Consider the following 72,089-nt stretch of genomic DNA (forward strand, 5'->3'; position numbering starts at 1 on the left):
AACACTTCAAAGTAGTTGAGTTAAAAAAGGGCCCGGTTAGATTGAAATACAAATCTGTCTCATTTAAACAGCTAATTATATGTCTTAAGACCAATAAAAAAAGGCCTGCATCACACCTATGTCTATTCACATGGATGCATATTTTCAAATTTCATCAGATACTTGAGTACAGGAATGGAATACCAAGAACCTAACCCCCCAAAGTTACAAGGGCGAGACACTCTGGGTTGGAGAGTGCAGAAAACAAAAACTCTAATGGTACAGATTTGCTGTCTTTGGTGCTTGAGCTACATCCTTCTATTTTTTAGCACATTGATACAGTGCCTGGGACAAAGGATTTCAACGCTGAACAATACAAAATAAAGTGCAAAATATCACATATCAATCAGAATAACAACCAGCCCAAATGCACAGTCTGAGAAGGCAACAGAATCTGGCTCAGTGGGAGTATAAAAGAGATTGCCTTTGCTGTTAAGAGCTGGTAACGCTGTTTATTTGAGGAGAATAATGATCTCATTGTCTAGCTTTGTCAGTAAGTGAAGCAGTGATAGATCCTCACGGCAAAAGCTTGCAGGAAAACACCTTTTCTTTCCAGTCTTTGTAGGAAGAAGATGGGTGGTAGTTTGCCTTCATTTGGCCAGGCCAGAGGATTAGCTACATGTGGGAAAGGGGTAGAATATATTTTCACCCGTGTGTGCACATGAGCTCCGATCAATCTCAATGGCCTTATCTTCTCTTGACTTTTTTTTTTTTTTTTTTTGAGAAATCTCTTGTTCTTGCACTATCACCAGTGCAACTCCTCTGGTGATAGCAGTTGTGGCAGCATTAGCATAAACAAGGCACCAGAATTCTCTCGTGTTTTTACCACCATGTTGTCTAGACTGGCTCTGATCAAGCTGACTAGTGCTCCCACTATTGCTGGACCCATAATTGCGCACCAGTGGGCGATATCACTGGGAAGTCCAGAGAAGCCACAGCCTTTGTATTTACGCTTAAACACCTGCATTAATCCTTGAATAGTTCTCCCTCTCGAGCCCTGTAATCCTGAGTGATGTGTGCGTATAGATCTAATGGTTAAAATGTTATTTGAAGGTATTCTAACTTTAATAAAAACTCTTCATTGGAATTAAAATCAAGCCCCAAGATCAAGTGAGAAGGAAAAACCAGCTGCAAGGTGCAGAGCTGTGTGACAGGAGAGGCACGCCCGTAACTCTTTATTGCTTAGTTTTCAGAGATTTAAGCTTAGCCCCTGTGACTGCGAAACCACTTGCTGCCAACTGGCAGAGGGCATAGGGGTACATAGGGGTACAGGGATCCCCTCGGTTCACCAAAAGGGGTCATGTATGGTCTCTACTGAAAGTATGTGTCACACTGTCATCATACTCATTGTGAAATGTATGTGCAGATAAGGTGTAAGGAGTTATGTATGTATACAGAAAATTAACTTCTTAAAGGATATAAATTAAGACAGGTCACCAGAAGGTGATAAACAGATTCTAGGCAGGAAGGGGGTAGCAAACAGTTCTCTCTCTGGTAGACCATTGTGTATTGTATGCCTCCGGGCCAACTCATTCAGCATAAAAACCAATGGACATGCTCTGTTTGCTGTCTGGGCCAGGTGCAGGCCCAAGGATTTACAAAGACAAAGCAACCCCAGAATAAGCCTCTGAAGAGGGACCAGCCTGGGGTAAAGGACCATATTTCTGTCATTGCATAAAAGAAGTGAAGAAGGGATAAGATTTCATCCTTCAGTCTGTGAAGACAAGCTACTAGCCAACTTGATCTGATCAAAGTTCTCAGCCATCCTGGTGGAAAACGCTAGGAAGAGGACTCGGGGTTACCTACCTGTAGGAGACAGGGGCATGTCCTGTGAGCTATGTGTAGGCTGTAATAAGCATATTAAGATTATTTTATATGTAACCATTTGTTTCTAATATTCTTACTTACTTATCATTTGAATCTCCATTCTGTGATAATAAACTTGTCCTTGTTTTTACTATGTGTACGTCTACATGTTGAGCGTTAAGCGGTGTGGTGATCCTGAGGTAAAACTAGTAAGTGTTGCGTGCTATTCCCTTGGGGAGTAGAGAATCTGCAAGTGTTCATTGGAAAAGGGACTGGGCACTCCAGAGGGACGTGAGGAGGTTGGAGTGTATCTATCGCTTACCTGCAGAGGAGCAGCGAAGGCTGGAGCACGCGTGGGCTGATAGGGGAGTGCTTGTCTGCCTGTGGTAGGCAAGATTCTCTCTTGCTAATGGCAGGTAGTAGCAAGGTGCCTCAATGCCCATGGGTACCTCTGGGAAGTGCCCCAGCCATCCTCCCCATTCCGGAAGGATACAAGGCAGTGCTGGGAAACCATAGACCTCCATTCACCAAGTTGTTTAATGGTGATTACTTCATAGAATCATAGAATCATAGAATATCAGGGTTGGAAGGGACCCCTGAAGGTCATCTAGTCCAACCCCCTGCTCGAAGCAGGACCAATTCCCGGTTAAATCATCCCAGCCAGGGCTTTGTCAAGCCTGACCTTAAAAACTTCTAAGGAAGGAGATTCTACCACCTCCCTAGGTAACGCATTCCAGTGTTTCACCACCCTCTTAGTGAAAAAGTTTTTCCTAATATCCAATCTAAACCTCCCCCACTGCAACTTGAGACCATTACTCCTCATTCTGTCATCTGCTACCATTGAGAACAGTCTAGAGCCATCCTCTTTGGACCCCCCTTTCAGGTAGTTGAAAGCAGCTATCAAATCCCCCCTCATTCTTCTCTTCTGCAGGCTAAACAATCCCAGCTCCCTCAGCCTCTCCTCATAAGTCATGTGTTCTAGACCCCTAATCATTTTTGTTGCCCTTCGCTGGACTCTCTCCAATTTATCCACATCCTTCTTGTAGTGTGGGGCCCAAAACTGGACACAGTACTCCAGATGAGGCCTCACCAATGTCGAATAGAGGGGAACGATCACGTCCCTCGATCTGCTCGCTATGCCCCTACTTATACATCCCAAAATGCCATTGGCCTTCTTGGCAACAAGGGCACACTGCTGACTCATATCCAGCTTCTCGTCCACTGTCACCCCTAGGTCCTTTTCCGCAGAACTGCTGCCTAGCCATTCGGTCCCTAGTCTGTAGCGGTGCATTGGATTCTTCCATCCTAAGTGCAGGACCCTGCACTTATCCTTATTGAACCTCATCAGATTCAAAAGGAGCCCAGGCACTTGCACATCCAGGAAGGACTCTTTGCCATTGCAGGCTTCCTCTGGGTCCAGGAGCAGCCAGCAAGACACTACGTTAAGGGCTTGTGAGCACTGCTACTCACAGCTGACTCGTCACACCTCATTCATAGGAAAGCAGCATTGCAGCTTTCCTTTGGCAACTGCCCTGGACCAGCTGGCTGATTTGGTTTTTATTCTTGTACACCATGTTTGTATTATTATTAGGGGAAGATCTAAGAACTAGAACCCAGCTCTCCTGACCCCAAGGCCAGCACCTGAACCAGAAGACCAGCCTGCCTCTCCCTGGGTGTAGAGCTGGTTGGTGTTGGGGTCTAGGGAGAAGGTAATGTGGCACATTGTTTTTAATGATTAACATGCACAAAAGGATTTAAAAAGTCCCAGCATGGAAAAAGGGAAGGGGCTGAACCCAAGATCTTATAACATTGGGGTTCTGGGCCAGGCTACTGACAGGTCTCTTGTAAGGACTCTTATTTTCTTTCTCCCTTTCCTTCCATCAGTAATTCAGAATCAGCCTAAAGCCACATTTTCACATTGCTGCACTAGTTTGATCTTTGTTAGCAGTCTTTGGTCTTTGTGCAGGGTAGTCAGTGGGTCAGATCCTCAGCTAATGTAAATTTGCACAATTCCACTGAAGTCATCAGAGCTGCTCTGATTTTCACAGCTGAGAATCCGGCCTCATAGCCTTTACTAGTTGCAATCAATAATAATTCTGACAACAAGACACAGAGCGAAAGTGCAGTGCAAAATTTTATGCAAGTAGCTGGAAGCAAAATTATTGTGCAGATTCCAGGAGCACTCTTGGGGCATAGAAAATTAATGAGCAGCACTTAAATTTATCAGAATTCGATAGAAAAAATCCCTCCTGCTACCCCAAATGATGCCTTCTTGTATTAGGCTTCAGAGACTGGAACAATATGTACAGGTTTCAAATGCATGCACAAAATTTAGAATATAAAAAAGCCACAAAGATTTTCCACAAGGTAACTCTGCTCGCACAACACAAGAACAAAGGACATGCAATGAAATTAAAAGGTGGTGAATTCAAAACTGATAAAAAATACTTTTTTTCACACAACATGTGATTCGATTGTGGAACTCATGGCTCCAGGATGTTGTAGAGGACAAGAACTTAGTGAGATTCAAAATTTGGACATTTTATATGGCTAGCAAGAATATCTAGAGTTATAACAATTAGTGCAAACTGAGTTTTGAAAGGGATAAAGAAACCTCATGCTTCAGGGTTTAAACCAGTCTTTTAGTTTAGGGATTAGGATGAGACACTAATAAGAGCAGATTATCCCACATTGGCCTACAGGGCGGTTCTTGAGTACCTCATGTTTACAATTGTTTGAGACTGGACACAGGACTGCATAGTTTCCAGTGCTCCCCTGTTGACCACTTCTTTGGTATTGTGATGGCCTGTCTCTATCTAGATCTTCTGTGGCGCAATCCTCCAGACAGATCACCACTTCATTCCCCTTCTGGGGTAAGGAAAGTTCAACTGAAAATCCAAGCCAGCATCTAAACAGATGATTCTTCTGCCCCTCTTGGGCCATGCTGGAGTTCCCCTGCTCTTCATTTTTACTCCCAGCCCCTGCACAGTCCTTAGCCTGTGCACTGCCTCCCAGGGCTTTCCCCCGCCATGGTCTCCCCTTACCAGAGTGCCTGGCAGCTTTTCCCAAGGACCTGCTTCTTAGAGGCCCTATCTCCAGGCCTCCCACAGGAGCTTAACCTGCTCCCTGTTGGCTCTCTTCAGCCTGCCTTTTACCAGGCCTTTTCCAGAGAGAGGAAACTCCCTAGCTCCTCTCTCCTGAGTCTCCTCGCTTTCCCTGAGCTCACCTCATACCCTGTGTACTTCTCTCTGACCCTTTCATAGCTGAGATCATTCATTGTAATTAAGTCACCATCAAGATCAACTGGGGGATAATTGGTATGTCACAGGCAAGCTTGAACCCAACTCCCCGGAAAGGGGCAGTCCGCCTGTGACAGGGTGGAGGAGTGGCCTGGCTATTGTGTTTCTGACTAATTGAGGTGATTACAAGGATCACTGTGATTTCCTTGCCACTCATCATGAAAAGTGGCCTGAGACCTTTATATTCCACTGGCAACTGACAGAAAGGACATTGGTTCCCCATCTCATCAGAAGCAAGTGTGGTCTCAGCACCCGGTGAACCTTGGTAGGCAATCGGGTGTGGGACTTAAGCCCACCACACTATATATAGTATTGGTGTAGGGCCAGATTTTCAAAAGAGCTCAGCACCCAACGTGCTTTCCATAACTCAGAGCTAGCTCAGTGGGTTCTGCTCAAAACAAGCCTGCAAGGTTTTCAGAGGGGCCAAAGTCACCTCTGAACTGAGAAAGCAGCACGGAATCAATTCTGCCACAAAAGTAAAGTTTTGGAAAATGATGAGCCAGTGAAACTAGTGTTAACGTAACCTGAACTACAGTGAACACGTCTCCATATACCACTTTACATTAGTTTAAAGTATGCTATCGAAGGGATAATTACTCGCCTGGAATTGTTGTTCTTTGAAGATATGTATCTCAAAGAATTACCGCTCCTTGGTAACTTGGTGCCCTTGCATGTAGACCTGGCAGAAACTCACTTACCTCAGATTCCTTAACAAGTGGTTCAAGCAAAGGGCATCGTTCAACTCATCCCATGAAGAAGCAAAGTTTTCCCCAGTGCTCCAGCTGCAAGTTGCTTTCATAGCGGGAGGTGGAAAATGCTCCCACAATACCCACAAACGACAAGAGAGAAAACAGACACGGTTTCAGAATGCTCAGCTCTGTGGAGAGAAGGGGAGGTAAGTGGTGATCTGTCCAGATGCAGATTTTTCCAGAACCACAATGACAATAATGATCTTTTCTCACATGATTGGCTACAGGTGTTGTCATTGGTGTAGGATCTGGAGTACCAATTGATCTAGGTTTCATCCGATGAAGTGAGCTGTAGCTCACGAAAGCTCATGCTCAAATAAATTGGTTAGTCTCTAAGGTGCCACAAGTACTCCTTTTCTTTTTGCGAATTGATCTAGGGTAAGTGGGACTGGGAGCAACCTAAATGTGGTGTGATTTTTGGTGTAAGTGACCATTATCACTAAGTCCAGTTTGTCTGGGTGGCAAGATAGACTGGAGAGTCTAAAGGGACTGCCTGTGACTCCCTGGTAAGACTGTTATAGTGATCCAGGAGTTCACTTTTGTTACTGGGGAAATCTAATTATAGAACACACCACCAGCGCTGGGTATCTACCAGTTTTCTGACAGTCTGCCCGGAGGTACTCACAGTCGTGAGCCACATGAGACAGAGTTCAGAGTAGCAGCCATGTTAGTCTGTATCCGCAAAAAGAAAAGGAGGACTTGTGGCACCTTAGAGACGAACAAATTTATTTGAGCATAAGCTTTCGTGAGCATAAGCTTTCGTGATGCATCCGATGAAGTGAGCTGTAGCTCACGAAAGCTTATGCTCAAATAAATTTGTTAGTCTCTAAGGTGCCACAAGTCCTCCTTTTCTTTTTACCAGACAGAGTGACACCCTTGAACAATCATCTCCATGTTTTCTTCGGCTCAGCTTCCCCATGCGTGGTTTGGCATCCCTGAATTCATCTGCGAGGCCTCTACCCTCTCCAATTTCAAGCCCTCCTTAAAAACCCACTTCTGCTATGTTGCCTGGGCTAACTCTCATGGATTTGTGGAGAAAATCCCTGTTGTTCCCCTTCCCTGATCTGTCTACCTACCTGGTTGCCTGTGTGTAGTCTGTGAGCTCCTGGAGGGAGCAAAGGCCCTTGTATGCTTGGAACATGCTTTACACTTTTGGGTGCTACTGCAACCAGCATATGTTAATTTTAATAATAATTTTTAAAAGAAGTCCAACCCCCCTTAAAATTGGGTTGCAAGTCAGGGAAATTCAGTCGATAGCAGAGACAGGTGAAATGTTTTGATCAAAAAAATGTTGGGGGGTAAAAATGCAGATTTGGAGACAACAGAATATTTCGAAAGGCCGTGGTTGAGTTAAAAAAAAAAGTTTAAACAATTGCAAAAAAGTCCAAGCATTTGGAAAGGAACTGTTTTGACTTTTCGTTTAGAAGTTTCCTTTAATTTAAAAATGTTCAAAATCTAAACAAAATATTTTTGTTTCAAGTCAAATGAAACATTTTGTTTTTGACCCCAAAATAATTTTGTTTTTAATTTTAGATTTGCCAGAGCTATTTCCCCAATTTTTTGGAATTGCCGGTGACCTGAAAAAAATCCTTCATTCACACTTTTAGTCTTCAGCCAGTGACAAACTCAGCCCTCTTGGGGGCTGAGTCATCTTTCTAGTAGGGTCCCAGGGAAATCGCTTTATAACCAGGCCCATTTGCAAGCTGTGGCTACCTGCTCCGTATCCCAGACTTCCCTGCCATGATCTAATCAGCTGACAATCAGGCCCTCTCAGAGGTCCAGAGAGGCCCGGGCCACTTCCAGCTTTGAGGCCCCTAGCCATAATAAAAATAAAAAATGTCAACACATGAAAACAAAACAAGGCACCAAAAAAAGAGGGAGACATAGTCTGAACATTTTTTATTTAATAAATGCTTTTCTAGCCTTTTTCTGTGCAAATGCGCTAATTATTGAGGAAAAATCTAGGTTTCATGCAATGTCACAGTTGATATTAAGCATAGTGAGCCCATTCAAACGCTCTTGTCCCATAGTTGAACGGTGATAGTTCTTTATCTGCTTCAACACATTGAAGGTGTGTTCACCTGAAGCCACTGATGCAGGCAAACTGACAAAAATACACAATGCAGTTGTGATATTAGGAAACACCCCAGAACATCCAAGTTCAAGTATTTCTTGAAGCAACTCCTTTGGCTTGCAATCCAATTTAAAGTTCATGGAATATATTCATTTGAGGAAGATGACCTTGTCACTGAGATCTTTTGAGATTTCTTTGTTGTACCGTTGCTGAAATTGTTCAGCTGCAGAAAGCAGATCTTCATTACTCAGTCTGTTGAACTGCCAAAGAAACCCCAAAAGGGTACAAATTAGTTGCAGTGACTCAAATCAACATGTAAGATCTGACTGAATAGAGTCAATGATGAGAAGGAAGACATTGACCCTATAATGCTGGTCAGCTTCGGATTCAGTAGGTAAGTTGAGATTGGTGGAGAACTCAGATGAAATGCCAATATTCTGTGCTACTAATTTGGACTCAGTCAGGATCGCATCCCATTGTTCACAAATCTGTTGAATGTCATTGATAAGACTTTCAATGTTATCCCTCTCAACATCAAGTGTAGCATTGCGTGCTTCAATTACCAGATTAGTTTGGTGGATCATTGTAAGTAACTTCATCCACAAAGATGACATCAGAACGCATTCAAATTTAGACATGTGCTTCTGAAAAGACTGAAGTTCAGTTTGAGCCTGTGCAGTGACATTCAGAGATTCAAGCTCATTCTCACTGAATTCAAATGCTGTGCAACTGGTTGAACACCATCAATCCGGGCAGACCATCTAGTTTTGGACATCCCATGCAGTGAAACAGGAAGCTATTGCTTCAGAATTTCCCACCTTTGTAGACTGCTACTGAAGAGATTGTACATTTGCTGAACAGTTCCAAAGTAAGTAATTGCCTCCTTGCATAATTCAGCACAGTCAACACCTACAAGGTTTAGTGTGTGGTTTCCACAGCTGGAGAAAAGTTTTTTCTAGTTATTAGTTTCTGTAAAGAGTTCAGTCAAGACTAAATTCTCAACTGAACTTTCAGCTGATGCTGCCCTACTGGCTGATTTTCATGCAACATAGTTTTCTTTGTGTGATGTTGAACTCTCATGTGATGGTCTTTCCATTTCCTCCAACCTCTGTTGATGCTCCATCCTGATTGATCAGAGAGAACTTATGCATTTGCAGGACTTTTGTTCAAAATGAAGCAGGGTGCACAATTAACAGGCATGAGAAGGGGGTATCCCATCCCAACAGAGACTGTTTTTCCATACTCCAGCATAACCATTCTCTTGTGCAGGTCTCACCATTTGGAAGAGTTTTTGTCGAGTAGGGAAAGCATGATTATCAGGATCTAGTGGAATGTTACTTGGAATTTCAAAACAACAAATTTGAAGAAGAGATTGCATTTGGGCAGCATTGTTCTTGTCCATAATTCCAATGTCAGTCACGGTCAAACCTGTAGTACTTATAAATTCCTCTTGCTGCGTAAGATCCCTCACATCTTCCTGTTGCTGTTGAGTTTCTTGATTGTACACAGGATCTTCCACTGCATCTGTTACTGTTGGCACATCTCCTTCTTGACTAATGTCCTCATGTTCAGGTATTGGCATTGAAATATCACCTGTTGCAGTTGGAGTTTTCATTATCTGTAGCATTGTTTGTTGGGTAAGGTGTGTTTTCCAGTGGTTTGAGAAATGAAGTTATTGGCTTTGAGCTCTTAGCTGCTGCTTCACTCAGTTGTTTTTGCTGTCTCTTGCTTGCACCACTTTCAAATCTCCTCTTCATAGTGATCTATCTGGTCAATATGTAGCCTATCCACACTTGAAATATTCTGCTGTAAATAAGTAGCTTATTTACATATGAAATCTTCTACTGTAAATGTACACAAATGCTGAAAAGACTTAAAATGAAGGAATACTAATTAGGAACACAAAATGAAACAGACAGGTTATTATCCTTATCACTGAATCAAAACTCAAGCATGCAAGGTATAATATAACAGGCTGAGCTGAAGACAAAGGGATGACATATATATAGTAAACACAGTCACAGATACAGACAGAGGGATAATATCCAAAAATTTCAATGGTGTGTCCTCACGAAACTCACTGTACAAGATTGTCCTCACAAATTTTCACCTTGAATCTGGGCCTATAGACTATGAAAGCTGATGATGATGGCCAAGCTACCAAGTTAGGGCTCAACCAACCAACCAGTCACCTCTTTTAGCTACCATATGAAGAAAATAATGAGGAATTCTCACACATAAATAATTCTGTAGTTAACTAGACGTAAAACTATAAAGGCACTAAAATGTAACAGTTCTCTACCTTTCAACACGCACTTGATCCAGCACCAGCCACTAGTAGTAGTGTGTTTATATAATCAGCTGATCTGAGAGGACACGTTCATCACGGTCTAATCTCGTGCCATCAGAACCGATATAGTTTTATTAATATTTATGAACATTTAAAACTATTTAATATGACAAAATCTATATCAATTAACAAAAAAAATTATATCTTTTACCAAATCACATCTCTTATTTGCTTAAATTTGCAGCTCTAAGCTGAGAGAGTGTGTCACATTTTGGTCCAATAGGGATGCTCATAAAAACAAGCTGTGAAATTTATCAAATGCCAGAAAATTAAAAAGTGTCTAAATTTGAGCTTGAGGCCCAGGGCAAATGGCTCTCCTGGCCCCACCTCTGATTGGCCCTGCTGACAATCTCCATCAAACCCCATCCTTTATGCCAGCCCATCCCCGACAGTTCCTTCTGGGAAAGGAGACACAATATTATACCCTCTGCCTTTAAATAGAAGGCACAAAATTGCCAATATTTCAGGGTAATGATGAATGTGGAAGAATTACCTAGATGATTAATGAGAACTTTACAGGAAGCTTTTAACATAATTAAACATAATGTCTCTGCTGGCTCTAACCCCCTTCTTTCCCACACACTTGTTCCCTCCACTCCCGTGTTGCCAAGTTTCAGCAAGATGCTGGTGAGAGAACCGTAGGGGCAGCAGGGCGAGTGGGCGTTCTTTGAAGGGTTCACCCCTTGGTCATACAGATTGGTCAGTGTCACTAGTGTGCTTTGTGTCCAGTGATGTCTGTGGGCTACGCCTATTCAGCTGGAGATGGATGGAGAGCACCAATATTTGTCACAGCAAAACCAGAAGTATTTTTAAAGCCAAATGGGACCAGGGGACCACTGTGACCATCAAGTTTGACCTCCTGCATAGCATAAGTGAGCGGATTGCACAAGTGAACAGTCCCTGCAGCAGAGGGAGTAAATCTGTCCTGCTGTCTAAGGGACCTCTTCATCAAGGTGGAATTAAAACATACCTTTTAAAAAGATAACTTCTATTTAAAACTCCAGCTGCTGGAAATTTACCACATCCCTGGCAAACTGTTCCAATGGTTAATTACCCTCGTGGCTACAAAATTGCATTGGATGTCTGATTTTAATTTTCCCGACTTCAGCTTTCAGCTGTTGGATCTTGTTATTCCATTATCTGCTGGATCAATGTGACCTGATGTCCGAGGCCGTCTCTCTGTTCAGATACTTATAGTCTGTGTGATCCAATTGCTTCTTAATCTTCTCTTTGATAAGCTTTATAGCCTGAGCTCCTTATGTCTCTCATTAGGCATGTTTTCCAGACCCCAAATAATTTTTGTGTCTCTTCTCCCAGTACATGGAACACTCTAATCCATGAGGTCACTCTCCACTTTCAAAGCCCTCATCAATATCAATTCCACCATGATGCCTACAGAAAATTATCATCTGGCAATGGCTAGGTAGAGAGTGTGCCACTGTGAGTGTTTATATTTATATTAAAAATGGAATGATTGAGAACCATTAAGTAAATAGATCAAGTTATGCACATACACTAGCTGTTTGTTACCCTCTTCTTGTTGGTTACACTCTCTTGTTGTGTCTTGTTTTGAATTGGGTTGTAAGTTATGGGTCAGGTACCATGTCTTTCAGGTATTTGTATGGCATCTGATACAATGGAACCCCAGTCATCCGGGAAACCAAATGTAAGGAGAAACTCTCTCTGGCTTTCCAGCATTCCTGTGTTTGGGATAAGGACCCTGAAAGGAGGAGAGAGAGCACTTTTCATATACAAATCTCAGCCTGGAGAGAGTTGGAGCTGCAGCTTTAGCATTCCACACGGTTCTGCCGCAGAGTGACTTACTGTCAATACAAATTATGTGACCATGAGATTGGGAATGGCCACAGTTACAGACACTTATGTGTATTATTTCTATTACAGCAGGACTGAGAGGTTCCACCCAAGATTGGGGCTTATTGTATTAAGCACTGTACAGGGATGAAGGATGCTACAGTCATTATGATGTTAACTTGGGGTTCTGTTCCTGTGTGACCTTGGGGAAGTCACTTAAGCCTAGATCCTCAAAGGTATTTAGGGAGTTAGGATCTGGGCCTTAGTCCCTATGGGCCTGTAATGGGATGGAGGGAGGAGGGACTGGCAAAGCCAGAGAGTGGGGGAACCACTCAGGAAAGACTCAGGGAAAAGCAGCAAGGCATAGGACTGTGCAGACCTTGGCTGCTGATCAGAGGGTGTCTGAGCTGGAGCTCAGAGCAGAGGGTGAGCCCAGGTTCTCCTACCAGTCAGTGGGGAAGTGGCACAGACCAGGCAGTGGAAATTACTTTGCCTGAGACAGTTTGCTCTGAAAGACTTGGATACCCTGGAAAGGAAGGACCCTAGTGACCTGGCTGGACTGTCAAGTCAGAAGATGCAGCTCTGGGAGTGAGTGAGGCCACAGGGTGAGAGAGAATGACAGGTGGCGAGATCACCAAAGGAGAGTGCAGCACCTGGAAAGAGCTAATCTACAGAGCAGCCAGGAGGCAGAGCCCTAGCAGTGAGTGCACCTCCGTGAGAGGGCCTCGTTTGGAAAAAATGCAGATAATAGCACTTCCCTTCCTTGTAGAGATGCTGGGAGGTTACAGTAAAGAGTGCAAGATACTTGGTCACTACAGAAAGGGGGTGCCATGCAAAGACAGAGGTTCATTGACACCATGAGAGACAGCTCCCGCCACAAAGAGCTTACATGTTAAATAGACACAGGGTTGGGTGTGGGAAAGGAGAGAGACAAAATGATTTACCTGAGGTCACACAGCAGATCGGTGGCAAAGCCAAGAACAGAATCCAGGGTTCTTGAGGCCAAGTCTAATGACCCATCGATGGGACTGCCCTTGTACAAATGAAATTTGAAGCTGATGGAGCTTTGAAAACTGCAATCGTGGATAGCTTAGAAGTATCAGGCCACCTGCAGGTCACTGTACAGCAGCTAATATGGGATACCCCCTTCTCATGCCTGTTAATTGGGATTGAAGGAAATGGGCAATGGGAAATGGGAAATGAACAAACTCAAATGGAGTGGAATAGAGTGCATCACGTGTTGAGGCCTCGTGAGGAAATGAATGGAGAAGGAGGGGGTTTTCAAAAGCATTCAGCATTGGCCTAACTCTGTTCCCACTGAAGTCAGTAGGAGTTTTGGCCTTGAGTTCAACAGGAGCAGTATTAAGCCGGAGCTGAATGCTGCTGAAAGTCCCACCTGAAATACCACTCTAGTTTTAATGTGCTGAATGGCAATTCCCCTGTACCTTCACAGCACTGAAAGCTGGTGTCTGCTCCTTGGGAAATGTCAGGTTACATTTAAAATCATCCCTTTCCTACATTTTAAACTAAGATGAAAACTCCAATTTGAAACAGTAAGAAAAATAATCTGTGGGTGACCTTAGATTTCAGAGCCATGTTGCAGGGAATGCATTTCTTGCGAGCCGTGTTATCTGTCATTGGAAAATCTATAGCTACAGCAAGCTGACACTGGGTAAATCGCAGCCCGGTTACTTTTATTATTGCTAATCTTTGGAGTGGTCTCTCCCGTGTAGAAGAAAATGGCACATTCATTTTAATGTAATTACAGCAACAATGCTTATAACTTTAGTCATGCTAATCTTGAAAATTAAATCCAGAGGAACATGCTCAATGAAATGAAATGTGATTGATATTAAAGCCGGAGAAAGATAGACTCAGTCTAGTCGCAAGGTCAGGTCAACATACAGCAGTAACATCCATTTTTTAAATTAACTGATCTATGGCTATGTTGCCCCCTGGCAATTTGCCCTGAGTACAGGGTAGCATGTAGGTGCGCCGCCCCAGAAACACCATAGGGACCAGGGTCTGACTGTGAACATTCAGTCCCTGCTTTTCTCCTGTCCATGGGGAAAGTTAGCTGTACCAGCCCTGTTCCCGATGCAGATTGCTTCCCACTCTGCCTGAACTGCTCTGGCCAGTACATTATGGGGGAGTGGGGGAGGGAAGCCAATGTTCCACTCACCCCTGGCGGCCCAGCCCCCACCCAGGTGCACAAGAAGGGTAGTGGTGGCTCTGGCAGTTGCTTTCTCTCCAACGTTGTGAATTTCCACGTGCATTCCCAGTGTCTGAGGGTCAGAGGGCTCCTGGTGGCAGGTGCATAGTTTGGCTCACACTCAAGCCCTTCGAGAAAAGAGAAGAGAACAGCAGTGATCCTGATTCTCTTCTCACTCCCACCACTTTTACATCAGTGTAATGCCATTGAGTGAAGCGGGGTTATTCCTGATTCCCACCAGGGTGAATGAGAGGAGAATCAGGTCTCAGGAGTGGATGTAGGGATCTTTGTTTGAAAGTTCTGTGTCACAGCAGAGTAGATAAGGGAGGAGTCAAGGGAACCCACTGATTGCACACAGTCCTGCTGTTGACTCTGGTACCCCTCCATGAGAATACTCAGAGAAAAGACTCAGGATCAGATCCTCAGCCAGTGTAAACTGGCACAGTTTCTTTACAGCTAAGATACGGGAGGCTGAAGACCTGAGGCTGAAGAGGATCCTAATGGGAGCAGGAAAGAATCCACTGATTGTCCTTCACGTGAAACAAATGATACTGCTAGATTCTCACTGGAACACATCAGGGGAGTCTATGCCAGGCTGAGGATGATGCTTAAAGAAATGGAGGCTCAGGTGATCTTCAGTGGGATTCTACCTACTCCACAGAGGAAAATGAAGGCGAGACAAGATTATAATGATCAACAGATGGCTCAGGCAGTGCTGCTGAAAGGAGGGATTTGGGATGTTCGACCACTGGGAGGCAGTCATGGAGAGAGGACAGCTCTCATGGGATGGACTCCACCTGCGTAAGGAGGGAAATAGATTTCTGGGTTGGAGGGTGGCACAACTGATTAAAAGAGCTTCAAACTAGGAACTCAGGGGAGACAGTCAGGAGATGCTCATGTAATCTCCACACCTGATTCTAATATTGACCAGGAGGAAAATCAAGAAAGAGCAATGGAGAAAAGAATAACAGTGGGTAGGAGAATGGACATTAAGAGGAAAGAAAGTGCCGATACCAATGAAATTAACAGTCAGGTAGGCAATACCGGCAGTAGAATGACTGTACCTCATCAGAGGAGGAATCTGGGTGAAGCCAAGTGGAAACTAATAAGATATTTGTACACCAATGCAAGGAGCCTGGGTAACAAAATGGAGGAATTAGAACTACTGATGCAGGAAGTGAAACCTGATATTATAGGGATAACAGAAACATGGTCGAATAGCAGTTATGATGGGAGTACAGGTATTGAAGGGTTCAGGGTGCTGTTCAGGAAAGACAGAAATAAAGGTTAAGGTGATGGAGTAGCATTGTATATTAATGATGTGGTAGACTGTAAAGAAACTAGAAGTGATGGCATGGATAAAACAGTCGGTTTGGGCCAAAATCACTTTGGGGAAGAAAGATACCAGAGGCTCCCCTAGGATAGTGCTTGAGGTGTGTTACAGACACCCAGGATCTGTTTTGGATATGGTTAGAAACGTCTTTAAAGTTTTTAATGAAAAAATACTGCTGTGAATTATGTGATTATGGGAGACTTCCCAGATATAGATTGGAGGACAAGTATTACTAATAATAGTAGGGTCTAGACGTTCCTGGATGTGATATCTGACAGATTTCTTCACCAAATAGCCACCAAAGCTACAAGAGATTATGCCATTTTAGATTTGGTATTGGTGAGTAATGAGGACCTCATAGAAGAACTGGTGTAGAGAATAACCTCAGTTTGAGTGATCAAAGTTAATTCAGTTTAAACTAAATGGAAAGGATAAACAAAAATAGATCTGCAACTAGGGTCCTTGATTTCAAAAGAGGTAACTTCAAAAAATTAAGGGAATTAGTTAGGGAACTGGACTGGACTGAAGAACTCAAGGATCTGAATATGGAGGAGGCTTGGAATTACTTTAAGTCAAAGTTGCAGAAGCTATTTGAAACCTGCATCCCAAGCAAGGAGAAAAAATTTGTAGGGAAGGTTGCAGACCAAGCTGGATGAGCAAGCATCTCAAGCTGGTGATTAAGAGAAAGCAGAAAGCCTACACGGAATGGACGATGGGAGGGCTCAGCAAGGAAAGTGACCTCTTGGAGGTCAGAAAGCGTAGGGGAAAAGTGAGACCTAACAAAAGCCATGTAGAATTGGACATTGCAAAGAGAATTAAAACTAATAGCAAAAGGTTCTATAGCCATATAAATAAAAAGAAAACAAGGAAAGAAGAAGGGGGACCACTAAGCACAGGGGATGGGGTGGAGATTAAAGATAATCTAGGCATGGCCAAACATCTAAACAAATATTTTGCATCAGTTTTTAATAAGGATAATAAGGAGTTTAGGGGTAGTGGCAAGGTGGCTAATGGCAGTGAGGATATGGAAGTAGAAATTACCACATCTGAGGTGGAAGTCAAACTTAAACAGTTTATATGGGCCCCCTAATTTAGTCCCATTAATCTCCATCCAAGAAATATCAAAGGAACTGGCACAGGAAATTGCAAGCCCAATAGCAAGGATTTTTAATGAATCCATAAATTCAGGGGTCGTACCCTATAACTGGAGAGTTGCTGACATAGTCCTATTTTTAAGAAAGAAAAAAAGTGATCCAGGAAACTACAGGCCTGTTAGTTTGATCTCACTTGCGTGCAAGGTCTTGGAACAAATGTTGAAAGTAGTTATGGACGTAGCGGTAAACAGTAACTGGGATAAAATACAACATGGTTTTACGAAAAAGGTAGCTCATGCCAGACAACCTTTGAGAAAACTAATTTTTTTAGACAAAGGAAATGCAGTAGATTTAATCATTAAGACATCTGATACAGGTCCATATGGGAAATTATTTGTTAAATTGGAGAAGATGGGGATTAATATGAGAACTGAATGGTGAATAAGGAAGTGATTAAAGGGGAGACTACAATGGGTCATACTGAAAGGTGAACTGTCAGGCTGGAGAGAGGTTACTAGTGGAGTTCCTCCAGGGTCAGTCTTGGGACCAATCTTAACATTTTTATTAATAACCTTGCCACAAAATGTGGGTGTACACTAATAAAATTTGCAAATGACACAAAGTTGGGAGGTATTGCCAATATGGAGGAGGACCGGAATATCATACAAGAAGATCTGGATAACTTTGTAAACTGGAGTAATAGAAATGGGATGAAATTTAATAGTGCACAGTGCAAGGTCATGCATTTAGAGACTAACAACAAGAATTTTTGCTATAAGCTGGGGATGTATCAGCTGGAAGTGACAGAGCAGAGGAAAGACCTGACTGTATTGGTTGATCACAGGATGTCTGAGTCACCAATATGATTGCAGCCATGAAAAAGGCTAAAGCAATCCTAGGATACATTACGCGAGGTATTTCCAGTAGAGCCAGGGAAATGTTAGTACCATTATACAAGATTCTGGTGAGACCTCATCTGGAATAGTGTGTGCAATTCTGGGCTCTCATGTGTAAGAAAATGAATTCCAGCTGGAACAGGTGCAGAGAAGGGCTACTAGAATGATAAGAGACATGGAGAACCTACCTTATGACAGGAGACTCAGAGCTTGGCTTGTTTAGCCTAACCAAAAGAAGGCTGAGGGGAGATATGATTGCTCTCTATAAATACCTCAGCGGGCTAAATACCAGGGAGGGAGAGGGTTTTTTTAAGTTAAGCACCAATATAGACACAAGAACAAATGGCTATAAACTGGCCATCAAGAAGTTTAGACTTTATATAAGACGAAGTTTCTCACCGTCAGAGGAGTGAAGTTTGGGAACAGCCTTCCAAGGGGAGCAGGAGGGCAAAATAACCTGAACTGGCTTCAAGCCTGAGCTCAATATGTTTATGGAGGGAACGGTATGATGAGACTGCCTACAATGGCATGTAGCCGATCTGCAACTGCTTTCAGCAAATATTTCCCAATGGCCGGTGATTAGACACTAGATGGGGAGGGCTCTGAGTTACTACTGAGAATACTTTCCCAGGTGTCTGGCTGCTGGGTCTAACTGATCACCATATTTGGGGTCAGGAAAGAATTTTCCTCCTGGATCAGATTGGCAGAGACCTGGGGGGTTTTCACCTTCCTCTGCAGTGTGGGACCTGTAGGTTTAAGCTTGTTGGTTTAAACTAGTGTAAATGGTGGAGTCTGTGTAACTTGAAGTCTTTAAACCATGATTTGAGGACTTCAGGAACCCAGCCAGAGGTTAGGGAGTCTATTACAGGAGTGGATGGATGAGGTTCTGTGGCCTGCAAGGTGCAGGGGGTCCGACTAGATGTTCACGATGGTCCCTTCTAACTGTAAAGTCTACAAGTTACGCTGCCTTTCCACCAGCTGTGGATCCAGCCTCTAACTGTTTTGCTGGAATTTTGAACTCAGTCTTGGCTCTTACTGACTGGCTCTTGGAGCAGTGCTTTTATTCCAGGTCCCTGCATAACTGACCCTGGAACATTCCTGACTGGGCAGCTAGGAAACCTGTGATGCTGAAGGTCCATCCCCCAAAGCTGTGGGTGAGGATAGAAGTGTTTACACTCTTGTGTGGCAGCGTGTTTTAGGGTCTGGCTACACTGCAATGGGAGGTGTGGTTGCATCTTGGCTAGACATACCTGCACTAGCTTTAATCTAGCTAGGTAAAATAGCTACATTAGGTAAAAATAGCAGTGAAAACATGGGGGCACGGAATCCGACATGGGCTTTCAATGTAACTATGTAACCAAGTTCTGGGAGGATTTGCAAGCCTTCCCTGGAATCCGTGCGGCTGCGTCTTCGCTGCTATTTTTGGGTAGATTCAAGCTAGCTCGGGTATGTCTCCCGACCTGAAATCACATTTCCGATTGTAGTGTAGACATATCCTTAAAAGGCAAAAAGCAGGCGAAGGAGTGCCTTACACCTTCCCCAGAACACATGCAAAGCACACATTGTATTCAGAGCTAAAAGCATGCAGATTCCAACACCCAGCAGTGTCCTTTTCTAGGCTCCCCTCTCCCATGCACACTTGTTTTTGGTTTTTCTGTTAACTGGTGAGCCATTTACCAAACAATTGGCTGGATTAAGAAAACTGCGCTGATTGCTTGTGTCCACCAAGATGCTCTCTGGTGACATTCAAGAACAAAAGCAAATTGGAGAGCAGCCCTCAGTGACTTAGCGCAGGCCTTGCATTGAAATCAGAATGTTGCAACAATGACTAAATTGTGGCTGACATTTGATCAGTGACTCACTACCAAAACATTTGAAGAGGAAGCATTGATCCCTCTGTGCTGGAAAACCCCCACAGCTTTGCTAAAATGCCTATTTTAATGTAGCCTTTAAAAAAATACAATTGCGATCCTTTTATAATGGCAGCCGGGGATTTCTTGACATCATGAGCTCTTCATTCCAAGCTTGCAGCTCAAATATTTTCTCTTTTCTTGCTTTCTCATTCTTTGTCCTAAGAAAAACAAGGATGCCATACTCCAGAGCCCATCTCTGCATTGGCTGACAGTGGTGCTGTTGCTCATAAGTATGTCTGTACTTGAATAATTTGGAACCTCTTAAGGAAATCGAGTCTTTTTTTATATATACCACCATTCAAGTCTACATGAAAGATAATGCCTCTTTATTACAGCTGCAAAAGAATTACAAGAAGCTTTCAGATAATAAAATAAATACTTTATGAGCATTCAATGTCCCCTAAAAATGCAATGTAACTTGGAAATTAAAATGCAAACCTGGAACTAGGCAGATACCTTATATACTGTCCCCATGTGCAAAGGGATATTGTACTCGATGTACAGCAGTGCTAATAAATCAGGAATGGGAATGTCATCATTTGTGATCAGCTTACCAGAAACTGAATTGCTCCCTCAAAACACATCATGCAAGAGATAAGGACAATCGGTCCACAATGGGAAGTAATGGCTGGTGAGTTGGCTGTCAGGACACCTTCCCCTTTCTCCTCTCAGCAACCTTTTCCTCTCATTAGTTAGATGTAAGACCCTCCTACAAGGCAGCCACTGGGTACAGAGAAGTCAGCAGGGCCAGCATTTTCTGCCCCACAGTGGGGCAACAGTGTAGACTCATGAGAGTGGAGGTCATTATCAGACAGATCCCAGTGAATAAGGGAGACATTTTCTGCATCCCAGTTCAGACCAGTCTGAGGAGCTGGATATTTCTTTTTGGGACAAACAAGTGGAGTTAGACATGGAGTTGGTGTAGCACAGAAGTTGGAAACCTTTTGTTAGGGGGCTTATTCCTTCACCCACTTACTTCCCTGGACCTTCTCACATGAACAGAGAGCAACAATACCCGAAGTCCAAAGGTACAAACAATTCAATGTTTATTGGGGTGAACTTCCAGCAAGCATGATTCCAGTTTCCTTCCTTAGTATCCTCCTTCCCAGCTCTGACACCACAGAGCGTTATACCTGTGTCCCTGTTCCCATTTCCCCCTTTAGCAAAACATGATTCCAATTTCCTTACCCCCATTCCCTGTTCCCATCTCCCCCACCCACACACCCACCCCCTCCCACCCACACCCACTAACTTCCTCATTGACTACAGATTATATAGTAAAACTTGAGTTCTGCTTAGCTATACCTTAACCAATCATTTTCCTGAAATTTAACTAACCAATCCTAACATATTGTAACATGATTATGTAACCAATTATATCCCACCACCTTAATTAGTTTACACCCAGCAAAATTAATTATACAGCAGACAGGAACAATCACAGAACCAGACAGAGATTATACAGACAAACAATAGCAAAGTGGGAACTATAATGACAAAACAATACAGAAGTGAGGATTTCACATCCCAGCTATTGATAAGTGAGTTCTTGCCAGACAGGATGCAAACTAAGTTTCCTTTTATATTTTCTAGGCACTCCCCTTTCTCTGGAGGTGATAGGCACTATCAGGACAGGATTGTATTCCTAAGAGCCCAATAGCACCTTCTTTCAATGTGACTAGTTTGGAATGGGAGGAGGTGACCGTTCACTTCCCAGCTTATGGCTGCCTCTGCTGCTTAGCCAAAGGCCTGAGCCTAAGCACAGGGCCTCAGACTATCACAGTAAGAGAAGGCCCTTACACTGGCAGAAAGTGATTTTGATTCTTTCTTTTATACCTCTATAACTAGCCAAGTGATAAGAATACATCTAAATTCTTAGAGTATAGGCCTTTACAGACAGACCTGAATATCTATATCCTAACACCTTTCATCACTTACATTTATGTCATAGGAATTGCCTGAGCAGATCAGACCCATGGTCCATCTAGTCAAATATTCTCTCTCCCACAGTGACCTGTGCCAGCTGCTTCAGAGGAACCTGAAAGAAACCATGAAAGGGCAGTTATAGATAGCTGGTCGCTGGGAGAAGTTTCTTTCTAACCCATCAGCCAGAAACTGGCTAGTGCCCTCAAGCCTGTGAGTTTATATGCCTTATTGACAAAATTAGTCCTAGTTACTACAACTGTGAAAGTTCTCATTATCCATCTAAATGTCCAATTCTCTTGTGAATCCTGCTATGGTCTTGGCTGTATGATATCACGAGGCAGTGAGTTCCACTGGTTAATTATGTATTGTGTGAAAAAGGATTAGTTTGTGTCATGTTTTAATTTGTCTTTCAATTTCAGTGGACTGTTCCCTTGTTCTTGTGTGATGAGAATGTAAATCAGGACCTTCTCTTCACCCTATCTCTGTGCCAATCATTTTTTTTACACCTCTGTCATGTCTCTTCTCGTTCATTGCCTCTGTAAAGCAACCAGGTTGAAATTTTAAGTCACCTGGGTGCTTTTGAAGATGTTTCCCTCAGTCCCAGTCTTTCCCCAAGCCTCTGACTGTTCTCATCATGTTCTGTACTGCTTAGCTGGTTATACAGGTAAGTCTTGACTTTAGGAGGGTCTTGTGGGCCTCCAAAACCCAGGTAAATTCAGGAGTCCGGGTACATTGGCACCTCAGTTTCAAGGAGCTCCTATGCCACACAGAACGAGAAAGCTCCTGCATTGCTCCTCAGCTCCCTGACAGTGGGGCTGCAGAGCTTAGGAGTCCAGAAGGACCAAAGCCTGGAGCTCCACGTAAGCTGAGCTGCTGATAGGGCACTCCTGAGGGGCGTACCCCACCTTCCATTAAACCAGGGGTTTGAGTTACTGGGATGCAGGGAACTGAAGCCACATTGGACTTCAAGACCGGAGGGAGATGTTGCATCCAAAGAGCTGAGGTCGAGGGGGCATGTTGCCCCCTCCCCTCGTTGAAGGCTGAACTGTCCCTCAGAGTTTTTTTTTTCTTTGCTACCAATTCTCCTCGCAGAGTGCACAGACAGAGTCAGAGCGCCTGTGGTTAGCCAGACCAGGGGTTGTGTTGTGGTTTGGAAATGCTACAGAAGAGGTGAAAACCACAAGGGAGTTGCTGCTGAACAGCAGCCGATATGGCAATAAGAGGGGCCACCTGAGCTGGACTGGCAGGCCAAGAATGGGGGAATGATGACCCCCCAGGAAGATGGCAAGTCTGTGAGCTGCTCCCCAGGGACACCCCAAAGCCCAGCCCTGCAGGTGGTTCTCAACACAGGGGTACACATACCCCTGGGGGTACCCAGAGGACTTCCAGGGGTACATCAACTCATCTAGATATTTCCTAGTTTTACAACAGGCTACATAAAAGCACTAGCGAAGTCAGTGCAAACTAAAATTTCATACAGACAGTGACTTGTTTATAGTGCTCTATGTACTATACACTGAAATGTAAGTACAGTATTTATATTCCAATTGATTTTATTTTATAACTATATGGTAAAAATAAGTAAGTCAGCCATAAGAGTGGTTGAATAAGTCAGTAATAGTCTGCTGTGACACGTTTGTACTTTATGCCTGATTTTGTAAGCAAGTAGTTTGTAAGTGAGGTGGAACTTGGGGGTACGCAAGACAAATCAGACTCCCGAAAGGGTACAGTAGTCCGTAAAGGTTGAGCGGTATTGGCCTAAATGCCTTGCCAAGGACTTAGAGACCAAGTAGAAAATGGTATCTTTTTTCTGCAAGTGGTGGACGCATTTGGCTCCTGGAGTTGACTTTTGTTGGACCGATTGCTGAGCTGATGTTGCAGCTGCAAAGAGTCGTTTTCACAGTCCTCAATATTGGTCTACCCCTGCTCACACAGAAATCTATGGTAAAACTCCCACTGACCTAACTCTGTTCCCTTTGAAGCCAGTGGTAAAGCTCCCAATGGCTTCAATAGGAGCGGAGTTAGGCCATCCGTGAACACTTTAGAAAATCCCAATCCCACTCCCTGCATTGTAATTACATTTCTAGGTACTGCCAATAAACATAGGTGCTTTCCACACTGATTGCTCAGTGTCCTTGACACTGCCCCATAAAGTCTAACTTTCTTCTGGCTTTAGTACATTAACTTTTTTTTAATCCCTTTTCCTGTTCTGACACATCAGTTTTGTCTTGCTCCTTTTTCTCCATCTACTTTAGTTAGATATAAAATACCATTTTTAAACAAGAATTACATTAACGGTTTTGTAAACATCTATAAAATCAGTCAGAAATGAGTTCTAGGAATAATTTAAAAACCCAACAGCTTTTAGTTACAAAAAGGTTCATTTTCTATCATGATCTGTACAGCGTCTGTTAAGTTTACAGTGTGTTGATTTAAAAGTCTGGCTATCCGTGTGTTATCATTATGCCCCATCGAGCACATCATCTGAAACTGGGCTGTCCAAAATACCACTGGCTACTATAAGAAAATGTTCTATAGTCTACCTAAAAGACAAATAGGCTTTTTCTATTTTTAATAGTTATGAGGAATTTAAAACCAAAGGTCTAGTTGGCAGATGGTTTCAGTGATCTGGCATCTCAGTGCAGCCCTGGTCTGCATTTCAGACAGAGGTGAAGCACGTGAATAGATCTGGGAGAGATGCTGACACTAGTTGCCAAAGAGAGACATGGCACTCAATCAGCTTAAAAGTACTGTACATTTTATTGGGGAAATTAATAAAACAAATTACACCTCTCGCCTTTTAAAAAAGACGTGCTTAATTTAAAAAATGAGGGCTTCAACTCTTGGCCTGGAAATGTTGCGCTGAGTCAGACGCACTTTGCAATCAGATGAAGGTCCATGTTGAAGCCACATATTGTTCCAGTGCAGAATATTAAACTTTTGCTGCACTTACTAGTCACTACAGGCCCAATCTTGCCAGGGTATATTCAGAGGTACTTCTTGCCTATTCCCCAGCACAGGGCAACTGTGCAACACTTCTGAGCCCCGAGCCTGCAGGGGACTGCTTACACAGGCCCATGCACCTCTGTCAAGGTTCCTCCCCCACTCTGAACTCTAGGGTACAGATGTGGGGACCTGCATGAAAACCTCCTAAGCTTACTTTTACCACCTTAGGTTAAAACTTCCCCAAGGTACAAATTAATTTTATCTTTTGTCCTTGGAATAACCACTGCCACCACCAAACTCTAACTGGGTTTACTGGGAAACGTAGTTTGGACACGTCTTTCCCCCCAAAATCCTCCCAACCCTTGCACCCCACTTCCTGGGAAAGGTTTGGTAAAAATCCTCACCAATTTGCATAGGTGACCACAGACCCAAACCCTTGGATCTGAGAACAATAAAAAAGCATTCAGTTTTCTTACAAGAAGACTTTTAATAGAAATAGAAGTAAATAGGAGTAAAGGAATCACCCCTGTAAAATCAGGATGGTAGGTACCTTACAGGGTAATTAGATTCAAAACATAGAGAATCCCTCTAGGCAAAACCTTAAGTTACAAAAAAGACACACAGACAGAAATAGTCATTCTATTCAGCACAATTCTTTTCTCAGCCATTTAAAGAAACCATAATCTAACACATACCTAGCTAGATTACTTACTAAAAGTTCTAAGACTCCATTCCTGTTCTGTCCCCAGCAAAAGCAGCATACAGACAGACGCAGACCCTTTGTTTCTCTCCCTCCTCCCAGCTTTTGAAAGTATCTTGTGTCCTCATTGGTCATTTTGGTCAGGTGCCAGCGAGGTTACCTTTAGCTTCTTAACCCTTTACAGGTGAGAGGATTTTTCCTCTGGCCAGGAGGGATTTTAAAGGGGTTTACCCCTTCCCTTTACATTTATGACAACCTCCCTGGAAGGTTTTGTCACTTCTAGAGTGCAGGGCTGGCCCACAACATTTTGGCACCTGCGGTGGGGAGCTCAAATGACGCCCCCATGTCCCCTCTCATCCTCACTGGGGCCGGAAGGCTCACCGTGAATATTTGTGTCTATGTATCTCAGGAGAGCTCCTTTCTGCTTAGATAGAAAAGCTTTCTTTGCTTTCTTTCTTTTTCTGAATGCTGCCCCAGAGGGGCGTTTTCTTCTTTCACTCATGACTGCTGTTCTGTTCCAGCTATAGTGGCTCTGAACACTCAGTTGAAGGGGACAAATAAGCAGGCTGGTAGCAAGGCCTGAGTGAGGGAAGATATCAGCGTCTTAAAGGCCTAACTGGCTTCTACTACTTCAGTAGACTGCCTGTTCTCCTCAAGTGGGTTCAGGGAAGCAGCACGAAAGAGGAAGCTCCCTGAGAAGCTGGTGTTAATCAGTCCAGCTCCTGGGGGTGCTAGAGAGGTACATAAGAGGCTCCTCCTCCTCTCTCTCCCTGCAGCTCCTGCTGCTTTCTGTTATTCCCTCTCCCCTTTTCTCCTGCCTGCCTGTTCTGTCTCTTGTGCCCTCCTTCCTGCAGAACCGCACTCCACCGTCTCTGTGCATCTTGAGCAGAGAGAATCCAGATGCACCAGCAGCAGACACAATTTTCTACACTCTGGGTCCTAGTGGCGCCCCCCACGCCCCCACAGTCTGGCACCTGAGGCGGCCACCTCAGTTCGCCTCATGGGAAGGCCAGCCCTGCTAAAGTAGACCACTGCAATGCAACCCTCAGCTCCCTTCAGCGGGTGCAGAATTTGACTACCCACTAGTGAAGTGGTGTCTCTCATCATGAGCACCTGACACCAGTGCTCTGGGATCTGCACAGGCTATGTGGGTTTCTCAGTGGAGTTTAAGAAGCTATAAAACCTTAATTGGCTTGCAGCCTGCCAGTTTGACAGTCTGCCCCTCTCCCTCCGGCGTACTGCTGCTGGACCGTTGAGTTCTGCCCCTGTCTCAGCTTCCAAGGGGATTTAAGGTGTTGCTGCAAGAGAAGGCTGCTCTAATTCATACCAGCTGCCAACAGTCCCAGAAACTGCTGATTCCCTGGGATACCACGCTGATGGGCACAGTATAGGAACACAAATAGAATAAGAAGGCTCTGGCCACACCCTTTCCCTCTGCTCCCTATGCCAGCTGCAGGAAGAGAGGGTGATGTAGGAGCCATTCCACCAATGGTTTGCTACCAAAGCATCCCCTATTCTGGAGTGAGCCTTCTGCAGATGGCTGCACCAATGTGAGGGCAGTACAAGGAGACAAGGAGAGGGAGACTGACTGAGCATGTTGGATTCCAAATCTCCCACTACAGCCAGCGTGGGATGGGGATGCAGGTTGCTTAGGTGCAGTCACGCAATTATGGAGGACCTATGAAGGACCAGACTCTAGATCTGCAGAACTGGAGTTGGGAACCAGTATTTATAACGATGGGCGCCTAGCATGGATAGGAAGTGCTGTTGTACGTGTGGTAGGATCTCGAGAAAAAGAAAAGAGGAAAGGGGGGGGCCCTTCCCTTCACTAATATTTGGAATTGTTCCTACTGGTGTTCCTGAATCTCATATTTGGCTGATATTGCTGTTGATGGAGTAGCAGGTGATGAACTATCTCCTAATTGCTAATGACAGCGTAGCAAACTCTTTATTCCCGTTTGAAGCTGTCTAGCCTCATTCAGATTCAGAAATATTTGACATCAGAGCATATTCGGTAGACTTCGACATCTTTCATGTGCAACCTAATGTGATAAATGAGCTTGTTGAATAAAGGTTAATTGCTACCCACGGAGAACTAAGATATTCTATCGATAGAATTATAGGCTAGTTTATAAAGGGAGCCTGCAGAAAGCACCATATAGCAGGGCTAAAAATTAAATGACATCCCACATGCTTTCTGTAAGCTATTAATTTCAGACATTTTAGAAATGTAAAAGATACTGGAGAGTTCTGTTATTTTTGGAACAATCCAAGTACGTGACACAGCTACTCTAACCATTTTCCCTTGATAGTAAATAAGAAATATTTAGTGTTGGAATCACTGTGGCTTAATCTATTGATGTTGTGGCAATATCATGCAGATAACAGACAGGACCTACACCAGCAATAGAGAGCTATATCAGAGCAAGGAAGCATTCCCCTATAGTTCTTGGGAAATGCCCTGGTTCCACTTACTATGAGAGTGGCCCATCAAAATTGGTCCCTTTCCCCAATTTAAATGGTTTCAGAGTAGCAGCCGTGTTAGTCTGTATCCGCAAAAAGAAAAGGAGGACTTGTGGCACCTTACAGACTAACAAATTTATTTGAGCATAAGCTTTCATGGGCTACAGCTCACTTCATCGGATGCATGCAGTGGAAAATACACAGCCTCAAAAACAACTCTGACATCATAATAAAAAAAGCTGACAAAGGAGGTGCTGTCATCATCATGAATAGGTCGGAATATGAACAAGAGGCTGCTAGGCAGCTCTCCAACACCACATTCTACAAGCCATTACCCTCTGATCCCACTGAGGGTTACCAAAAGAAACTACATCATCTGCTCAAGAAACTCCCTGAAAAAGCACAAGAACAAATCCACACAGACACACCCCTGGAGCCCCGACCTGGGATATTCTATCTGCTACCCAAGATCCATAAACCTGGAAATCCTGGACGCCCCATCATCTCAGGCATTGGCACCCTGCCAGCAGGATTGTCTGGCTATGTAGACTCCTTCCTCAGGTCGTACGTGACCAGCACCCCTAGCTATCTTCGAGACACCACTGACTTCCTGAGGAAACTACAATCCATTGGTGATCTTCCTGAAAACACCATCCTGGCCACTATGGATGTAGAAGCCCTCTACACCAACATTCCACTCAAAGATGGACTTCAAGCCATCAGGAACAGTATCCCCAATAATGTCATGGCAAACCTGGTGGCTGAACTTTGTGACTTTGTCCTCACCCATAACTATTTCACATTTGGGGACAATGTATACCTTCAAATCAGCGGCACTGCTATGGGTACCCGCATGGCCCCATAGTATGCCAACATTTTTATGGCTGACTTAGAACAACGCTTCCTCAGCTCTTGTCCCCTAATGCCCCTACTCTACTTGCGCTACATTGATGACATCTTCATCATCTGGACCCATGGAAAAGAAGCCCTTGAGGAATTCCACCATGATTTCAACAATTTCCATCCCACCATCAACCTCAGACTGGACCAATCCACACAAGAGATCCACTTCCTGGACACTACAGTGCTAATAAGCAATGGTCACATAAACACCACCCTATACCGGAAACCTACCGACTGCTATGTCTACCTACATGCCTCCAGCCTTCATCCAGACCACACCACACGATCCATTGTCTACAGCCAAGCTCTACGATACAACCGCATTTGCTCCAACACCTCAGACAGAGACAAACACCTACAAGATCTCTATCAAGCGTTCTTACAACTACAATACTCACCGCTGAAGTGAAGAAACAGATTGACAGAGCCAGAAGAGTACCCAGAAGTTACCTACTACAGGACAGGCCCAAAAAAGAAAATAACAGGATACCACTAGCCCTCACCTTCAGCCCCCAACTAAAACCTCTCCAGCGCATCAAGGATCTACAACCTATCCTGAAGGACGACCCATCACTCTCACAGATCTTGGGAGACAGGCCAGTCCTTGCTTACAGACAGCCCCCCAACCTGAAGCAAATACTCACCAGCAACCACACACCACACAACAAAAACACGAACCCAGGAACGTATCCTTGCAACAAAGCCCATTGCCAACTGTGTCCACATATCTATTCAGGGGACACCATCACAGGGCCTAATCACATCAGCCACACTATCAGAGGCTTGTTCACCTGCACATCTACCAAGGTGATATATGCCATCATGTGCCAGCAATGCCCCTCTGTCATGTACATTGGCCAAACCGAATAGTCTTTACACAAAAGAATAAATGGACACAAATCAGACGTCAGGAATTATAACCATCAAAAACCAGTCGGAGAACACTTCAATCTCTCTGGTCGTTCAATTACAGACCTAAAAGTTGCAATTCTTCAAAAAAAAAAAACTTCTAAAACAGACTCTCGTTACAGTGTGTACGGTATCACCCATTGTTACACGTTCTCTGTGTATATAAAATCTCCCCACTGTATTTTCCACTGCATGCATCCGATGAAGTGAGCTGTAGCTCATGAAAGCTTATGCTCAAATAAATTTGTTAGTCTGTAAGGTGCCACAAGTCCTCCTTTTCTTTTAACTTAAATGGTGTATCCCAACCTCAGGAGATAATCATCAACCATGGCACAGGGAAAATATCCAAAGGCTTACACTGTTCTCATAAAGCAATTATGGTGGAATGATTACCCCAAGACACATCTAGGCAGAGACTTGTCCTAATTCATGTTCAGTCTAATTTGTGCAAGGAGATCATAGAATCACAGGAATGTTTCCCAGTGACACTGCATTTCTGTTCACCCAGCTCCTTGTGAGGCCAGCTAAAGCCACATGCCACTCATGTTAATGTAGATCACTAAGAAAACACATTCATCTCTGGCAAAATCATCATGTTGTTGTGTTTGAGAAACTTACCTGCATGCTTTGTCAGCCATCTGACTTGCCTTTGATTGGTTTCATGTCAAAGATTAACAGCTTTTGGACTTTTCCCCATGTTATCATCAAATGTAGAGAGATCAACATTTAAACGTTCCCGCAGTTCTCCCCACCCTCCCACGCTTGAATGAAAAACTGTTTTCCATCTGACAGCATGATTAGGTTTTGTCTAGATTAGGATTTAATGGCGTGAAGTAAAATTGCATTAGTTAACGCCGTCTAATTAGCGCCTTCTAAAACTGCAGTCAAGACAAAGAAATTGTACTTTGGAATTTGTTAAACTGCTGGAGTTGAATCTCAATTTAGCATATTCTAAAGAACATTTTCTTTGTCTTGACTGGAGTTTTAGAAGGTACTAATTAGATTGAGCTACCTTCCATCACACTCTCTAAATCTCAGGGCACGTCTACCCTGGCAGAGTGACAGCACCGGCCGTTACAGCGCCGCTCAGAGTGCGCAGAAGGGGAACCGCTGTTGTGTGTTCACACGGCCAGCTGCCTGCACAGTAGTGTGTTCACACTTGCGGCACTTGCAGCGGTATTTGGAGCGGTGCACTCTGGGCAGCTATCCCACCGAGCATCTCTTCCTCTTCTGCTGCTAAGAGTTGTGGGAAGGTGGAGAGGGTCCAGTCCCAATGCCCCGTGATGCATTGCTTTGCATCCCAGCAATCCCTGTACTTCCGTCCACATTTGGCATCATCTTTCAATGGTTTGTGTACTGTGCGCTCTGCCTTTTTCAGGCTGCAGGAATGGATGCCAAACTGCTGACCAGTCTGCTGCTCGCTCTGATCAACATGTCACGAGTGGCAGTGGAATTATTCCTGAAACTACAAAGGCAAGAGGAATGTGACATTGATCTCGCCACATGTAGTAGCTATGACACGAGATTGCTTGTGGCATTCACGGAGGTGCTGACCACAGTGGAACGCCGCTTTGAGACTCGGGAAACAAGCACTGAGTGGTGGGATCACATCGTGATGCATGTCTGGGATGACGGGCAGTGGCTCCAGAACTTTCGGATGAGAAAAGCCACATTCATGGGACCATGTGATGAGGTCACCCCAGCCCTGCGGCGCAGGGACACGAGAATGAGAGCTGCCCTGCCGCTGGAGAAGCGCGTGGCGATTGCACTGTGGAAGCTGGCTACTCCCGACTGCTACCAATCGGTCGCTAACCAGTTTGGAATGGGAAAGTCAACCATTGGACTCATGTTGACGGAAGTGTGCAGGGCCATTAATCACATCCTGCTCTGAAAGACCATGACTCTGGGCAACGTGTGTGACATTGTGGGTAGCTTTGCACAAATGGACTTCCCTAACAGCAGAGGGGCGATAGATGGCACACATATTCCAGTTCTGGCAGCAGACCACCTAGCCACAGAGTACATTAATCGCAAGGGGTATTTTTCAATGGTTCTCCAGGCGCTTGTGGATCACGGTGGGCATTTCACGGACATTAACACAGGCTGGTCTGGAAAGGTGCATGACGCACGCATCTTTCAGAACACTGGCCTGTTCAAGAAGCTACAGGCAGGGACTTTCTTCACGGACTAGAAGATCACCGTAGGGGAAGTTGCAATGCTCACTGTGATCCTGGAAGACCCCTTAATGCTGTGGCTTGTGAAGCCGTACACAGGGCAACTTGAAGGCAGCAAGGAGCGATTCAACAACAGGCTGAGCAAGTGCAGAATGACTGTGGAGTGTGCCTTCAGCCGTTTAAAAGCCCACTGGCGATGCCTTTATGGGAGGCTGGACCTGGCCGATGACAATATTCCTATGCTTATAGCCATGTGCTGTATGCTCCATAACATTTGTGAAGGGAAGGGTGAAAGCTTCACTCAGGGCTGGACTGCAGAGGCTCAGCGCCTGGAGGCTGAGTTTGAACAGCCAGAGACCAGGACTATTAAAGGGGCACAGCGCAGGGCCATCGGGATCCGGGATGTCTTGAGGCAGCAATCTGAAGCTGAAAGCCACTCATATTTGTTGCTATGCTCGGGATTGCAGTGCTTGTAGTGCTAGGAGGTGATTGGTTCACATCATGAAAAGGCCTTAACATAATTGTAGGTTGCTTTGCAGGGCTCTTTTTGCTTTCATTTAATAGAATAAAGATTGCTTTCAAACCAACACAATTCTTTTATTAAAAGACATCAACCGGAGGAGAGAGTCAAACGAAAAAATTCAACAGCAGGGAGGGGGGTGGGCAATGGGGGAAGGGAAGGTCTCAAGAGGAGGAGGGGCCCCGGGATAGCTACAGATTTGTGTATGTCCAGGGATCATACCCAGCCTTCTCCTTTGGAGTACAATGCAGAGGGTGCTGTACATCAGCAGGGCCAGACTGCAGAGGGATGGGTGTTGAGTGCAGTGGGCAGTGGGAGTCCACACGGCTGGACTGTGAGGAGGGAGGAGTGGAGTGCTGCGGGTAGAGAGTGGAGCCAGGAGGTTGATAACAGTGTGTTGGCGGTACGTGGGGGGGTGCATGGGAAAGAGTTTTGTGACAATGGCTGCAGGGGAGGGTGGGTGCGGAGCTGCTCGGTTCGAAGAGCTAGTATCACTTGGAGCATGTCTGCTTTGCGCTCCATAACCTTTAAGAGCCGCTCTGTGGCTTCATTCTGGTGTGCCACGTTCTCCTTCGTTTCCTCTTCCCGCGGTCCCGCCCCTCCTTCAATTCCTGTTTCTCGGCGATGGAGTGCATCATAACGTCACGCAGAAAGTACTCCTTCGTTCTTCTTGGCCGCTTTCTAATTCTGTGCAGCCGTTCAGCTGCTGATAACAAAGAGGGAGGCTGGACTCCCAAGGTCATCTCTGTGAAGTTTAAATGCAACATTTTACAGAAGCAGTATTGTTTGCAACACAGACAACACTGATCAGTGCTTTAAAACACAGCCAGTACTCACACATCTGTCACCAACTGGCTGACCCCAGGCAAGCACACATGAACTCCAAGACCTCCAAAATGGTGAGTAGCCACAGGGGCAGGGTGAATCACTCTTCCTGAACCCAGCTGTACACTGGGCACGTGGCTCTTGGGGAGAGCCAGCACTGGGGGAGGGGAGGGCAGATAATCATTCCTGTCCCCACTCTTTCCACAGGATGTGATCATTATGGAAGATATCTCGCTGCTGAGGGTGAGCAGGCAATCAAGGGAGGGTCTTCTCCATGCCTGTGGCTTCCACCCTGGCCCCTATGCAGCTAGCCTGTGAGCAGCAATGGTCTCCCCCAGACCGCCCATGACAGCACAGTGGCGCGGGAAAGTTACCCTTCATGGGGCAAGAAACAAAGCAGCTCTGCAGAGGAACCTGTGGCAGCGGATTGCCCCGTGTCTCCGTGAGCGTTTCCTGGAGATCTCGGAGGGAGATTCCCGTGAAGTGAGGGAGTCAATCAACAGCCTGTTCCACTGCTCAGACTAGGCATGCAGTGGGAGACAAGCCTGCTTCCTGCAGCCCTCCTGCCCCCAGCACCTCGCTTCAGTGATTCCCAATACCAGGCCCACTTACCAAGGGCCTCCTCTCCGGTTTGCGCTTTGCCAAGCTCCGACTGCTGTGATTGGCTCGGCTCCTCCGGGGTAGAGAAGAGCTCCTGACTGCCTGCATCTCTGGCCTCCGAATCGTCCTCTGCCTCTGGGTCCCCCTCCCCCTCTTCGTCCAAGATTTCCTCCTCCTGGCTTGGTCCACTCTCGACTGGCATACGAACCAACGAAGTATCCACAGGGGCCTTTGCAGTGGAGGGGGGGTCACCACCGAGAATCGCATCCAGCTCTTTGTAAAACTGGCAGTTCGTGGGCACAGCACCAGAGCGGTGCTTTGCCTCCCGCGCCTTGTGGTAGGCATTCTGCAGCTCCTTCCCTTTGATCCTGCACTGCCGTGTGTCCTGGTCATGGCCCCTTTCTGTCATGCGTCGTGAAATCTGGCCATAAGTGTCATAATTCCTACGGCTGGAGAGCAGCTGGTGCTGCACAGCCTCCTCTCCCCAAATGCCGCTGAGGTCCAGCAGCTCGGCTTTGCTCCAAGCGGGGGATCGCCTGGTGCGTGGAGCAGGCCTGGCCGCCTGGAAAGATGCGCTGAGACCACTGCACGCAGCACCAAGCAAACAGGAAGGGGACTTTCAAATTTGCAAAGGAATGTGTGGGGTGGGGCTGACGGCCGGTCACCGGAGGGCAGGGCAGTAGAGTTCAAACCGATGGGCAGAGAGGTGAGAACAGGCATTGTGGGACACCTCCCGGAGGCCAATCACAGCGCTGTAACCACCCCGGTGTCTACGTATCCCTGGTGCAGAAAGCTCTACGCCTCTCGTCGGGGTGGGTTTTTTACAGCGCTGCACACTAAGTGGCTTGGCCGTGTGTGCACCTCGGGAGTTATAGCGCAGAAAGCTGCTTTACTGCCCAGAAACTTGCCAGTGTAGACGGGGCCTCAGTCTAGACAAGGCCATATATTGCTCACAATAGGCCTGATCCTCAGCTAGTGTAAATGGGCATGCCGACATTGACCTTCCATGCCCGTATGCTAATTTCTACCAGTTAGGGATAACATATGGCCCATTTGGTCAGAACACATTACTAGATTTAATCCAAAAATCGTTGAATTAGAACAATAGCTAAACCATGAAACTGAATAGCCACAGATGATCTGGCTAATGTATTGGAATTTCATACATATCATTAAAGCAAATTATTTCCAAAGGTTCAGAAACTATTTGTGTTTATTCTAAACCAGGGGTTCTCAAACTTCATTGCACCGTGACCCCCTTCTGACAACAAAAACTACGACCCCAGGATGGGGGACTGAAGCCTGAACCCACCCGAGCTCCGCCACCATGGGGGGGTCAAAGCTGAAGCCCAAGGGCTTCGGCCCCGGACAAGATGCCTATAACCTGAGCCCTGCCACCCAGGGCTAAAGTCCTCAGGCTTCGGCTTTGGCCCTGGGCGGTGGTACTCAGGCTTTGGCCCTGCGCCCCAGCAAGTCTAAGCCAGCCCTGGCCACCCCATTAAAATTAGGTCACTACCCACTTTGGGGTCCCAACCCACATTTGAGAACCACTGGGCACTCATCCTATATATATTTATGCATATGCTTAATTTTAGTACCTTGAGCAGTCCCAAAATGGGACCAAAATTAATCACAAGCATAAGTGTTTGTAGAACAGGGGCCTACATATCCTACTCATGACAGAGCAATTATACATAGAGTAGAACAGAGATTTAGAGCCAGATCCTCAGCTGGTGTAAATCTGTCATCTTGACTTCAATGGAACTTGGTTGATTTATAGCAGCTGAGGATGAAGGTTTTATTATTCTGGTTGTTGTGGATTAATGTGTGTAAACCCCATTGATAATAATATTGCTATACTCCTTGCATGTCGATGAAAGCCTAGACACCATAGATTGAATGTTCTGAGAACATAATTAGAGATCATTTAAAATAAAAGACGAAAGAACAAAAGTTATTGTAAAATACAAGAGAGCAAATTAGGAAAGATACAGCAGTAAGCAGAACTGATCTTTTATCTGCACATACAACAACTTGTGTTGCAGCTGTCCAAATTTTAGGACCAGATCCTCAGCTAGTGTAAGTCATCTTACATCAATTTACACCTGCTGCGGGTCTGGCCTTTAGCATTAAAGATAGCTCACTAGAAAAGCAGTGGAATTGTTTCTCCCCACCTCAGCCCGAGTAATAAAAGGTATGGTTTTAGATCCAAAATAAGATAATTGCAGAGCCTCTCTCATATCAAGGGGAAACCTCTGCCCTTATTCCTTGATCTTGCTGTTGTAGGAGAAATAAAGGCTGGTCAGCTCGGTTCTATTTTTGATACCACTTATAGCTCCGATGGATTGAAAAAGAGGAGAAGTGCTGGTGAGTAACGTGACTGCAGTGAGCCGAAGCAGAGGTGAGCAGCAGGTTGCACGATAGCTACATGCAATAAAACCTCTTTTTCCAATCAGAAACATCAGGCCACGGCCTGAACAGGTCTATCCTGGCATAGCTCCAGTGAAGTCCATGGGCCTCCATGGAATAACAGCAGCTCAGGATCTGTCCCAATCATTTAAAAAAAATGAAACCACTCCCATGCATCACCCTTCTTTGTTTACCAGAAGGACTATTTCAATTATATTTACAGAGTCTGAGACATCTTCTGTTGGGCAACCTGCACCAAAGGGGTTCTCTTGGTCACCACTGCAATGGAATCAGCTAGCACTGACCTCTGCATCCCGTGGAATCCCATTTAAGTCACTGGGCCACTGCATGGGCACTGGAACCATCAGATTGAAGGATCTGGGCTAACTCAGGGGAATGGGTCAGTAGTAATAAGGCCTGTCACGGGAGTGGCCCCTCTCCTTGCAAAAACTGCACGGACTCCCCTGGTTATGCCATCCCCGGGTCTTTTTATTTCGTGTTCCTGCCACCAATCTCACAACAGTGTCTGTGCAACAGCCTATTTACAATAGTCAACTCGCTTTTGGCCCTCTCACCAGGGCCGGATGGTAACAGAAGCCTCCCTGTTCTGAGCCTCTGTCTGGCTAGGCTCAGCTAGCCCTGGTCGTTCGCTCGCTCGCTCAGTCATTCCTTCCTTCCTCTCTTCCCCCCTGCACTTCCTTCCTGTGCTGCCTCTAATCAGCCCAGGGCTGATGGCGTAATTGGCTCAGCTGGGCAGCCTGATTGAGTAGTTACCCCCGTCAGCTTCCTACTGGAGAACTAATTAACATTAGAGTGATCAGAGTGCGGGGCTCACCTGTTTGTGCCCTGCACTCTGTCACAGGGCCCCTTTGCATATTCCTACATTTATTAGAGGCCACTTCTCACCGGCAATGCACTGCAGCTGCCAGGAAACACTTCCCCTTGTTCTAGTGACTCCCTCAGGCTTTAAGACTAAAGACTGCATGACTGCAACAAAACTGGAAGAAAAATGATAGCAAAAGGGCAGATTTTCAAAAGAGATCAGCTTCTACGTAGGCAGCTAAATGAAGCTCCCAGTGCCCGGCTGTTCCCACTGCGAACAAAGGAAGCTGTTGCATGTGCCACAGTTTTGCAAATATTTCCCCCACCCAAAAAAGACAAAAAGTCAAAAATCAGCCTCTACATGGGATGCAACAATTTCCCAGGTAATGGAAAATGGGATTTATTAAAGAGAGAGCTAGAGAGAGATGTACTTTGTTGACATGGGTCCACTGGCAAATGACTTCAATTGCAAAAGAGTTAGACCAATGCTGACCACTTCTGAAAACACTACTGTCCAGTCGGAGGCCCCTCTCTCACAAGCATTTATGCACGTGCTTAATTTGACATGGATGGGTAGTCCCTGGCCTTATCTCCATTTAAGCATTTTGCCACTTCAATTATGCCAACAAAGCTATACTGGTATAATGTGCCTTAGCCAGTATAACTTCAACTATATTAAGGCCTGGTCTACACTAGAAAATTAGGATGGTAAACTTACTTCGGCTCAGGGGTGTGAACCTCCCCCCGAGCAACACAGTTAAACTGACCTAACCTCTGGTTTAGACAGTGCCAGGTCAACGGGTGGTCTTTTGCCTCTTGGGAAGCTGGAGTAGCTACACCAACGGCAGAACCTCTCCTGGTGGCGTAGGTAGTGTTGTCAGTGAAACGCTCCAGCTGCCGTGTGTTTTCAGTGTAGATAAGCCCTCTGGCTTTCCCTGGCACAACTGTGTCAATGACACACACACAAATCAATCCCACCTCCCACCAACACAATTCTGTCAGTGCAGTGTTTAAAGAGACAGCTGCCTAGCTCTCGCTAGGTATAGTCTTCATTCTTCGTTTTGTTTATACCCTGGTCATTACATAGATGCCTTTGATGGATGAGAAGCAAAAAACTAAAGGCTTGTCAGAAAAATACAGGTTTTGAATAGAGCAGGTAGAAATTATTTTTTAGATAAAAAATGACTTTTCAACCCAAATGAGAAATTTCTTGGAAAAATTTCATTTGGTCAAAATTACAAAAATTCAAGTATTTTTTGGTTAACAATTTTACCACCACACCCTCCTCCCCAACTTTTTTAAAACCAAAAATAGTTTTAGAAAAAACAAACTATATTTGGTTTTTCAGTTAAAATATTTTGCAAAACGTTTTTTTTTTAAATGAAGAATACCCATTATTTTTCATGCGTAATGCTGACAATCAGCACTAATTTTGGGAGTGATGCAGGATGAATTTGTATAGCCCAGGTATTTTAGAACACTAATCAACTGTAATCGCTAAAGGAGGGTGTGTGTGTGTGTGTAATAAAGAGGAGATGGGATGAAATTCTACTTTGCAGTTACAAAGGTGTAATTCCGGAGTAACTCTACTGAAGTCTACTTTGGGAATACTTGGTTAATTCAGGGTCACAATGGATAAAAAAACTTGTATGCGTAAAGAGAAACACACACTTCAGCACTTCTCAGATACATTCTTTGGAATAAACTGTACTGGACAGAATGGAAAATCAAATTTGCAGTTTGGAATATGGAAGCCAACAAATAAACATTATACAACAAAATAAAGGACAGGCAACTCAAAAAGGTCCTGAATTAAACACCACTGATAGCGTTGATACCATGTGGAACTAAAACCAGACACATCTGATAACATTCTTCCCTTTCCCCACACCTCCTTCCATTTTTCACAGCAACACAAACTGATTTATAGTCATCTGATGTTCTCTTTTGGTAAATTGATCCATGTTCTTCTATCCTCTGTATCTTATAGGTATAGCATGTGATTTAAAAATGGACTCTGAGAACAAAGATATGGCCAGGATATGGATCTGCAAAATGCAAGAATGCTTGATCTGTTCCCATCTCAACTACACCCACACACTATGGGACCATTGGTTGTTTTTTTACCCGCCCAGGCATGTTATATAATAAAAAAAACTATAGCTATGCAAATTGCATTCCTGACATTTTCCAACCAAGATTGCCTCAGTCCTGGATTGCTCTCATTGGTGAGAAAGTGTGACCCTGACAAAAGCTCTTCAATCAGTGAATCAGTTGCTGTTGCTAGTCATATGACTTTGTTACTGAATCCCCCTTGGTTACTGTGAATTGGCCTTTGAAGATGATCCAACATCACTGGAATTTGCTACACTTGAACCTTGTCTTGCATTGGAACAGCAGCGTGGCATGAAAGTTACAGCGATTACTGATTAACATCTAAAGATATGATCCCCACAGTTTCTGTGTCAAAGGCTGCTACTGTAATCCCAGGGAAGAATGTTACTAATCAATAGGCATTCTAAAAACACAGCAGTGATAAGGGCCATTGCAGCAGTAAAGGCTTTTAAAATTATCTTTTTTCTATGTCATATTCAGACTTCTCCAACGCTCACCCCAGCTCTTTGGTTCCATAGCCCTCTGAGCAGAGGGACGTTTCACTCCATCAGGCAATCTCCTTTGCCAAGGCAATAGTTGCTTTATCACACTTTCACTGCATGGCTCTTTATAACGATCATAAAAATGATAAACCTTTCATGTTTGGACAATGTCAGTAAATTGACTGATAACGACGAAGGTGCTGCTTTTATCACAAATGTGGGCAGATTCCTTTGAAACGCAACACAGTCTCAACAGGACAGATCATTTTAAAAGATGAAAGACGGTGTGAGCTGAACCTATGGCTTGAGCTTTTCCTCCCTCAGCATCATGGCACAGAATCATAAAAACGTAAAGCTGAAAGGGACCTCAAGAGTTCACCTCGGGTATATTGCCTCTGGGTTAACCATTGAATCAAGTGGTCCATAAAAGATGGCTGGTGTCCAACCACCGTAGGATCCTGCAAATGTTCTGCAATTATTTCTGCTGAACAAGTGTTGAAAAAAAAATGTACTCATTGATCCTTTCTGGTTCCCCTAGGCACTTGGCTTTAGAGCTTAGGGTTGGGTACAGATGGTAATATAGTTCAAGGATACAAATATAGTCCTTTCAGACTCCATGGGTCTGAAAACCATTGTAGGGATGGGAAGGAAAGAGCCAGAGAGGGCACACAGGCAACCGTGACAGCAGAAGGGGTTGGGTCCTTTTTCAAGGGATGACTTTTTAAACTAAGCTGAGAACCATAAGGCTGAAGGAGGTTTTTGGTGGCTGGTTCTGCATGTTTTAGGGTATTTTTCCACTGCTTTTTCTTCCCCTCATCCTTCTAGGAAAAGTCAACCCTCTTAAAATACCCCAGGATGCAAGCACTACTCTCAAGTAGCACCCAGCTTATTTGAAAAATTGTCACTCGCAAATTTCATCACATGTACGTCACAGTCTGTTTGAAAATACACTGTGCTGCTACACGCATCGGAGAGGAGAAAATTCCTTAGCTTCTCCATATTACTCCCTCTTTTTTCCACGGGTCCCACCATCTCCTAGGCTGCGGCTTCCATGGCTGTCCGGGGACAGATCTGACATTTATGCTGTTTAAAAATCCAGGCTCACAAACTACCACGCATGATTCGCACTCAGAGGGGCAAACAATGACTGGTGCATCTAAAACAGGAGTTTCATTGCAACTGTGATGACAGCCAGGCTCCAGCTTCCGACAGGCTTCTGAGGGAGCAAGCTGCGGCTCTTCTGCCTGGTGCTTCTCCTCTAGCACAGCTGCTCTGCCATATCTGGAATTGCTCCATACACACAGCCACAGTGACCTGGCTCTCAGCACTTGTGGCATTAAGTTGGGTCTTATGTTTGTTATTTTCTCCCTCCTCAGTGACACAACGCACGATGAAACTTGCTACTATCAGTTTGTCCTGAATTGCCTGTGACACAGAAACTCAGAGGAGGCCAAGATGGCTTTCTACCAACCTTTTGCCTCTCCTTAGTGTAGCCTTGATTGGTTATGGTATCGAATAATACCAATAACCCCTTTTAAGCTCTCATATTAGACAAGAATCTGATCTCCAGGGCTACTCGAGGATTTAAAACGTTAGGGCTATCACCACCATGTGGGCTAGCATCATTGCTAGAGACTTGAGGAGCATGCAAGAAACAATGATTGCATTTAATCTGATGTACCTTAATTTAAAATGTGACCACATAGAAAGCCCCCAATTCATATAACTGTGAAATAGACTGCAATGACTGGAAAAAACGCAAAGTGTCCAGCAACAGTACTTCCAATTCCGTCATACTCACATATCCGCATGGAATCCTGAAGAAAAGAGAGGGGGAGGGGGACACTCCTGCTGAAGGTCCAACAACCATGACCTCCAAAAAGCCATGACCTCTAACCATCCGCCAGGCACTATTTATGGTAAGTTATGCATATGTCCAAAGCTCATTAATATGCATGAGAATTGAACCCCTCATGTCCATCTTTGGGAGTGTCACCCTGATATTATCGGAGGATTGTTCGCATGATAGGCCACTTGGATAGTTCTTTTAGCTTATTAACTTTTACGTCTCCTTATCACCACAGTAACATGTGGTTACCTTAAGGAAGTCTCTAACATTTCACCCCGGCTACCAACAGTCATTTTGTGGTGTCCACTGATCTCTTATAGACATTACTATCCAAACTCAGCAGTTACTTTCCCAAAAAATCAGCATACAAACATAGGGGGGAGGGATAGCTCAGTGGTTTGAGCATTGGCCTGCTAAACCCAGGGTTGTGAGCTCAATCCTTGAGGGGGCCATTTAGGGATCTGGGGCAAAAATTGGGGATTGGTCCTGCTTTGAGCAGGGGGTTGGACTAGATGACCTCCTGAGGTCCCTTCCGACCCTGATATTCTATGATTCTATGACACAAGCTTAGCAGATTTATTATCAACTTACTTTGGCTAATTTATCCTAAAGCCCAATTTGGCTAAGCTAAATATTTTACAGGCCTTAGCCTGTAGGTTTCATAGAATCATAAAAGATTTGGGTTGGATGAGACCTCAGGAGGTCATCTAGTCCAACCCCCTCCTCAAAGCAGGATCGGCACCAACTAAAACATTTCTTGCATTTCAGCTTTAAGCCTCAACCTATCCAGCTCTTAGAATAATCTATTAGTTACAAGCTACATTATACTAGAGTCAGGTGTGTGTGGGGAGGGGGGCTGTCCAGGCTTTGATATAAGTTAGAGCAGACTCAGGGCTGCTCTAAATTACACTTAGCTGCCAGAATGGGTCGTTGGGGCCATAGCCAGCTGAGAATAGCCACAGCCCAGCAGTAATTTGGCTATGCTGGGTGCTGTCCAGACATCAAATTAAAGGCAATTCAAAGCTCAAAGAGATTGCAATGTAAACAGGGACAAGACAAGATAGGGTGTATAGGTGCTGGAACTAAGGGTGCTGCCACACCCCCTGTCTTGAAGTGGTTTCCATTATCTACAGGCTTTACAGTTTGGTTCAATAGTTGTCAGTACCTCCACTGTACAGATGGTTCCAGTACCTCAATAGGGTGGTATAGAGCACTGTAGAAGGGGTGACAAGACTCATATTGGGAGACAGGGAGGGAGTTATCTTACCTGGTCCAGAGCCAGGCGCTGCAGTCACTACTCCTTCAAGGGGGAGTGGGCTGGAGGAGGACTGGCCCATATATGTAGGTGAGAGGGGGTTCAAATAGCCAGTATGTAAAGCATGGCTGGGGCTGGGTGCAGTCTGTGGTCATTTGGGAAAGGCAGGGTAGAGTAGCATGTGCAAGGTTAGAACATCTCTGGCCCCAAGGCATATGGTGGGAGAGGGGAGAAGGACTCAGGGGACCTTACTTTGCAAACCCAGTGGGCCCGGGGGAAGCAATTGCTCCATCTCTTGTGAGACCGAAAACTGCTGACACCATCTCCTATTCTGCAAGAGTCCAGGAGTCGCTGCTGTCAGGAGAGACAGTCAGTGCATGACCACTCAGCTCAGTCAGAGGCTGCCTGGGCTCCTGGAAAAACACAGTGCCATGTTACAATGGCTGTCTCGCCACCATGAAGGAGAGGGTGGGCTGTGCAAAAAGCCCTCTCCCATCCTCCACTCCCTATTGCACAGCATGCAAGGGAGTCTCACCATAACAGTCCCTTCAGTTCCGGAAAGGGAGGAATTGCTCAATCTCTGCCCTACCTTGGGGAACAAATTGCTTGAAAAGGGACAGGGAGGGTCAGGCAATGGCCCCGCCCCCTCTGGACTGGCCTGAAAAACCATCTGTGCCTGAATGAAGAAGGGGCATAGAGTGCAGCTCCACACACACAGAGAAACGCCAGAAGACACTGAGCCTTCCTGAAGTAATTTTAATCGTGTTTTTAAAAGGCTGGGGAAATTAAGTAAGATCTATAGCACCACCCATGTCTGAAATTTGGTACGAAATAGTCTGGGTTGAAATAGGCAGCTTTTACTGTCCCCCTGAAAATCCACTTGAACACAGCAGAGTTGTAAGCTGCAGCTCACTGCCACTTGAACCTGTGCATTAGAAGATCCTTGTAGGGTATGTCTACCCAGCAGAAAACAAAACACCTGCAGCAGGGCGTCTAAGAGCCTGGGTCAACTGACTCGGGCTCGCAGGGCTCCTGCTATGGGCTCCAGCCAGAGCAGGGACATCTCCACTGGTAATTGTAGCCATATAGCGTGATCCCGTGTCAGCTGAGACTAGCTGCCTTTTTTTTTCTCTTTTAATTTAATTTTGCAGCGTAGACATTCCCTTAGAGGTTGTCTCAAAGTCTCTGAACACTCCATCTGCCCTGGGAGTGCGCCCGTGCCCAAGTGAGCCGCCTGAAGCAGCCACACATAACCGACCTTCATGGGACACAGACAAAATAGTGGATTATCGGTGTGCTAGTCCAGATAGCTTCTGGCTTAGGGGAAAATGCATTGAACTTCTAGGCCGGTAGATTGTGTGTTCAAATCTTCGGTGGGTGTTAATAACAGTGTGTTCTTTCCAACTGTTTTTATTGACTGAGGGCTCAAGCCCCTAATTTAGCAAGGTGACAAGGATTAACCTCCACATATTCCAAAAAGGAGTAACAAAGGCTGCACAAAGTCACTTTGGGCACAAGTGGGAATAGAACCCAAGTTTTATCCACTTACTCACACTATCAGGCAAAACCTGCTAAATCTATGTACCTAGGCAGGCTGCCTATAAAACAGGATAAATCCGGCATATGTAACCCAATGTTTCATTGTATCCCCTTGTAGAGTCTAGTCTACAGAACAGGGGTGGGCAAACTATTTGGCCCGAGGGCCACACTGGGGTTGCAAAACTGTATGGAGGACCGGGTAGGGAAGACTGTGCCTCTCCAAACAGCCTGGCCCTTGCCCCCTATCCACCTTCTCCCTCTTTCTGCCCCCCTAAGAACCCCCAACCCATCCAACCCCCCCACTCCTTGCCCCCTGACCGGCCCCTCCCGGGACACCCAACCCTAACCATCCCCCAGGACCCCACCTCCTATCCACCACCCCCTGTTCCCCATCCCCTGACTGTGCCCCCAGAACCTCTGCCCCATCAACCGCCCCCTGCTCCCTGTCCCCTGACTGCCCCCCGGGACCCTCTGGCCCCCCGTCCCCACCCCCTTACCGTGCCACTCAGGGCAGCAGGAGCTCGCAGCCCTGCCACCTGGCCGGAGCCAGCCACGCTGCTGCGTTGCCCAGCAGGAGTGGCGGGCCAGAGCGCGGGTGGCGTAGAGAGCTGAGGCTGCAGCGGAGGGGGGACAGCAGGGGTGGGGCCTGGGGACTCAGGGGCCAGGCAGGACGGTCCCGTGGCCCGTAGTTTGCCCACCTCTGCTATAGCAGGTCACTGCTTATACCACTGCAGGCTGGTAAAGTTAGTCCTTTCGCTCAAGTAGGAGCAATCTGTGCTAAAAGTTAGTGTTCAAACCCGAGTGATGAACCAGGGAGGAAGAGTTGTTACAGTTGCACATGACTGAATTTGTATTTTTTTTTTAAAACCAACAACCTAGGAAATGGCATACAAAGTGCTAAGAGAACGGTGAGGTTAAAGTCAAGCACTTAAGACAGGGAATGCTGTGGGCAGGCTCCCGTGTAACCTTAATTCAGCCCTATTGTGCTTATGCATTATGGCCATGTGCTATTTATTGTTTCCTTGACAGGCCCTTGCCTTATTCAGTAGAGAGCATTGTCCATTCTATGCAAAGTAACTCAATACAGCTCAACTGGACTCCATTTCTTTCCTGTTGGAGCTCTAACTTACAGCAGTTACATTTCAATGTGTCATTTTAACCAATTGTGGAGTTTGGAAATAGGTTTCAATAGAAAACAAGTAGTCAAGATGGGGCCCTTTAAAATATGTAGTGCTGCTCAGAATAAATCTATCAATATTAGGTACAAGATTATATCTGTGAGCGTTCTGTCCTGTGGGTTTCTTCTGCTATTAGTTCTAGAAAAAAACCCTCAGGACAAGATTTGTCAGTATCCTGGAAATAGGAGAGAGAAGGAGAGTTGAAATGAGATGGGGGAGATTTCAGGATGCCAAACAACTGGCTTATGTAATTGTTCAGCAATTCTGCCTGGTTTCCACTCCACACTGGTATAAAGTGTCAAACTCCATGCAGCCAATCACTTTCCACGACTTCTACTGTTTACTCCAGTGAGCACTGTAAACCAGTGTCCCCGGACATGTGTTAGCATTATGTTATATTGAAACACTTCCTGATGTCCAGACAAGGATAATTTAAAAAAAACCACCAAACCCAAAACTACACACACACACAGATGCAACATGAAAACATCCACTACTCGCCAACATTTAACTCAAGAGCCATAATTAATGTTGAATTTACTCTAAATGGAGACTAATGGCTGAGGTAAAACAGGAGTGGTGAATAGAAACATGGTTTAAGATGAGGACAGATGGAAAGTTTTCAAGCTGGAAAGGGTTTAAGAGTAGAGTACCCCAGGGGTCAGATTTAGGACATCTGTTGTTCATAATGTGGGTCTATTTATAAAAATAAATTACTTGGATAAGGGTGTTGAAAACTTAGGCAACATTCTGCTCATAGTTCTGTTTGTGTAAATCCGAAGTAATTCCGCTGGCTTCAGTGGAGATAGTTCAGATTTACACGGGCGTAATTTGAGAGAGGGATTTGGCTTGAGACCTCTGAATTTTCAGATGACGCAAAAATTGGAGGGTGAGCAAATAATTAGACACGATGTAACCAGCTTCCAAGGGATTTGGGTTATTGAAGTGCTGGGGCCAGCAGATGGCAAATACAGTTCATTGTCAAAATGATAAAATAATTAACCTAGGGAATATCTGCTAAACGGAACAGCCATTCAATAGCAACCAGGAAAGGGACTGAAACCAACAGCTACACTACATATAGACAAACAAAATGCTACACTAAATTGCATTAGTGGAGAAAGACTATAAAACAAGAGAGACAATACCTTTTCTACATAAGGAACTGGTTAGGCAGACTCAATTTATTGTCTCCAGATCTTGTCATCAGAGCATGGGAAGACCATCATAGTATTCCCTCTGCCTCAGAGAGAGAGAGAGAGAGAGTGACATAAGGCAAAAAATAAATTGCTACCAGGCCTGGGAAATTATGGATGAGGACAATGTAAATCAGGGAGGAGAGGCAGAGGGTGAAATTTTAACCCCCATTGACCTTAATGGGCATTTTGCCATTGACTTAAATGAAGCCAGAATTTGGCACAGAATCTAGGACACTTCTGGTGGGAGGGGGTTTTTTTTTGTATGGATGAAGCCATAATCTTACATATTAATACCCGAAAGCAATACAAGGCCCTCATCCTCTGTGTAGGCACAAAACTCCGGCCATGTGGAACTCACTGCTAGAGCTGGGTGAATAATCGATTTTCTGGTTTTTGTGGCATTTCCAAAAAATTGGGGATGGGGGGATTTTGGTTTGAGCTGAACCAAATCTGAATTCTTGGTGAATCAAAGGGTCCATCTGAGGTTTGTGCCAGACTGGGGATTTTAACCTGCATCTTCCACATCCCAGATGAGTACCCTGGTCACTGGGCTAAAGATTATAAGGAGAGCTAGGGGCAGCAACTGCACCACCTCCTCCAGCCATTTAATGAATGGTTGAAACTACACACATCAAATTCGTGACTAGTTTTGAGTTGACTGAACCTGCATTCTTTGGCGAATAAATTATTTGTTTCAAAAAAATTTCATCCAGCTCTATTCATGGCAGGATTAGGGCCTATGATATAAAGAAGGGCATTTACAAATATTGGTTAGTTAATTAAATTGGACTGTTTTAGCTACTACACAACCAAGTTCTATGGGAAACTCTCAAAATCCCACAAATGGAGCAGGGTCCCTTAATCTGTGGCTGATGACACTGTAGATTTCCACGGGAAAGTGTACCTGTTTCATGAGTGCAGGAACTCATACAGTGATTATATGCGCACTAGCAAGGATATAAACCTTAAAAGGCTATGACTTGCCCATTCAGACTAACCCCAATCCCCAAAATCTAATTGCCCAAGGGGGGAAGCTCTCATTCCTCTCATCTCCTTTGCAATATTAAAAGGAGCCTTGCACTGTAGTCAGAGGGTCACTAAAATCAGATTCCACCAGTTAAAGTTGCGGGGAGCTCAGGCATGCCACCAGTCTTCTTCCTTTGAACCAGAGGTTGTTAGTGTGGGTGTCTCTGCTGATTACAGCTACAGATTCTTAGCATGAAAAGAAGGGGACTCGCTCAGCCAGGTCCCAAATCATTGAGGACTTTATAAGCTTAAGCTCCACCAGAAAGTTTATAGTGCAGTTTATTACCTCTATTACTCTATCCTAAGTGCTGAGATAATACAGTGATGGGTGTTCTAAAAAATCAAGATAGATCTAAGTGAGAGGCATAGTGTAAAAAACTTAGGAAGCATGAACCACATTCTGCATTCACTTAAGTTTTCAAGTACTTTTACAGAGTCGCCTCATGCAGAACACATTATTTAATTTCAGGACATAGTAACTTTAAAAAAACCAAAACGGCTCCAACCACTGCTCTGGGGTGCTTATACAATAAAACACATCTATCATCATTACCAATTAAATCATATTCTCAAGAGCTCCTTCTTACACAGTTAGCCACTCAAAACAAACAGAAACCACTCTCCTTAGCTCCCTTACCCCATTTATAATGTCTTCCCTTTTCCACCTCCACCCTCAAAAGCCTGAGAGTAGCAAACTCAGGCTCTGTCAGCCTACGTGAGCAGATAAGTTCCAGAGTTCGTAAGCTCTTACTACGAACACCTTCCCTTAATCCGGGGGGTGTGGGGAGGTTAGCTCAGACACCTTTGCTGATCTATCACAGGAGAAGAAACTGGGCCTCTCAGGCGTTAGGTCCTTCACTATTTAGGATTCTACAAATCAACAGCTTGAATTTTACCTGGAAACAAAAACAGGAAGATAGGGCTGCACAGATGTAACATTTTTCCAGAAAGCCACCTCCCTAAGCAAGAAAACAGCTGCATTCTCAACCGGCAGTAGTTCTTCCAAATGATCTTTGCATGTAGCCCCTTGTAGAGTGCATTGCAACAGTCCCATCTGAAGGTGTGAAAGGTATGGATAACTTGAGAGAGATCCATGCCCAAAAGAAGACTTCAAGGAGTTCTGGTCAAACACAGATGAGAAAAGCAGTCTTAGGATCAGCTGCTTCCTGGTCATTCAGGAACAGTGGAGGATCAATAAGACCTACCAATTGTGGACCCCCTCATTTGGGGCCTGGTATCACCACTGCCTTTCTTCCACTTGCTTTCCCCATGTTACCAGCATTATCCCAGAATTACATGGGTTGAGTCCAAGCCAGCGAGGCCTTATCCAAGACCTGGCATCTGTCAAGCAGTGAGTGAGTGGCACAGCTGCAGGAGCTGAGTCAGATCAGAAGGGGATAAAGAGCTGGGTGTTACACATGTGCTGAAGGCACTGCAGCCCAGGCCTTCTCATTAACCCAGACGAGATCATGCACAGACCAAACAGCCCTGTAGTACTGCTCCTAAGAACTCCTTTGGGACAAGCAAGCATTTACCCATTCCTACCCCCGGGACATCTTGGGCAGAATGGAATGGGACCATACAGGTCTATCTACCCCTCCTAGGCACTGCACACGTATCACCAAGACCTCCTCATGACTAGTACTAGCCAAGGCAGCTGACAGATCGGAAAGAATCAGCATGGACCCTCTATCCATTACCGGGGGAGCTCATCTACCCATGCAACTTGTGAAGCTTCTGTACCATTCCAAGCCCAGAAACCAGAGTGAGTGGAGTCCAGCTAATCTTGTTTGGTGGCTCTAAGTGCTATTGTAATATAAGTAACAAGCCTAATAAAGGGAGGAGTAAGATTATTTTTAAAATGGGAGGTATGTTGAGCCAGACTCCCTTTCCCTGTTCCTAAATCTATGCTCATGTTAATTAACTCATTCCATGACCTCATAGAAATTAGAGATGGAAACAACCTGTCATTGTAGGTTGTCTAGTAGTCCATTGCTCAGGGGACCAATGCAGGATGATTTTGGACAGTAATTCCTAGAGCTTTGTCCAGTCTTAGTTTAAAATTTTCCTTCTCTTAATAATCAATGAATCCACTATTTATCATTATTAGATCTGGCTGGAAATTTTCCGATGGAACATTTTTCTATTGGAAAAGGCTGATTCATTGAAATGGAAACATTCTGTGGGAAGGTATCAATTTGGGCACAACTCACAAGGAACTTGTCTGGTTTCCTCCCCACCTGGCTCCTTGCCAGATAACTTGATAGGGGTCTTGGGAACCACAGCTCCCAAGCTCCTTGAAAGCCCACCGGCTGAACTGCTGGAGGGCTGGGACTCCCCAGCTCCCAGAGTTCCTGGTTCCCCAGGAACATGGGGAAGTGAGACTGGAAACTTTTGAAAAATTCCATTTCAGTTCTTCCAAAATAGAATTGATTGAAAATGTCCCTCCTGTGAAAAATTGTGCATATTCGACTTTTCCTTTCAATTCGGAGTGAATTTTTTACAGAAAGGTGAAATTTTCCATGGGCGGGAAATTCCAGTTCTCACTCGTCTCTAACAGTTATGTCTCCTCTCATCCATTCCTCTTGCACTTATTGTCTATGCCTTGTTTTAGCATTGGGGTGCCCAGGTTTGTTCCAATGGTAAATCATCATTGCTGTTAAAAATGTGTGCCTTATTTCTAATTTGAATTTGTCTGGCTGCACATACAGCTGTCTATGACCAATCACACCCTTTCCGAGGCAGCAGAGTAGAACATTGATGTAATTTTTATAACCAGCTTCCGATAAATATCTTTATGGAACTTTTCCCGTCTAAAAATCTGACGAATGGAAGTGTTGACCTTAGAAGAATTTAATCTCTTCTGACTGAAAGCCTGATACACACATTACTGGCTTGCAGAAGAAACTGGTATAATTTTTTTAAAAAATATTACCCCTAACAAACATGTATGGGCACCTGAATGGTTGCAGTCCACTAAAAATGAGTGATGACTTCTTGGTGATCTCTGACAGAAATGTTACCCTTTGAATCTGGAGTTAGCTCTTTGGCCTGTAATGAATGAGTGCACAAAATTTCAAGATTTTAGCTCCATGGGAATTAATAGAGTCAGTCAGTGAGTGATCTGTTGCTAGTCCCTGAGTTACATACTGCAGGGGAATTTATGGGAACAGTGAATAGATACTGGTTTCACTACACATCTTTTGTAAATTGCAGTTTAAAGAGCCACTGACCATATGCTAACAGATGTGAAAGCAATTGTCATACAGATTTATGGTTACCTTCACATTTTCACCAGAGAAGTACAAAAGACTGAGTTTCTCTTGTTGGGTTAGAATTCAGGACCAGCAACTTCCGTGTTATGAATGACAAGCAGTGATTTTTGCCGTTAGAGTGGTATTTTCACATCTCTGTCAAGCCTTGTAAGTCTTTCCCTGTGTCAGACACAAAATGCCTAGCAGGAAGTAATAGATGACAGATGCTTCTACTCTCAATTATTTCTCATATCTAGCAACGTTCCTTCAAATACTTTCATTTTGAGGAAGGGGGTGGTTGCCCCTCATGAGATACTGGCCTAAAAGTTCAGCTTTTTTTTTTTAAGGGTTCAAATTAGTTTTAATAGAGCCAGTCAAATTATTTCTTGCAAATTTAACCCTTTTTCTGCTTGCAAAGTATTCATGAATGGACTTCCACTTCACAAGACTAGTAGTTATTTACTATTATTTACACAAACAGTTTATCTGATTGGCTTTTCGATGAACTGTATCTATTCATTACACATGGTTTAAGAGTGGTTACCTAAGTAGCTCGGTGATAGCTCTGCTTCCTAATTGGATTACTGAAGCTTTTTAGAACAGTAAACCAACAACAAATAGCAAATAGTAAGTAATAAATACTCTTATTCATGGAGACTATACCATTGTTTGTAGTCAAATCTAGGTATTTCTACAGAGAACCAGCTATTCCCCAAGGGCTTATGAGACTAAAAACTCATTCACCCAAATAGCAAGGGGCAGGAAAATGGTCAAATGGAATAACCCTTCCAACCTTGATGTTAATCATTATTACACCAGCTGTACGTTTAAGAGTTGTCACCTGTCAGAACAGATGGATTTATGTGGTTTTTCAGTGTGCTTCTCTGATGCCACAGACAGTGGAGATTGCTCCAGCTTTCCTCTCTGTTTCAAAGAATGGTGAAGTTGATTATTTAAGGGAATTCACAGAAACACTCACCACCCACAGATTGGCGAGACAGTGAATTTTCTTCTGGACCACCCAAGAAATAAATTTCTTCAACAGTATCTCCTGGGGAATTGATTTTAGGCAGGACACCCACATTTGTTTCATTTTCCGTCATTGTTTGAGACAAGTCTGACAAACGCCTACAAAGCAGCTAGCCTCAGACCTCTCAAATGTTTCCTCTCAGCTCCAAAGGCTAATCAAATGTGTGATTCTTTGTAGCAAGAAAATTCAATTTCCACAGATTCCTTGTGGTTGAGTGCTGGCTTTCAAGTTAGAGTGCTACCCCGTAAACACGGGAGCAACCGGGGAACAAAGTTGGAGGGAGAGGAGCACCAGGAGGAAAAGATTTTTTGCAATGTAAAAAAAGTCTAGGGAACTGGCAACACAGCCAGCCAGGGCTGGACAGCACCCTAGGAGCCACTCAGAAGCCAGGGAAAGGGAAAAAACAGAATGGTTTGGTGCATAGAGGCCTTAGGTGGAGATCAGCAGTAGCAGGAGGACTAGTTTCCGAGGGATTAGAAGCCTTTTCATTTTGAACTCTATAGCCAAGGAAGGGGGACAAACAGATTTTTAGCAGTATTGCACCTGACCAGTTCTACATCCACATTTGAATGTCAGTAACAGAAAAAAGATTAAACACAATTTGCTTCCTATACAAATCATGCAAAGCCAACTCCCTAAATTCACTGGACCATTGTAGTTCAAACAAATCTACTACACTTCCTCTCTGTGTTGCACATGACCATCATGGTGGTGTCTGTACGCTTCTGCAATGAACAATGGATGAGAAGACTCACAAAGTGCAAAATCAAGCCCCCCTCTCAGGCCTTTAAATGATAAACAGAATGTCTGCCTATTCGGTTTTCTACGTGGCTGTGCACTGGGCATTTAATTCTCTTCCTTTCATATTGTTTTGAGCTGCCATTATCGAAGTCAGTCAAATTCTCTGTCCTTCTGTAGAAGGAAGGATATTTTAAAACTTTTGCTACAACCGCCCTTAGAATCTCCAAATTGGCTGCCATTGTAACAGTGATTTTGTCTGCTCTATGAGCACCTCACAACCACAAGTGGAGTTTATCACCGCAACACCCCAGGAGGTAGGCAATACAATCAACCCCGTTGTACAGATGGGGGAAACTGAGGTGCAGAGCAGATTAAGTGGCTTGCCTAAAGTCACACAGGGCAGTCTGTGGAATCAATTGCACTAACCACGAGACTATTCATCCCACTCTGACCTCCAGCCAGTGAGACACTACGCAAAAAGAAAAGGAGTACTTGTGGCACCTTAGAGACTAACCAATTTATTTGAGCATGAGCTTTCGTGAGCTACAGCTCACTTCATCAGATGCATACCGTGGAAACTGCAGCAGACTTTATATATACACAGAGAATATGAAACAATACCTCCTCCCACCCCACTGTCCTGCTGGTAATAGCTTATCTAAAGTAATCATCAGGTTAGGCCATTTCCAGCACAAATCCAGGTTTTCTCACCCTCCACCCCCCCACACAAATTCACTCTCCTGCTGGTGATAGCCCATCCAAAGTGACAACTCTTTACACAATGTGCATGATAATCAAGTTAGGCCATTTCCTGCACAAATCCAGGTTCTCTCACTCCCTCACCCCCCTCCAAAAACCCACCCCCATACACACACAAACTCACTCTCCTGCTGGTAATAGCTCATCCAAACTGACCACTCTCCAAGTTTAAATCCAAGTTAAACCAGAACATCGGGGGGGGGGGGGGGTAGGAAAAAACAAGAGGAAATAGGCTACCTTGCATAATGACTTAGCCACTCCCAGTCTCTATTTAAGCCTAAATTAATAGTATCCAATTTGCAAATGAATTCCAATTCAGCAGTTTCTCGCTGGAGTCTGGATTTGAAGTTTTTTTGTTTTAAGATAGCGACCTTCATGTCTGTGATTGCGTGACCAGAGAGATTGAAGTGTTCTCCGACTGGTTTATGAATGTTATAATTCTTCACATCTGATTTGTGTCCATTTATTCTTTTACGTAGAGACTGTCCAGTTTGACCAATGTACATGGCAGAGGGGCATTGCTGGCACATGATGGCATAAATCACATTGGTGGATGTGCAGGTGAACGAGCCTCTGATAGTGTGGCTGATGTTATTAGGCCCTGTGATGGTGTCCCCTGAATAGATATGTGGGCACAATTGGCAACGGGCTTTGTTGCAAGGATAAGTTCCTGGGTTAGTGGTTCTGTTGTGTGGTATGTGGTTGTTGGTGAATATTTGCTTCAGGTTGCGGGGCTGTCTGTAGGCAAGGACTGGCCTGTCTCCCAAGATTTCTGAGAGTGTTGGGTCATCCTTTAGGATAGGTTGTAGATCCTTAATAATGCGTTGGAGGGGTTTTAGTTGGGGGCTGAAGGTGACGGCTAGTGGCGTTCTGTTATTTTCTTTGTTAGGCCTGTCCTGTAGTAGGTAACTTCTGGGAACTAATTTGAAGTTTTTTTGTTTTAAGATAGCGACCTTCATGTCTGTGATTGCGTGACCAGAGAGATTGAAGTGTTCTCTGACTGGTTTATGAATGCTAATAAACATTCAGGACAGGCTGAATTGGAATTCATTTGCAAATTGGATACTATTAATTTAGGCTTAAATAGAGACTGGGAGTGGCTAAGTCATTATGCAAGGTAGCCTATTTCCTCTTGTTTTTTCCTACCCCCCCCCCCCCCCCCCAGATGTTCTGGTTTAACTTGGATTTAAACTTGGAGAGTGGTCAGTTTGGATGAGCTATTACCAGCAGGAGAGTGAGTTTGTGTGTGTATGGGGGTGGGTTTTTGGAGGGGGGTGAGGGAGTGAGAGAACCTGGATTTGTGCAGGAAATGGCCTAACTTGATTATCATGCACATTGTGTAAAGAGTTGTCATTTTGGATGGGCTATCACCAGCAGGAGAGTGAATTTGTGTGGGGGGGTGGAGGGTGAGAAAACCTGGATTTGTGCTGGAAATGGCCTAACCTGATGATTACTTTAGATAAGCTATTACCAGCAGGACAGTGGGGTGGGAGGAGGTATTGTTTCATATTCTCTGTGAATATATAAAGTCTGCTGCAGTTTCCACGGTATGTATCTGATGAAGTGAGCTGTAGCTCACGAAAGCTCATGCTCAAATAAATTGGTTAGTCTCTAAGGTGCCACAAGTACTCCTTTTCTTTTTGCGAATACAGACTAACACGGCTGTTACTCTGAAACCTGAGACACTATGGTGTTTGTCAGAAATGGATTCCCATTGACACCCACTAGTGGGCTTTGGATCAGGCCCACACAGACAGTAATTCACTACAGGAGCTTGGTGAAGATTTTTCAGCATTTTTTCAGGGAATCAAAACTATTTGGAAATGGGGATTGGATTCAGTAAATAGCTATAGAGCAAAAAATGGAATTTTGTTTCTGAAAAAGTTGCAATGGTTTGTTTCAACCCTGGCAAAATGAAACGTTTTGACTTCTCCTTTTGAAACTGAAAATGTCATCTCGGAATTTAGCTACAGCTTTAAACAAAAATGGTGGAAAACACCCTGAAAGTGAAATAACCTTCCCTACCGTTCCCCACAAATTTTGTTTTGGTTTGCATTGGGGGTGTTTTTCAATCCAAAATGATTTTTTTTTCTTACAGTTTTTTGTTCTGGTGAGGGGAAAAACGAAAAAAAACCTTTCAGTTTTGGTTTGAAACTAATAAAAAATTTTGGGGGGTGGATTTTAAAGTTCAGTCCCCAAACAAAAATAATAACAATACCCCCCCACACACACCATTCTTATGTTCTTTTGTTTAATTATTCACTCAGCTCTACTTACTACATGCACTAGCATCTCTGAAGAACCATAGGTTTTGGCCTTCACATTGTAATCCAGTGAGTCAAGTTGCTGTCATTCCCACTTGCATGACAAACTTCATTTATGCTGGCCTTCCCACTGGTCATTACAAATCCTTTCAGGAGAGCCTCCTGAGTGGCAAGCCTAGAGCCAAGGTCTTAATTAGGGTCAAGAGACAAAAGTAGAAAGCTATAAATGAGCAAGTGTAATACCAGGTCAGGGAGGACTTCTGACTTTTAAGGGTTGGGGGTGGAAAAACACCTAGAAAAATCGCTTGTTGCTATCCTTGGGCAAACAAGATTCAGCTAGGGCTCCATAATGCTCACTTGCGTAGAATTCCCCCCAACTGGTGGAATTAGTGGGTGAAATTCCATGGCCTGTGCTAGACAGAAGGCCAGAGCAGATTATTCGAGGGTCCCTTCTACCCTGAAAAGCCCTACATAAGGCTGAAACTTGCCTTTATTTCAGATGTACAGAGTTCAGCATGCATACTCCATGCTCTTCTCTAAACCCCCCCTTCCACACCTGCATGCTTGTTATTTGTATACGTCTTTCACCCAATTAAAGCCCACACCAGCAGTTGCCTTGCCTTTAGCTCACTGACCTGCAGCCTATGTCTTTCTTCATTACAGAAAGCCAGGCTTTATCAACCCGATAGAGTTCTCTGAAGGTATTAGTGATGTGTCAAAAGCATGGCATTCAGTGGATGGAGCATACTAACATCTTCCACAACAGATACCAACGCTTTGGAAGAAAGAACATTGGATAGGAGGTAGAATGGACCCATTCTGGGAAAATGGCTTAGAGCAAGGTAAGTACAGATGGAAAATTTTCAGACTGGAAAGGGGTTAGAAGTGGGTTGCTCCTGCTTTGAGACTTCAACATCCGTCTATCAGGAAATGAGTGACCCCGATTAGGATATTAAAAATAATCTGCAGAGTTGGATATTTTTATACGTTGCTAAAGCTGGAGACAAAATAAACACAAAGAGTACAGCTGGCCACAGTTAACTCATCCCGGGGCAGCAATGGTATGTGAGCGCTCTTAGCAAAGAAGCCACAGCCAGAATGAGCCTGGAAAGCAGTCTGTCTTCCAACGCCTGCAGGTGGCTCCCTCCGCGTCTGAGGTGCAGTGGCAGTGCAGTGTGGAGAAATTTGCACTTCTGTCCCCGCTCTGTAGATAAGTCAGAAGACTTTGGGCACCAGAGCTGACTCCTCAGAAAACGGGCATTTTCTGGGATTCTCTGCTCAGCGTCCTCCACTGATTCCCTCATTTTGATCCTGGAACCAGCAGCCTCAGGCTTGTTTGTTCATTTCCTGTTCCTCACACTCAGCTGGTGCCTGAATTCTATGGCCCCTCCGTCTCTTGAGGGAGGAAGGCCTTCTGTTGCTTTGGTGGAGCCCAGCCACCAATCCCAGGCCAGCCCTAGTCACACAAACTTACACACACGTGCAGATGTGTGACGTTAGTGACTGTAGCTTTTCAGAGCTTATTTTCCTTCTGGCAATTTTCTGCTATCGCACCTTCCTCTCAGACGAGAAGTCTCCTAACACTGCTGCCCTTGGCTTGCCGAAGTCGGCTCCCACTTTACCACAGGGTAACCAATGGACAGAGAAGGCTAATGACGTACATTACCTATGTGACCAGTTTGATGCATTTAGCTAAATTCTTGATAAAGAAAATAGGAGATGGTGATGGTCAGAGATTATCTTGTTTCCAGGAAACAACTGTGACTGGGAAACCAATATGTTCAATGTGGAGTGCCAAATTGCCAACACAACCCTCCTGTTTCATCCTGCACACAGCTAGCGTTCAGCCGCTGGTGAGTTCAAAGAGCATGAGAAGGATGGGAGGAGCAGTAGGGAGTTTTCAGATCTTGTCAGATTGCCAGAAATGTGTCAGAACAGTTGGCCCCTGGGTGACCCAGCCACATCCCAGAAGAGAAATGCCTGGCAAGAAGATTGCACTGGAGGAAAGCTTTGAACAGCTGGCAGAAGCAGCACCGTCCATCTCCCTGCAGCAGTAACGAAGGCAGGGGGAAGTGCCGATAGGAGAATCTAGCCTAATCAGATTTCTGAACCAACTGTCAAGTATAATGTAAGGTGTGTGCCCCACAAGATGGCAGCTTGGGGGTTTTTATACACCATGGTCCACAGAGAGACCCAGCCACATACCCTGGATAAGCTCTGCTGTACAATCAGAAATGTGCCCTCATGGTCGTGTTTTCTTTCAAATGAGAATTTAAAAAAGCAATTTCAGAAACAATGGACTGGGTTCACTGGTACACTCTGACTGCACTGTGCCACTCCTGATGTTCAAAGAAGCCACAGAAGCAGCTTCCCTGCCTGGTTAAGCTGCTTTTTGGGCTGCCTTGCCTAGCCAGAGCAGAACAAAACAGCTGGAGTGTGCCAGTGAATCTGACCTTTTATGCTTCGTGGAGGAGAGGCAATACGACCACCTGAGGTGTACAATAAACATAGTTAGAAACAATGTTACCATTAAAAGTAGGGAAAGGTGAATTGTGAGTATTAGGCTGCTGAAAGGTTTCCCTCATGGCTGGGTTCTTCACTTTGCACCATGCTTACAAGTGACGAACTTTTCTTTCAGCTGGTAATTCAGTCACAAATAGTACTGTTCTTCTTCCCTTTGTTAGGAACCCTTTGCCTTTGCTTCTGCTTGTGCTTTACAGAGTGGAACACTCATAAACGGAGTATCCTCTCTATGAGGTTTAAAATATCATTTTCCCATTTACTACCAAATACATTTTCCCAGCTGTAGAAGACAAACCTTCTTGTGACATTTCAGGTGTTCGAGTTTCTTCCTGGGTGTAGCTGAAAATCAAAAGGCCAGATAAGAGGAAAGGTGGTCCAGTGATTCGATGCTTGTCTGGGATTCAGGGGACCCGGGTTTAGTTTCCTACTCCATCCCAGACTTCCTGTGCAATTTTGCCCTCTTTGTAATATGGGAATAATAGTACTTGTCTATCTTGCAGGGGGACTTGTGAGGATAAATGCCTTAATATCAGAGTACCTCATGTTCTTTAACGTAATGGAGACCATACAAGTACATTAGATACAAAAGTGCCTCTGTTTTCACAGGGTGTGTGAGAGCTGCTTTCCCTCAGTAGCTAGCCTGCCCCTCTCACTTTTAACCTCCATGTGAAAAACCATGGGCCAAGTTCTCTCCTGGCATAATTCCACTGTCCTGAGTGCAGAAAACTGCAGGGAGAACACAAGTTGCAGGAGAGAAGAGGTTGGAGGAAGCATCAGGAAGTCAATCTGCATGCACATGGCTGGAATGCTAGCTGCAACTGCAGCTTCTCTAGGTAGCTCTTGTAAGAAAGAACCAGTTTAGTTTTACAAGCCTGGGATCCTGCATGTAGGGTAATAACATGACTGGAGTTACACCAGCAGAAAGTTTGGCCCAGTATATCTTTATTCTGTTCCAAGATACAGAGCTGCAGGTTTTCAGTTTTGTTTCCCCTCATGCTTCTAACCCACCCAGACTGAACTCCAGAAAAACCACAATAGTACAACAATGCGAGATTGCAGTCTAATGCCATTAGCTGCTTCCCAGAGTAACTGACATCCCCATATCTACAGCACAATGCAGGAACATTAATGTCCCCATACAGGAGAATACAAATAGTCCATTTAGTCAGGTATCCTGTGTACAGCAGGGGCTAATAATGGACCTTTCAGAGGAAGCAGGAAAAATAGTATAGTATTGCAGCATAAGGACTACTATTAAATTGTGGCAAATTTCATTGTAACCCCATCTGGTGGTCAGTTTATGCCTGAAATCAAGAGGCTAAGTAGCCTATAGGATTATTATCACAGACAATGTAATTGCAAATCGTATTCTCCTTTGTTTAGGTATCTAATCCCTTTTTGGAAATCTTACTGACACATTTGCTTCAGCATCTTGCAAGCCTAATTTAATTAGGCCTTGTGTGAAGAGAATTCCCCGTTATCCATTCCACTTTTAATTCCATCAGCTGACCTCTTCCATTATGGCAAAGGGTAAATGTACATAGGAGTGCATGGTTGGCTTTCTCTGTACCAAGGGGATCTTAAATGATTCCACCTTAGACCCCAAATTCAGTTATCTTCTTTTCTCCCAGGATCCTATATCCCAGAATCCTTTGCACCACTTGAGAAGGGAGGGCTCATGGCTTTGAGGTGAAGAAAGTCTATGTGAATTGCAGCACAACCTGCCCGACGAGGTAGAGTGATGCCACTGTGGTACCCAAGAGGGAAATTAACATCCAGAAGAAAGTAAACCAGCAAATGAGGAACACGGGCCATGCTAGTGATGCTTATAAGGAAACTACCAGCATTTCATCCCCACCACATTCAAATGTCACCCACAGTTATCTTGGTAAAGAAAATATTCTAAAGGAAACGTTATGAATAAAGACACCCAGCCCCGCAGCTTGTACTCACTGGATTGCTACCTGGAGCAATCTCTTTTTCAATGGAGGACAAGTTCATCTGCAGTGTAACCCCACTGAAGCCAAATTAGCTAACTCATCTCTGAACCTGCCGCTCAGGGGCAGATCTATGGCTGGTGTAGCACCACTGAAGCCATGGAGACAATTCACACCAGCTGAAGGTCTGCCCTTCTGTTCTCCTCTTATTTCACTCTGCTATGCCTCTCGCTACCTTGTTTCTTTTTCATCCTTTTACATCTGTCTCTTCGAACAAGGGATTAAATGCATTCAGTAATGCATATATATAATTACATATATGACCTTTGACAGCTTTAATCAACATATGGAATTTAAATACATAGCCATATTCCCCCATGAATTAGTAAGACTTTTACATCTGCCTTGACATCAATATCCTGCATCAGTGACTAAATAAAATTAGCAGTGGACGGGGACTGAAGTTGAAACCTACAGTTGCCCTCCCCCACAGTCCATCCTCCAGGAGGCTGTGCCATCTTGAATGGAGTGATCACGACACAGTTGCCAAGCAGCACATTTGAAACTGCAACATCAGAGACATAGAGCTTTTGAGAACCATGTTTCTCCAGGTGGGTGAGATATAGACAGTGGCAATGCGACCTAGGATTTCTAGCTCAGCAAATAAATGCAGAGCTCTCAGCTAGACGCCCCTCTCCTGGCCTGTACCCCATCAGGGCTATTGAGAGGCTGGGATGCTTTTGCTCTTGGTTACTGGGGTTGAACTGGTGCCAGGGCTTTGTCAGCAGGGATCCCTCATCTTTGTGCTGTCCATGGCAACACACCAGAATCTGATTTACAGATTTTAAGAACCAGAAAGGCAAATTATGGTCATTTAGTCTAACCTTCTGCATAATACAGATCATAGAATTTCACCCAGTGATTTCTACATCTAGCCCAATAACTGGTGACTCAACAAAAGTACGATGCTGTCTTCATTTAAAGACTCCAAGTAGTGGAGAATCCATTACATCCCTTGGTTCTAGTGGTTAGCCTCACTGGTTAACATTTGCATCTTTTTCTGCAACTGTTTGAACTTTGCTGACTTCAATTTCCAGTCCCTGGATCTTGTTAGCGCTTTGTCAGCTAGTCTTCCAGTATCAAATCTCTTCTTCATACACTGCTACTTAGAGATGGATCCAGTGGTCTCTTAACCTTCTTTAATTAGACTCAGGACTTGTCTACACGACAGGTTATGTCAACATAACGTATGTCGCTCAGGGGTGTGAATAAGCCAACCTCCCTGAGCGACGTAAGTTTGGCTGACCTAAGCGCCGGCGTGGACAGCGCTATGTCAGCAGAAGAGCTGCTCCCACCGACACAGCTACGGCCGCTCATGGAGGTGGAGTTATTGTGCCGATGGGAGAGCTCTCTCCACCAGACGCGTGACAGCGGAGCAGCTGCGCCACTGAGGCACTTCTAGCGTAAACTATGCCCTGAATAAACCAAGCCCTTCAGTCTGTCCTGGAGAGGCGCATTTCCCAGACTTCAAAATCATTCTCGCTTTTTTCAGAACCCTTTCCAGTTTTGCCAATGTCTTTGCTTAGAGTTGTCACCAAAACCAGACACAGCATTCCAGTGATGCTCTCAGCAATGCTGTATACAGGGGTAATGTTGCCTCCGGGCTCCGTTACTAGTTATATATGGAAGGGTCACGGTAGCCTGCTTAGCCACAGCATCGTACTGGAAACCAACGGAACCCATCTCCCATGACCCCTACATTCTTTTCAGCGGCACTGCTTTCCAGAATACAGCCCCCTAGCCTGTAATTATGGCCTTCATTCTATTTTCTTAGATCTAAGTCCTTGCATTTGGCTGTATGAAGATATGTTTGATTGCACCTGGCTTACTAAACGACCCAGATTAATCTAAGTAACCTGTGCTTGATATTTTCCACTACAATCTGTGTCACCTGCAAACAATCAGAAACGGTTTTACGTTTTCTTCCAGATTATTGGTAAAAGTATTGAACAGTGCTGGTTTGGGAACCAGTCTTTGGGGGACCCCACTCACTGACTATACCTGATTAACAATTGCTCTTTGAGATCTATCAGTTAGCCTGTTTTTAATCCATTTAATGGGCCATATTGATCATGCTAATATTAAGCTAGGGGTTCTTTAGCATACAATGGATAGCTTATTCATTTGGTGTAATGCCTGCTTTGATCCTGGGGGGTCTGATGGACTCTATGCTGCATATTACAGAGTTGGTGTCAGTGTCTATCAGGCCCTTGCAGGTAGCATTGCATTATTTGTATCTTACCATTTTCTGTCACAATAGTTTGATGCCCCAGAAGTATAAGCAATTGCTACAGTAATGCCACAGCTTCCCTGTGCTCTGCTTTTCTCACACGCTCCCCTTTTACACTCTCTTGATGTTCTCTGTTATAGGCAGTGCGTTCTGCAGGAGATATTTACAACCACTAGGGGTGAGGTTTTTAAGATCTAGAATTAAGAGTTCCTTTGTATGCGTCTTTCAGTCCCTGCACCCACTGCTGGCCTCCCCCTTGAACCCTTCCCATTCTCCCCAGCATTCTCCATGTCCTCTGCCTCCTGTCCCCATTCCTATGTCCTCCTCTATGCCCCCAGGTCCCCTGCATCTGCCTTCATCCCCAGCTCCATGCCGTAGCAGTCTGCTGTCCCCTTTCCACATCTCTCCCAGGGTCCCCGCTCCCAGCCTACTGACCCTCTGCACCTCCCCCACCTGTGGCTCAGCACAGCCTGGGGTCTACAGCAAGGCAGGTTACGTTATATGTTTAACTTAAAAAAATCACTCTTTACTACATAGAAATATCCTTTCCTCTTTGTAAGTCTGGGATGCTCCCCAGAAGTACACAAGGTAGCAAGGTGAGAGGCACCTTGCTACCACCCTGCTCTTCGCATGAGGGAGCCTTGTCTGTATTTGCCAGGGTTCAGCTCCCTGTCTCACCAGCCATGGAAAACACAAGCAGGCTCCTCTCAGCCCATGCAGGCTCTGCTGTCCCTTTGCAGTTTAGCAATAGGCACACACCAGCCTGGAGCATCCCCCTGGAGTGCCCAGACCCTCTTCCACTAGCCACTCACTGATCTGCTACTCCCAAAGGAAGGGTACACACCAGCATACCAGTTTCAGCTCAGGATCACCACTACACTTACACAAAGCCCTTCCGTTTGTTTATAGTGGAAACAAGTGAAAGTTTATGTAAAAGATATGAGAAGATTCAATGGAAACATTGTCTATATAAATGTTATCATAACATGCTTTCTAGAGCCTCAACTTAACTCATAAGACATCCCCTTGTCTAATAAATTTAAGATGCAGCTCAAAAGTTTCTAGTGTTTTTCAGCCAAGCCTGGCTGTGATTTCTCACTCCCCCCTGCTCATGAAACACACACACTGTCAGCTAGGTGAAGGATGCAGAGTATAGCTCTGTACCTAGAGTTGTAGTCCAAAACTTCATTGTAAACAGGACTTCCTCCTGCAGGCTTATTTCATCCTGTCAATTCCCTCTCAAAGATTTTACAATCCCTTCATTAGCATTTGGCTCTGGCTAACTGGGCATCCATTGTGAACCATACAATACTCAATTTACATATAGCCAGCCAGCCAAACATCTCCTGCCTAAGAGATACTGGTTTATCAACTTCTGGGGACCAGCCCCAAATCACAGACCTCAAGAACATATTTTTCAGTATATATAACTCCTTATCTATTGTCTATACGTACATCTTGTAATCATTATGAGGACCAGTGTGACACAGGCTTTCAGTAGAGACCATACCTGGCACTCTCTGGTGAACTAGTATGCACATACCAGACCCAGGGGAACTCTAACTCTTATGTGTCTCTGTGCCCTCTGCCAGTTGGCACCAAGAGGTCCCTGAGTCAAAGTCCTATACTAACCCTCCTCAACACACTCGACAAGGCCCCTTTTCTCTATAACACCAGGGGAGCTGTGTGATGTTATTGACATGAACTGTGACTGTATAGATCATTGTTGCAACCACTGTTATATATTTACAGCAACTATTGTACAAAGCTTGTTGAGTGAGGTGTCTATGACAAGGTTATGATTTGCTGCTTATGATTATGCTGTCTGTATGTGTGTATCATTTTTGTATTTGAAGTTATGAATATTGGCTGTGTACTTGTATCTCAATGTGTTTGATTCTAAGTAGCCTCAGTGAAGCATTTGGTCAGCTCCTTGAGAAAGGACTATTCTCAGTAAGTGCCCAGTCAAGAAACACTTAACTGACAATGGACTTTGGGAGACGCCAATCCCCATCTGAGCTTTCCTGGGAATGTTCAAACTAACATGTAAACAATGACGTCGGCCTGCAAAAAACTGAATCATTCATGGACATGTGACTAGCCTCAGTGGCCACAAACTCCATCTTGTTGCTGTGACTTTGCACAGAAGAACCAAGGGGTTTCCACCCACAAGCGAGAGAATATAAAAGGCCCTGGAAATCCCTCCATTTTGTCTTCAATCCTGCTTCTTGCCTCTGGAGAAACTTTGCTACAAATTGAAGCTCTGAACAGAGGACTGAATGACCCATCCAAGCTGTGGATGTACTCCAGAGATTTGATTTGAACCTGCAGTTTATTCCATCACTACTACAAGCCTGAACCAAGAACTTTGCCATTCCTGTATGTAATTGATTCCATTTAACCAATCCTAGCTCTCATCTACATTTCTTTCTTTTATGAATGAACCTTTAAATTTTAGATGCTAAAGGATTGGCTACAGCATGATTTGTGAGTAAGATCTGACTTGTATATTGACCTGGGTCTGGGGCTTTTTTTCTTTTACTGGGGTATTGGTTTTCATAACCATTCGTCCCCATAACGAGTGGCACTGGTGGTGATTCTTGGAAACTGGAGTGTCTAAGGGAATTGCTTGAATGACTTCTGGTTAGCCAGTTGGGTAAAAACGAAGTCTTTTCTGTTTGGCTGGTTTGGTGTGCCTTAATAGTAAAGGAAATCCAGCTTTGGGCTGTAACTTCCCTGCTCTAAGCAATTTGTCCTGAATTGATACTCTCAGTTGTGTTCCGCCAGAGGCAGCATCATTACAAGCTGAACAACCGGAGAGTGGGAAGGTGGAGACATTGGGAAGATAGGATGAGCCAGAAAAGCTAGGAATGTTTTTAACAACTAAACAAGAGGGAATGTTTTATGAATTCCTGTAACCCTAAAACACATTTTCTGACCCCACTCCAAGCTTCCCAGAACACCTCTGTGCTAGCAGGCGATGTGGCCAGTGATGTTTCAGGTGGGTTGGTTTCTACCTGTGGAAGTTTGATAGCAGGAATTGAAAGCAAATAAACCAGACAGAGTGGGAAGTTGGCTTCATCTTGAACTATTAGGCAGCTACAGCCATGCCATGATCCACTTAAGGGCATACTTGACAATGGTCAGGCAGCTGATGTGCTGAACCACTTCCCATCATGACGGCCAACATCATCTCATTACTCCCCCGCCTGTCTGTAGCCACCTGTTGTCTTACGCTGAGACTGTAAGCTCTTGGGGGCAGGGACTGACTTTATGTTCTGTATTTATACAGTGCCTAGCACAATGGGGCCCCACTGTGGGACTGGAATTCCTAGGTGCTACTGCTATACAAATAATGATTACTAATACTAGCTTACTTTCTCGTACAACATGATAGTAGCTGCTATTGTGCAAGAGAGGTATCTAGGAGAACATTTGCCCTAGCGGGGGGCTTCTGATTTCTGAATGGAATGAAAGAAAGATGTCAGAGAAAATGTGGAGATATTAGTAAGGCATCAGTGCATTGGGCTCTCTTGTTTGGTTCAAAGTAGGCCCAGCCAAATTAAATTAGCTGCCTTTTGGGGCTGTCTTCCTTCCACCCGCAACACATTCCTGGTCTGTGACTCCAGAAATGCAGCACCACAACTTCCTACCTTGGTATCTGAGCTCATAGTTCTCTTTAGTCCAAGCTCACAAGATCTTTGTTTTCTCTGCTAATCCTGTTGAAGGAGGGGTGAGAGGGAACATAGTAGTAAAATCAGCAGGGGGTAGGGCTCACCAAGAGATAAGGCAGAAGAAGCAGTAGTGATAGGATGGGACTGATTGGGCAATATTCTGGAAGAAAGAGAGGAGTGGGAAATTGTATGCATGGTGTAATGGCATGTTTACTTGCTGTACATAACTCAGCCACTAGATGTCTCTACATACCACAGAGAATTCCAGACAGGGTGTGGTCCTTGGTAAACGAGAATCAAAGCTGGAACTCAAGCTGTGTGGAAACGGTTTATTTGTTTGTATCTGTGTAGCTGTTTTATTTAATATATGCCTTTTGTTTAAGAATGTCTTTGGTTCTGTAGATGTCATGACACATGGGAGAGGGAGGAAATAAGGGAGCAATGAGAGGGGACATGAATCTTTTAAAAAAGATTCTGAAAGACAGAGAAACAGACATGAAGAAAGAAATCAGAAGATAGGAAAGGGAGAGTGACCCACCGTTACTGGAACAGGTAGTGTTCCAGGAACTAAGCCATGTCACCAATACTAGCAGAGCTAAGGGGTTAATCTGTTAATAAATGTCTTCTAGTAGCTGCTAAAGTATAACAGTTGAATGTGTGAGTATAGCAGAAACATTCACTGGAGAAAACCCATGTAATTTCTCTATGCAAGTCCTGAATCATACATTTTAGAGCCATGACCATGGGCTGTAAATTAAATGAGTGACAGAGCTCGCAGGGCACTCAGTGAGGGATTTAGAAAAGAATAAAATATCAGTAGAAAGTTCTAGTTTTTGATGAGGTTATGGAAAGACAAAATTGCTATCCTTGGTATTGTGCCAGGGCAGCTCCCTAACCCCTGACCGGAAAGCCCACAGAATTCTTGCAGGCCATTCAAATCTATGGGAGGATTTTGCTAATGATTTTTCACTCTAGATTTCTGCTCCTGCAGTTTGTCTCCATCCCTCTGTCCTACTCACTCAGTGGCAGCTTTGCTGCTAAAAGGGTTTAGTATCATTGCCTAAGGCAACAACTCAAGGTTTTAGAGATGGTTTTCATGGCTGTGGTAGACAATTAATGATGGAAAAGGACAGCTATTAACTGGCAGCAATAAAGGGAAATACCAGGTTACCAACTCTTTATGTATGTGATGTTTTACATACATCCCCAACTCCAGGAGACAAGAGATTAGCTGAGAATCTCATCTTTCATTGAAAATAAAAAGGAAGTTGTAGTTGCAGATGAAAGCTTGAAAACATGACCCAAGCGGATCCTAAAGGCTCTGAAACTGGAAGGCTCCCACACCCCAGAAAAGCCCCAATATGTAGCTGTGAGAGGTTGGATCACAGAACCCCCCTTTGGGACTGCCACCTGATGTGCCTAGAATACCTCTGAGTCTATTTTCCCTGCCAGCTTGGAACTTCAGTCCCTTGCCTTGTTTGAGCCAGACACACTTGCCTGCTGCAAACACAGATCCGCATCTGAACCACGTCCCCCACAAGCTGCAGGCTTAACTGAAAACAGCTTAAGAAGTGTTCCTGTCTCCAGAACTCAGATACCCAACTCCCAATGGGGTCCAAACCCCAAATAAATCCGTTTTACCCTGTTTAAAGCTTATACAGGGTAAACTCATAAATTGTTTGCTTCTATAACACTGATAGAGGGATATGCACAGCTGTTTGCCCCCCAACCCCCCGGTATCAATACATACTCTGGGTTAATTAATAAGTAAAAAGTGATTTTATTAATTACAAAAAGTAATATTTAAGTGGTTCCAAGTAATAACAGATAGAACAAAGTGAATTACCAAGCAAAATAAAATAAAACATGCAAGTCTAAGCCTAATACAGTAAGAAAGTGATTACAGATGAAATCTCACCCTCAGAAAGTTCTGATAAGCTTCTTTTACAGACTAGTCTCCTTCTAGTCTGGGTCCATCAATCACTCACACCCCTGTAGTTACTGTCCTTTGTTCCAGTTTCTTTCAGGTATCCTTTGGGGATAGAGAGGTTACCTCTTGAGACAGCTGAAGACAAAATGGAGGGGTTTTCAGGAGCTTAAATAAACTTTCTCTTGTGGGTGGAAACCCCTTCTCCTCTCCTATGCAGAATCCAGCTGCAAGATGGAGTTTTGGAGTCACATGGGCAAGTCACATGTCCATGCATGACTCAGAACTTTACGGGTCGATGCCACATTCCCAGGAAAGCTCAGATGTGGATTGGCGTCTCTCAAAGTTCAGTGTTAGCTTAAGTGTTTCTGGATTCGGCACTTACGGAGAATGGTCTTTCCTCAGGAAGCTGACCAACTGCTTCACTGAGGCTACTTAAAAACAAACAAGTACAGAGCCCATATTCATAACTTCGAATACAAAAATGATACATGCATATGAATAGGATGAATAGATTCAGTAGATCGTAGCCTTTGCAGAGATACGTTACACGGCATATCTAGCATAAACTATATTCCAGTCACGTCATATTTACACTCATAAGCGTATTTCTATAAAGCCTTACGGGGGCAATGTCACAGGAGCTTTTGAAAAAAAATCTCATGAATTCCAAGCCAATCTCACGATTTTTTGGGAGGCCAGACTCCTGATTTTGGAACGTGTGGGGCTGCCAATGCTGCATGCAGCCTCTTTCCCCCCACACGCTAGTCTCAAGCAGGCTGTGCTGGCGCTCGGGTGAGTGCAGGGGCCAAGGGGGCAGTTTGTGACTCCTGAATTGAGGGGCTGTTCATCTCCTGGTGTAGGCAAGGGCAGACGTGAGGGCCATCCAAACCGGTTCTCCCAACGCCCATGGAGCGGAAGCCCCTATGGGGCATGCTGTGGCAGGGACTCAAAGCACAGGCCTGATCCAGGCATCCCCCCCACCCAGTCTGGTCCATCTTAGTCATCTTTGAGCTGGGGGCTCCTTGCCTAGTGCTATTCAGTGGAGGTGGGCTAATGCTATCAGGTGACTGCGAATCAGACCTTTTGAGTCTAATCTGGAATGCAAACAGACATTATAGTTCATGGTATGAGCTCTTTACAGCATGTGTATGTACCTCGCTGAAATCCACCCCAGTGCAGAGAGCCAGCACAAAGCCTGTTCACCACCCGAGCCCTATTTTGACAGGCACAAATGGAAAGAAACAAATCAGTTACTAGGTCTATTGAATAAATCAAAACCAGGCCCCTGTCCACCCCAGCTCTGATTCCACAGGAGTGTGCACCAGCACTGGTTGGGGATGCCAGGGAATAAAGACACTGCTGGGAGTGGCTCTAGGTCCAGATTCCCACATTTATCCTAACTCACACTGAAGCCCAGGGGATTTAGGCATGTAAATACCTTTGCAGTCTGGGTCCTATTTCTTACATTAGGCTGCTACAGCCAGGCAGTTCTTTGGTCCCATCAGGGCCTACTTCATATGCATGAATAAAAACATGATTCCACAGAGCTGGAGCTGTTGTGCAAAACTCAGCTTTCCCTATGGTATCTTTCTAGCCATAGGTTTCAGAGTAGCAGCCGTGTTAGTCTGTATCCGCAAAAAGAACAGGAGGACTTGTGGCACCTTAGAGACTAACCAATTTATTAGAGTATAAGCTTTCGTGGGCTACAGCTCACTTCATCGGATGCATAGAATGGAACATACAGTAAGAAGATATATATATATACACACATACAGATAAGTTGGAAGTTGCCATACAAACTGTGAGAGGCTAATTAGTTAAGATGAGCTATTATCAGCAGGAGAAAAAAACTTTTGTCATGATAATCAAGATGGCCCATTTAGACAGTTGACAAGAAGATGTGAGGATACTTAACTTAGGGAAATAGATTAAATATGTGTAATGACCCAGCCACTCCCAGTCTCTATTCAAACCCAAGTTAATGGGATCTAGTTTGCATATTAATTCAAGCTCAGCAGTTTCTCGTTGGAGTCTGTTTTTGAAGCTTTTCTGTTGCAAAATTGCCACCCTTAAATCTTTTACTGAGTGACCACAGAGGTTGAAGTGTTCTCCTACTGGTTTTTTAATAAAAAGAAAAGGAGTCCTTGTGGCACCTTAGAGACTAACCAATTTATTTGAGCATGAGCTTTCGTGAGCTACAGCTCACTTCATCAGATGCATACCGTGGAAACTGCAGCAGACTTTATATATACACAGAGAATATGAAACAATACCTCCTCCCACCCCACTGTCCTGCTGGTAATAGCTTATCTAAAGTAATCGTCAGGTTAGGCCATTTCCATGTTATGATTCCTGATGTCAGATTTGTGTCCATTTATTCTTTTGCGTAGAGACTGTCTGGATTGGCCAATGTACATGGCAGAGGGGCATTGCTGACACATATCACATATGTGCACATCTACCAATGTGATATATGCCATCATGTGCCAGCAATGCCCCTCTGCCATGTACATATGCTCTAATTTGTTAGTCTCTAAGGTGCCACAAGTACTCCTGTTCTTTCTAGCCATACACTTCCCTTAACACATACTTCCAGAGGCAGGGCGTGTTGCCAGTTATCCCTGGTAAGGTGGGCATACACAGGCTGTCTCCTGGGCCTCACTGTAATGGACTCTCAAAGCTTCAAGGAGCTGTAGCCCTCCCTTCTCCTGTCCCATACTGGAGAAGGGCAAAAGGCCCACATTGGCAGTGGCCCCTGGTTCTTTTAGCTAGTTCTGGTGGCATAAGTGCCCTGGGTAACATGAAGTGTGCTAAGCTCTCTGGCCTCACATGCTGTGCGTATGAGACACAGACCTCTAACAATCGTGAGCTCTTTGGGTAGGGAGTCTCATTGTATTGTGGTAGCACTTAGGAAGTCCCATTGTGCTAGGCCCTGTACAAACATAGCAAATAGTAAACAATAACCTCACTAACATATATCTGCATATATCAGATTGCTGCTCAGCCAACAGTTTCCAGGTCTCTCTCTAGAATATCAGACCCAAAACTTCTCTGTACTTGAGCCATAAGACTGCTTTAAATGGCCCAGCACACTCTGTCACAAGTTGATACTGACCTTGGAATGCTGACTGGCCAGTCATAAACGTACCGTTCTCCTGCTGCTGTGCGTGGTTTGCCATAAACGGCTGCAAAACTTTGCCCATGGAGGTCTGGATTGGATGGAATGACATCTTTAGCTTTGGTGCCAACAGAGACCTACGTCTGGTGCTTTTGGTCTCTGAAATCCAGACAGGTGATATTCTCCAAAGTTCTAAGAAGATGCATGTTCTCTCAGACTTTAGAATCTTTTGCTTAAAACAATACGACATGCAACTAAATTGTTCACTAGGAGGGTGGTGAAACACTGGAATGCGTTACCTAGGGAGGTGGTGGAATCTCCTTCCTTAGATATTTTTAAGGTCAGGCTTGACAGAGCCCTGGCTGGAATGATTTAGTTGGAGATTGGTCCTGCTTTGAGCAGGGGGTTGGACTAGATGACCTCCAGAGGTCCCTTCCAACCCTGATATTCTATGATTCTACAATGACTGCATCTCCATCAAATAACCATCAATATCCCTGAATCCTGCCTGTCTTGTATTTCAGATTTGATATGGGGCAATGCATTTGCATTGCACCACTGTTGTTACTAGGAATATTCCTGCTTTTGTTTTGCACTTTGCCAAGGTTCCTCCCCCACTCTGAACTCTAGGGTACAGATGTGGGGACCTGCATGAAAACCTCCTAAGCTTACTTGTACCAGCTTAGGTTAAAACTTCCCCAAGGTACAAATTAATTTTATCCTTTGCCCTTGGAATATCCACTGCCACCACCAAACTCTAACTGGGTTTACTGGGAAACATAGTTTGGACACATCTTTCCCCCCAAAATCCTCCCAACCCTTGCACCCCACTTCCTGGGAAAGGTTTGGTAAAAATCCTCACCAATTTGCATAGGTGACCACAGACCCAAACCCTTGGATCTGAGAACAATGAAAAAGCATTCAGTTTCTTACAAGAAGACTTTTAATAGAAGTAAATAGAAATAAAGGAATCACCTCTGTAAAATCAGGATGGTAGATACCTTACAGGGTAATTAGATTCAAAACATAAAGAATCCTGCTAGCCAAAACCTTAAGTTACAAAAAAGACACACAGACAGGAATAGTCATTCTATTCAGCACAATTCTTTTCTCAGCCATTTACAGAAATCATAATCTAACACATACCTAGCT

This window comes from Eretmochelys imbricata, chromosome 5 (genome assembly GCF_965152235.1).
Source record: "Eretmochelys imbricata isolate rEreImb1 chromosome 5, rEreImb1.hap1, whole genome shotgun sequence".
Classification (NCBI taxonomy): Eukaryota; Metazoa; Chordata; order Testudines; family Cheloniidae; genus Eretmochelys; species Eretmochelys imbricata.